This window comes from Ixodes scapularis, unplaced genomic scaffold (genome assembly GCF_016920785.2).
Source record: "Ixodes scapularis isolate PalLabHiFi unplaced genomic scaffold, ASM1692078v2 PGA_scaffold39__5_contigs__length_11793443, whole genome shotgun sequence".
Lineage (NCBI taxonomy): Eukaryota > Metazoa > Arthropoda > Arachnida > Ixodida > Ixodidae > Ixodes > Ixodes scapularis.
The window spans coordinates 338460-399407 of record NW_024609867.1 but is presented as its reverse complement, the minus strand read 5'-3'; the positions used below and the strand labels follow the sequence as shown (position 1 = coordinate 399407).

The window sequence follows — 60948 nt, the reverse complement described above, 5'->3', positions numbered from 1 at the left end:
TTGGTGCACGAGAGCTTGTGCCGCCGAGATGTGCCCTAGAGCTGGGAGCTCGCGCTTGTAGCCTTTCCTGCGGTACAAAACAAGTTGAAACAGAGTATAGGGATGCTGCGAACTTTTTCGAACCGAAGGTTCGATGATCGATTCAAGCGGTTCGAAAGGGTCGAAAATGTTCGAGTTTTAGAATTTTTTATATTGAGAAATTGTACGGAAGTCAAATTTTCGACCTTCTTAAGCTAAGAAGTTCGATGCTTTTCGAAATTTCGAGCTTTACACGTTCACAAACACAATGTTTTTCGAACCTTCGACCTTATTACGCTAAAAAGGTCGATCCCTTTCGAACTTGCTACGCTGCGAAATTCAATGCTTGTCGAACTTTCGAATTTGATAGACTAAAAAGTCGATGACTTTCGAACTTTCGAATTTCTTCCACTAAAATGTTCGAAGCTTTTCGAACTTTCGACCTTCCTACTCTACAAAATTCGATTATTTTCGAAATTTCGGAGTTATTTATCTAAAGAATTCGAAAATTTTCGAACTTTCAAATCTTGAAAGGTCAAAAGGTCGAAGAACTTCAAACTTCGAAAGACGGGCCGATCATTCGGATTCAAGCCGTGATGTACATTCGTGATTTTTGTTTTCGAATTTTTACATGCGGTGCCGCATTCCTTGCGAAAAACAATGTCGTTTATTTCAATGTTCTGGCATGCTTGGTTTAAAAAAATAAAAAAATTCCCAAAGTAGCAAGCAAGGACGACGGCTTTTTAACGATTGTCGTTTGTGCCACATTTGAAGCGCGCTATAGCCGAACCTATTTATGGTAGAGATGTTAAACTTTTTAAGACTTATCTATGTATAGCCTGTGCTAGTGTCGTCTCAAGGTAAGAATATTTCTGTTCAAGATGAGTTTCGAAGAAATGTCCAAACATGTATCTTCCGCAATTATACCCTAAAATTGGTAACTGTTTTCGTCTAAATTGTTTGGGGCATCGCAATTAAATTACCACCACAGACTGCATATTATTGCCATCTGCAGAATACCAAATAATGTATTTATTGTTTTTTTTCACATTGAGGAATAAAATAACTCATGCGAAAATATTTCAAATATTGTTCAAGTTCAACGCGCCAATAAAAAAAAAACATTTTTTTACTCGTTGTACGCTTTTGGGACGTGTTTCTTTTAGCCTGTAAACATTTTGGCAGGAAAAGCTTGTTTCTAAGTTCTGGGCCTCTGAATCTGCAAGAATACAACACTTCCGGCAGATTCTTGCTAGTTTCTTTTTTCTCGCCCGCTTTTATTTTCGCATTTATTGTTATGTTTCTTTTTTTTATTAATGGCAAAGCTATTTAGGTCGCAAAGCCATAGCTTTGAACTTTCGAACCACTAAGCATGTGACGAGTAGTGTCTTCTGACAACGAGTTTTTAACAATGACCATCTACGCGATCTTTTATGCAGTGAAGAGTGACAGTAGCTATCGATATGCATACATAATTTAAGATTAAAATAAGCTCGACCATGCCCTTTGTCCCCGTATTGTTTTCTTTAACAGTCCAAAATACCCCCCCCCCCCCCTATTTTTTTTTTGTCCCCGTTTTTTTTTTTTCCGAAGCCACTTGTATGTATAAAACGCTCCTGGACCTCGAGTTGTGTCGGCTTCTGTGCTTTTCGCTCTGCGTTCCTTCCGTCCGGGAAAATAAACCTCCAGAGCAATTACAAACAAAAAAAAAGTCAAGGTGCAGGCGAGCTGGTGTATGTTGATCATGATGCAAAATCCCGAGACTCGGAATGAAATTCAAAAAAAAAAACAGTGTAAGGAGAAAGAAAAAAAGGGGACAAGACAACGTCTCAAACTCAGCTGAGTTGAGTTGAAGACGTTGTCCTGAGCTGAGTTTTCAGCTGAGTTGAGTTTGAGACGTTGTTCTGAGCTGAGTTTGAGGCGTTGTACTGTCCTTTTTTCTGTCCTCTTACACTTCTTCTTTTGAATTTCATTCCCAGTCACAGGATTTAGCATCATGTAGAAACTAAACTTACTATATGCCAGCGTCACTCGGGCGGTGTTCGATCGGATTACTACCAGCATGCAAAGGGGTAGGGAAGCAGTTTGCCAGATCGCTTCAAAGTTTTTCTGAGCCTCAACCACCTGCCTGCCCCTGGCCATTTCGAACTGGATGAGAATCGTAAAACAGTGTATTCGTGTGATCACTGCTTCGTGAAGCACGTTAATGACCACCCCCCCCCCCCCCCCCCCCGCCCCCGGGCTGGTGGTCACAATTACTAATCTGTGGTCACACGTCACTCTGCGCTGACAAATATTCCAGCACATCTGGGACACCTGTCGTCTCATTTTATTGCCTGACCAACTTCGCACACTCTAAATATCTAAATATTCCCGCGCGCGCAGCTGGCCAAGTAGGCAGCGCGCGCGTGGCCTAACGGTTATCGCGCCTGCCTCCCACGCAGAAGGCCAGGGTTCGATTCTTGGCCGCGACTACACATTTTTGTTGACAGTGTAATTTGATGTTCTGGTGAATTCTAGAACCGTCTTGCTGATTCGAGGTTAGAATGTTCTACACACCGAACCTTCTAGGCCGAACGATCCAGAAACCCACGAGGGTACATAAGGGATTTTGCAAGGCGAGCGGAGTCAGTTTCGCCCCAGCGTTCGACTCTGCTGTTACGCCGACTTCGACGCCCGCGACGTTCTCTTGTTATCTCTTGTACCCTTTTATTTTTGGCACAAGTTCGCCACATTAAACGTTTATTTATTCTTGTTTATTTCTTGTTGATTGATCACCACCCGTGACATTCTGGTGGAGGTGCGGGGTACCCGCATGCCCGTGCAGCGCTCCCCTCCGAGTTCCCGCAGTGCAAGTCCGGACCCAGCATCCCGAGGACCGAGCGAAGACCAGATCGAGACCCGATCCAGTCGCCGCACCCAAGGTCTACCCCCGGAACACGGACTTCTGCCACCCCGGACCAGGCAGCCAACGAGGCCGATGATGGACAACCAGTCATCGCAGAACCCGTCCGCCGCCGCCGTCGTATACCTTCCCGTCGCACTCCGGACTCCGACGCCATTCCACGGGGAGGTCCACGAGGACGTTGAAGATTGGCTGCAACATTACGAACGAGTTGCTCGCCATAACGCATGGACTCCGGAGCAGTGCCTTCAGAACGTCTACTTCGCTCTGGAAGGCACGGCGCGCACCTGGTTCGAGAACCACGAAGCGTCAGTTTCGTCGTGGCAAGACCTCCAGACGGAACTTCGACGCACGTTTGCCAGCCAGCAGCGACGTCAGCGGGCCGAGGAACTTCTTCAAGCAAGAAGCCACGGGCCAAACGAGAGCGTCACAAGTTTCGTCGAGGACGTTCTCCGCCTCATGAACCGCGCCGACCCAATCGCTCCTGACGAGAAGAAGCTGCGGTTCCTGATGCGAGCGGTGAAAGAAACCATCTTCGGAGGCCTTGTCCGCAACCCCCCAGCCACCGTCGAAGATTTCGTCAAGGAAGCCACAAACATCGAACGGGCCCTTCAAGCACGGGCCTCCCATTACCAGCGACTTCCCGGCGTCGCTGCCTTCTCGACTTCCAGCTGCACCGGCCCAGACCTCCGCGGCATCATCCGGGACGTCGTGCGGGAGGAAATCAGGAAGCTTCTTCCTGCTGCCGCAAGCCCGGATTCGCCCTCAATCGCCGTGATTGTCCGGGAAGAAGTTCAGAAGGCGCTGCAGCCACAAGCTCTTGTCAACGCCGCTCCCGAACAACCGACACTGAGCTACGCCGCAGCTACCCGACGACCACCACCTCCTGCTCATCCGTACACCGCGCCACCCCGACGTGAACCTCGAGCGCCGCAGTTTCCCCGAAGCCAGGAAGATCGGGCGTACGCCTACCCAGAACAGGCAGCGCCACGAAAGACCGACGCGTGGAGGACAGCGGATCGACGACCCTGTGCTATCACTGCGGTGAAGCCGGCCACATTTACCGTCGATGCCCCTACAGACAACTGGGGCTGCGAGGCTTCCACCCGAGCGACCCGCGCCCAAGATACGACGAACGCCCTCGCGACATTGAGGAGTACCTCCGACGCTCGCCCTCCCTAGTGTCGTCTCTCCGCCGTGAAGCCCGCTCCCCATCGCCACGACGTTCAGCGTCCCCAGCGCAACGACCCCGCCGAGAGAGCCTATCTCCCCTGCGTCGCCGGGAAAACTAAGTGCGGCAACGCCTGGAGGTGACGTTGCCGAAAACGACGGAAGCAAACAGCCTCCAAGAACGCCGGAGCGCTCCCACTCTACCGACGCCCAGCATCGTACCGACGACCCTGCAACGGTGTCCAACAGCCTAAACGTTGTTATTGACGGCCTCGACGCATCGGCACTCGTGGACACCGGAGCGGACTACTCAGTCAGGAGTGGGAGGCTCTCTCGCCGCCTGCGAAAAGTGACGACGCCGTGGGATGGACCTCAAATACGAACCGCCGGAGGGCATCTCATCACACCAGTCGGAAGATGCAACGCTCGCGTCAAGATCCATGGGGAGACGTGCCCTGTGAAATTTGTCATTCTACAAGACTGTGCCAGGGACGTCATTCTCGGCATGGACTTTCTGTCTGAATACGGCGCCGTCATCGACCTTCGTGAAAACAGATTGACGTTGCGAATTCCTGTGCCACCTTCAGAGAAACCCCAAGCAGCGTCAGCCGCCATCCGAGTCGCTGCCGACCACGTGAACCTGCCACCGCGATCAAGTGTTGTCATACCCGTCGTGGCCGATACAGCTACCTGCGGCGAAGTTGCCCTGGAAGGCAACCTTTAATTGCTCCTGGGAAGAGGAATAGGCGTCGCAAGAGGAGTAGCTGAACTTCAGGATGGGCGGACTGTGGTCCTCGTGACGAACCTCCGAAATGAAACGCAACACCTCACAAAAGGTGCCGCTGTGGGCCACGTCGAGAAACTTCGGAACTCCGCCGAAATCACCGCGATTGCTGAAGAACCATCACCACCTCAGCAAGGCAGTAAGTCGCCAGCGCAGCTTGACATTGACCCTAAGCTTCCGGGCCCAAAACGACGGCAGCTGATTAACCTCCTCACCGAGTACCGCGACTGCTTCGCGACGTCGTCGAGGGTGCGCCAAACTGCCGTTGCGAAGCACCGAATCGTTACCGAGGACGACGCGCGCCCTGTGCATCGATCGCCGTACAGAGTCTCCGTCAAAGAAAGGGAGGTGATCCAGGAGCAAGTCGAAGAGATGCTGAACGACGACATAATCCAGCCATCAAGCAGTCCTTGGGCTTCTCCAGTCGTACTGGTTAAGAAGAAGGACGGAACGCTTAGGTTCTGCGTGGACTACCGGCAGCTGAACGCGGTGACGAAGAAAGACGTCTACCCACTTCCCCGCATCGATGACACGTTAGACCGGCTGCGCCACTCTCGATACTTCTCATCGATGGACCTGAAGAGCGGCTACTGGCAGATCGAAGTCGCCGAACGGGACCGGGAGAAGACAGCTTTCGTCACGCCGGATGGGCTGTACGAGTTTAAGGTGATGCCATTCGGACTATGCACGGCGCCAGCAACTTTCCAGCGTGTCATGGACACCGTACTGGCAGGACTGAAGTGGCAGAGCTGTCTCGTCTACCTCGATGACGTCGTAGTGTTTTCCAGCGACTTCGACGAGCACTTGCGACGACTCCGTGCTGTTCTTCAAGCCATACGGACCGCCGGACTCACCCTCAAGCCGTCAAAGTGTCGGTTCGCCTATGACGAACTGAAGTTTCTAGGTCACGTGGTTAGTAACGAAGGCGTTCGCCCCGACCCAGAGAAGACTCGCGCCGTCGCGCCATTTCCAGCGCCGACAGACAAAAAGGCCGTGCGAAGATTCCTTGGACTTTGTGCCTACTATCGTCGCTTTATTCGGGATTTCGCAAGGATTTCCGCACCACTCAAAAACCTCACGAAGGACGCCGAAAGATTCGAATGGGCCGAGAAACAGCAGCAAGCGTTCGACGAGCTGAAGCGACGACTCCAGACGCCTCCGGTTCTTGGACATTTCGATCAGGATGCGGACACCGAGATTCACACTGACGCAAGTAACGCAGGACTTGGCGCGGTACTAGTTCAAGTACAAGAAGGCACCAAGCGAGTCGTCGCCTACGCAAGTCGGACACTGTCCAAGGCAGAGAGAAACTACTCCACGACTGAGAAAGAATGCCTTGCGGTCGTCTGGGCAATTACGAAGTTTCGTCCGTACCTGTGCGGAAGCTCGTTCCGCGTAGTCACGGACCACCATTCGCTCTCCTGGCTTGCGAACCTCAAGGACCCGTCAGGACGCCTCGCTCGATGGAGCCTCCGGCTACAAGAGTTCAACATGACTGTAGTTTACAAGTCGGGACGCAAGCACAGCGACGCTGACTGCCTTTCCAGGGCCCCTGTCGAAACACCTCCCGGCAGCAGCGACGACGATGAGGACGAGTGCTTCCTAGGGGCAGTGAACACCGATGACATGGCGGCACGACGTCAACGAGACGATCCGGAGCTGCGCGCCTTAATGGAGCACCTGGAAGGGCGCGTGAGTACCGTGCCCCGTGTTTTCTCACGAGCCCTGCCAACCTTCGCCATTCGAGAAGGTGTACTCTGCAAAGAGAACTTCAGGGACAACAACTTGCCGTGGCTGCTGGTAATCCCGACCGACCTTCGAGAGGAGATCTTTCAAGCATGTCACGACGACCCGACGTCCGGACACCTTGGATACAGCAGGACATTGGCCCGTATTCGTGAAAAGTATTACTGGCCCAAGCTCCCCAAAACCGTCCACCACTACACCCGATCCTGCCACGAGTGTCAGCGACGCAAGAAACCGCCGACGAAGCCGGCAGGTCTCCTGCAGCCAATTCCTCCGCCAACTGCACCGTTCCAGCAGATCGGATTGGATCTACTTGGTCCTTTTCCGCCGTCGACCCTGGGAAACCGGTGGATAATCGTCGCCACAGATTATCTCACGCGGTACGCAGAAACGAAAGCCCTTCCTTCGGGGACTGCGGTTGAAGTCGCCAAGTTTTTCCTCGATTCCATTGTCCTCCGGCACGAATTTCTGATTAGAGATCGCGGATCGTCGTTCATGGCACAGCTGACCCAAGAAATTCTCCGGCCCAGTCACACCAGCCACCGTCGTACCACCGCATACCACCCGCAGACCAACGGGCTGACGGAGCGACTCAACAAGACAATCGCCGACATGATCTCTATGTACGTCGACGTTGAGCACAAGACGTGGGACGAGGTGTTGCCCTGGGCAAGGGAAGCGCAGCGTTATGCACGAAGCCTGAGAAGCCCGGGCAATTGGCGCCTCGCATCGCGCCCAGCCGGAGCGCCGGCAACCCGGCCGTGGCCGTGGGGCAGGCGCCGCGACGTTGCGGCGCCGCCGTCCTCTACTTCTCAGTGTAAGCAGGCACACGGCACACGGCGAATTCTACTAATCCTGGGGAGCCAGTAAATTCATTGGAGCAAGACACGTGGGTAGGCCAGGGCGACCAGGGTCGCGCGGGGACTGCAGGCGGGCGCATTTAGAAAACACGTGTGAACGTGGCATTTCGAATCGGCGTGAGCCTTCTGGAACTGTTTTTCGTAAAAGTAAGCGTCAACTTCACGTCCCTATGACCTCACCGGGTTCCTGCGACATATCGCCCTACTCCTGGAGTTTGTGCAAAAACTAAACTTCGCTACTGCTGCGTGAAAGAGTGCCACAGTCGCGAAGGTGACTCAAGCGTCAAACTTTACCGCTTCCCTTCAAGATCTTGGGGGGCGACACAGCGACAAAGTGGATTAGTGCAGTGCGATGCATCAAGTAAGTGCATTTTACATTAATTGTTGAAGTGAACGAAAATACATGTGCAGGTTTGGAAAGTGGTCTGACAAACTCGTTTTGCTCACTACTGGGTAAAATAACTTATTTACACGAGTTGTTTTACAAGTCTCTGAGACAGCCAAATAGAGAAATACGGTAAGAAGAATCGGGCCGATTGTTGCTTCGCTGTGCCATCGAGGATCAGGCGATCAGCTCTTCAAGCGAGATGCCCGTCGCCGTGTTCCGGCACTCGTAGCTGTAGGCGTGCATTTGGTTGCGACCGCGCGAGCCGTTCGGCACGCGCGGTCGCAACCAAAACCTTCCAAACCTGCGAGCTTTCAAATAGTGGACTTTCGTAGAAAAAATGTTTTTTGTTCGTTTCGGCTACCAAATTTAATCCTCAGTCTGGTAACAAATGTGACGACGTGCAAAAAAAATAGGATGCAAATGTTTTTCTTTAGAAAAAGCTCATGCGAAGCGTAAATATCCTTCTCACACGTGCACTTTGTTGCCTGTCGTCTTTTTACACCAGGCTTGTGTACTGTTCTTTTGCATGCAGAGTTCGGTTCTAAGTACCCACATTTCATTTTAGTGTCGTGGGGGCGTCCGGAGAAGAAGAGGACGGTCGAGCGAGGCGCGAGCGGGGGCCAGCCGGCGAGGAAAGAGGAGGAGCGTGCTGCACGAGGCTCGGGCCGGGCAGGAACAATAGAGCCGTTCTGGCTGGTCCGGCCCATGTCGCTTTCCGGAGCATTCCGTCAGCGAGGTCCGGATCAGGAACGGCGGAAATGGCGAGCCCTGGCCATACCGTCCTAAGCCATATGACGATCCAGGAGTGGTTCCGCAGCGAGGCTCTGACTGTGATAGCCCGGAACAGCTAGCCTACGCAGCGCTGGCGTGGGGAGGACGATTCACAGGCCTGGACACGGACTCCGATGGCGAGCTGTGAAGGACAGGCAACAAGTAGGATCGGTGGGTCCAGACTGCCGGCTTTCGAAGACGGGCGACCGGGAAGTGCAGTAAACCCATTCGCTGCCTTCTCGTTGTGTTGTGTCATTTTCTGGAAGACGAGCGAAGACAGGCCGATCGGGCGGCGATTATTATAGAGCGACCCCAGAAGTCGTGAAGACAAATTAAACTGGTGTTCAAATGAAAACTCTAGAATATGCTCTAAACACTTCGGCCTATCAAGGCTCCCGATGGTCTTAAAAAAAAACGCATAAAATAATTAAGAACATGGCGCGTACGTGCACACGGGGACTGCTGAAATTGGGGTCGTCGCCGCTCGCCACGGCCCTACGGGCAGACTGGCCGCCCCATTACTAGAGACGCCTCCACTTGTGGAGCTGAATGCAGCACTCTCGTGGCTCCGCCTGGCCTTTGTTGGCTGGCTATCATGCGCTTGCGCTATCTTGCCCCGAACGACACACAAAAGCATGATATCGCACAATGTAAACAATCTCACTCCAAGCTTCGATCTATCATGACACCGCCTTCGTTGCACTTTTTGAGTGATGACTCATATGCGAAAGGTATGGTGACGTGCGCGGAAAGATAAAATTGTTTGTTTAACTGGGTGCTGATGATGATCATGCGATTCGCATAATTTTGTCGCAGCCGTGCAAACGTTACAGTTGACCCAATCATAAAATTCTATGCCCACCGGCACCAACTTGGCAACAGGAGCCGAAATCCACACGAGCCTTTCTATGCCACAGAGAGGAGCGCTAACCGTTTGGAGCGCTTTCCCCAACTCCGACGTTAGCGCGCCGCCTTGATGCGCTATCAGTCCGTTGGCGCATCGCCGTATGCCGGAAAGCGACGAGCGAACGCCGAGGAGAAACGAAAGCGACCCCCACCCACCCCCATACTCGCTCTTTTCCTCCACAGCTGGTTGAGACATTGCAGAGGACGCTGGCAAGGAAGAACCCGCAAGCACGAACACCCCTCCCCCCCCCTCCGCTTTCCTCCTCCACCCTTTACAGGACCCAGCGCGCTTACATGGCGGAGGAGCAGGCGAGCGACACCCAAACCAACCCTGAGCCCCACGTAGTAGTTGCGAAGCGGGAGTCTTCTCGTCCACTACGATGGCCCGGGAGCTCAAGTGACAAACCCAGCTAATACCAGCGCTCACCGCGACCTATCATGGCCATGGTCCTCAGACTCACGTCATCAGGCAAACTAATGCAATCACCGGACTCATATCTACCCTAAGACTCACGTCTTGATTCAGGCTCATACTCATGAGCCTTGAAACTCACAATCACACTCAAGAGATGTCAAAACTCACGCTCATGAGTACTTCACTGAGAGCCCAAGCTCACACTCATGAGTCCTAAGAACTCGCACGCTCATCAGTTTTCAGAACTCACACTCAAACTCACAGTCAATGGTTTTCAGAACTCACACTCAAACTCACAGTCAATGGTTTTCAGAACTCACGATCCCACTCACGATCAAACTCACGCTCATGTGTTCGCAGGACTCACACTCATGAGTTCTCAGAACTCACGTTCACACTCACAATCAGACTCACGCTCATGAGTTCTCAGGACTCACACTCATGAGTTCACATAACTCACGACCACACTCACACTTATGAGTTCACATAACTCACGATCACACTCACGAGTTCACATAACTCACGACCACACTCACACTCACACTTATGAGTTCACATAACTCACGATCACACTCACACTCATGAGTTCACATAACTCACGACCACACTCACACTTATAAGTTCACATAACTCACGATCACACTCACACTCATGAGTTCACATAACTCACGATCACACTCACACTCACTCACAATTTTTCGAGACTCGCGGCCTCACTCACGATCACCTCAAATCTGGCGGTGAGCGTGAGTGATCGCACTCATGAGTGAGAATGGCGAGGTATGCTGGTGGGGCCTCCCTGTGGACTGGTGGGGCCTCCCAGTAGACCGGTGAGGTCTCCTTCGGGTCTTTCAATAATCGTGCAGCCTCACTAAAGACTGGTGGGGCCTCTTTGAAGGTTTCTAAGGATTTTGAAGCCCCTCTGAAGACCGGTGGGGCCTCCATGAAAATCGGTGGGGCCTCCTTGAAGACCAGTGGAGCCTCCATGAAAATCGGTGGGACCTCCCCTAAGAGCGGTGGGGCCTCTTCGAAGACCGGTGGGGCCTCCTTAAAGACCGGTGGGGCCTCTCTGGCGACCGGTTGGGCCTCCTTGAAGACCGGTGGGGCCTCCTTGAGGACCGGTGGGGCCTCCATGAGAACCGGTGGGGCTTCCCTTGAGACTTTTGAGGCTTGCAGGGCTGCATGGGAGGCAAAAATAATACCTTGATAACTATGTGAAGGCAAACAACAGTTAGCCACCCGCTAACCATGGTTCGGCTCAACTGAACTGACCAAATGTTGCACATAACTTTTGCTCTAAGTTAAAATTCTCTAGTATCACAATATTAAATTAAATTTGAAGGATATTCATGTTAACATGCTACTTATTAATATTTAGTGATCATTAAAAAGCCTATCAAAACGTATCAAATGCATGAAGTTGAGAAAAACCACTGACATTAGGTAATTGCATTGCCATCAACACAATCAATGGTAGCCCGTCAACACCGAGGATATCTGCGAACACGGACAGCTGCAACGACTTTGTAGAAAATCGCGTACCACCGCCGATTCGCCGTTTCCCACGTGGTCCGTCAACAACCCGAGTCCAGCCTGGTTCTTTCACGGGAGCGGGATTCCGCTCCCAGTTTATTGGTACAATAACACACAACGCTACAAAACACTCAATATAAAATACAAATACAAGCTACATTACACAAATATTTACAAACTCACGTTAAGCCCAACGCTAAACACAAAGAAGGCCCTTAGGCCTCGCGTTCCGCGATATCCTAGATCCGGTCGCCACCCACCTGCCTGCCTGCGTCTCGGTCTCGTCGGCAGTTCTCAGAAAGCCCCTCGCCCCCTGCTTCACCGCGTATATATGCATTGATGGGCGAGGAGGTTTCTCCTCACCCGCCACGGGGACGCCTGCAGCGCCCTCAGTGGCTAGGAGAGAAAGCGGCGCGTCGGGAGCCGAATTCGAGATCCCGATCGACCCCGCGGCGACACGACCATGTGATCGTGTCTGAGGCGAGGCAGCTACGCAGCTGCCTGGCGGCCAAGGATTGGGCGAATGGTTTGATGGGCGCCCTCGTGAATACACGGTGCGCCATACTCAGTGTTGCCAGATGGTCCTACCAAAAAAACGCCAAACGGCTGGGAGGTATAGCCCAAATATAGCCAAAGCCTTAAAATAAATAGAGCCCAAAGTAGCCAAGACTAAAAACAACAATGTTTAAGCCCTTTACTGACAATTTTTCATACGCGTAAAAAACAACACGTTACATTCTCTTTTTCAACCCTCAGATGCGCCACTTTTTGTGTACATTAAGTCCCCTGATAAAAAAGAAGAACAAAAAAGTTTCAGAAGGATGAAAATTTGTGAAACAATGACCCATGCTTCGTAGGTTTTAAGAAGTAGAAAACTTACACGGACAGCTATATTGTGAAGCCCGGGAGATATGATCATACAGTGAAAGAACAGAATGCAGAAGCAGAACAGTTAGAGCTGGGGAGTTTCAAACCAGAACACCCTATATCTAAGGTTCTTACCAATAACGCACCCGTCTATTTTTCTTTGTGCAGAATATGACCGTCCCCCGTTCCGGTTCACGCTATTTTTGATTGTGTTTCTTTTCTTAAAGTGGGCGATGCCTAAGAATTTTCACAATGGGCACCAAAGCTGCGTTTCGAGAGTTCAGTCTACGTCAGGGTAGAAGACACACTACCGGGCCTGTGGTAATAGTGCAATCTGTTTGTTAAATTTGTTCCACTGCGCTGTGGGGAGACCGCTTGAATTCTGCTAGCACTGCTTCTCTGCGCATTGTGAAAACCCCGAAGTTTGTAGAAGTTTGAAGCCATTCTCCTTCCTCTCTCTCCTCTCGACTAGCCAAAAAAGAAGCATTTTTTTTTTCTGAAACTGATTAGAAGTTCGAAAATTAACTAGTCGAACCTCAAAGTTCGACTTCGACCCTCAGGTTCGACAAGAGTTCGCCGCACCCATGGGAATAGCCCAAAAATAGCCACATAGCCAACCACGAAATTTTGACGCCAACTAGAAAACAATGTAGCCCAATTTGGCTATATATAGCCCAATCTGGCAACACTGGCCATACTCCCCTCTCCTAAAAATCGAAGTAGGCCGGAATTCAGACGTACGGCTAGGCTTCGTGGGAACACCGTCGTTTTATTCGGCCCGGAGTCTCCCATCCCTTACAAGTCCATCAGGTCGCCCGAGACCGGAGCTGCTGCCGCACCGATGGCCGCCGGCATGGCCGCCCCCAGCCTCGCCGCAAACACGAGCGAGCACGGCCTCCACCCCCGGGACCCTCTGCGCGCAGTGGTTGAGGGAAAGCACGTGCTGCTGCTGCACGACCACGAGGCCCCCGCACACGTCGCAGTAGACCGCGTTGACGCCGGGCTGGGCGTCGGCCTCCGGGGCAGCGGAGTTCGTCTCGCTGATGGTGCAACCCCGGAAGGGGTATGGCACCTTGTCCACTCGGGTGTCGGCGGCCACTTGCAACTGCTGCCCCCATGGACGGGCACTCGAGTAGGTGCGCGGCGGCTGGTTCCCGGTCTGCGTCGTCCACGTCGCCACGGTCCTTGTCGTCCGGCTGCGGGCCGGTGCCCCGACTGCCGGCTGCTGGGACTGCCGGCGGAACCGCTCCGGAGAACGACGCCCACGGCCTCGATAAGGCAGGCGTCCGATGCGGTGCTGGTCGCAGTTCCGACTCGATACGCCGTCGGCACGCACACAGTCGATGGGGTGTCGGGGACCCGCTCGTTGGTCTGTTTCGCCGCCGATAACTTTATCGGCGGCCTCCTCCGTTTCCCGGAATCTCCCTTGTGCAGTCGCGCCCATAGTGCCCGATTTCGTGGCACCGAAAGCAGCAGCCTCGCCAACCTGGGATAGGATTCTCCCCAGTGGGACGTCCGATGCGCTCACTCCTTTGTGGCAGCGGGTGGGCGGCAGACTGCTCCTGGGCTGCGGCGATCCGTGGTGCGCCGGTCGGCCGGAATTCCGCCGCGTGGACGGCCGCGCTCCCTCCTCGGCGTGATCCTGGCTCCAAGGCGTCATCCGTGAGCTCCCAGGGATCCCCGCTCGGCTCCCCGATGGCCGCCGCCATTGCGGCCTCCCCCCGTCGACACCCACGTGGCACCGGCCCGTGCCACGCGCATCGGGGTTCGAGCGTGTCGATTGGTGCTGGGGGAAGGTGGTACCTGCGCTCCGCCAGTATGTCGGCCTGAACCCTGCGCGCCTCCTGTGCGAGCTCACTCAGACTTCCGAATGGGCGCCCACGCAGATACCGCGAAAAGGTGGGATGCGCCTGCCTCACCACCCGCTCGACCTGCACCGGGTTCGTAGCGTTCGGATCGGCGATCTGCAGGAGTTTTTGCATTGCCCGCAGGTACTCAGCAAAGGGCTCAGCGGGAGCCTGCGCTCTTTCATCCAGTTCCCTGCGCATTCTTGGCAGGTAGTCTGCCGGCAAGAACTCTTGTCGGAAGAGGGCCATGAACTCGTCTAGTGTTCCGGCTGACTTGCTCACAAGGCGATGCCACCTGGCTGCTGGGCCTACAAGAGCCACCGGCAAAACCCTGCCTAGCGTTTCCTTCTCGGTCAGGCCAGTAGCCTTCCGATATCGCTGGATTTCCAGCAAGAAGTCGGTCGCGCTCAGAGCTTGATCGCTGTGTCCGCTGTACTCCGGCACCGGAATGCGGATGAGGGTCTTTGGCGGTGGCGTTTGCCTCTGCATGCTCTGTAAGGCCTGAGCGAACGCCGCAACCAACGCCGTGGATTCACGGGACATCTCCGTGCTTTGCGGCATAGACACTACTGGCGATACCGTCGGCATTTCCGGACTCCGCACTACGGTAATCTCCGCGGCTTTCCCCTCCGCCAACCCCGAGAGCCGTCGCTCTTTTTCCGCTTGTGTCGTCATCGCGACGTCAGCCAAAAACATTAAATCTGTTAGCGCGAAATTACTCGCGGCCATCCCGAACACTTGTTTGGACGTGCCTTTTTCAACTTCAAAGTGCCGTGGTATAGACCCGCCAACCAGGGGGACCACCCCGCGTGAACTTTCACGCAGTGTCGTCGACGGACGTTGCGACCGTAATTACGGCTCGCCTGCCCCAACGTTGATGCGCCATTTGTAGAAAATCGCGTACCACCGCCGATTCGCCGTTTCCCACGTGGTCCGTCCACAACCCGAGTCCAGCCTGGTTCTTTCACGGGAGCGGGATTCCGCTCCCAGTTTATTGGTACAATAACACACAACGCTACAAAACACTCAACCTAAAATACAAATACAAGCTACATTACACAAATATTTACAAACTCACGTTAAGCCCAACGCCAAACACAAAGAAGGCCCTTAGGCCTCGCGTCCCGCGATATCCTAGATCCGGTCGCCACTCACCTGCCTGCCTGCGTCTCGGTCTCGTCCGCAGTTCTCAGAGAGCCCCTCGCCCCCTGCTTCACCGAGTATATATGCATCGATGGGCGAGGAGGTACCTCCTCATCCGCCACTGGGGCGCCTGCAGCGCCCTCAGTGGCTAGGAGAGAAAGCGGCGCGTCGGGAGCCGAATTCGAGATCCCGATCGACCCCGCGGCGACACGACCATGTGATCGTGTCTGAGGCGAGGCAGCTAGGCAGCTGCCTGGCGGCCAAGGATTGGGCGAATGGTTTGACGGGCGCCCTCGTGAATACACGGTGCGCCATAACTTTAACTGCAGCTCTCACCCCTAAGCATGTTCCCTCCCACAATATTTTGCGTCGAACCTTGACTGTCAAACCTAGAGCCACTGAATGAGCCATGTTTAGAGTATCTGCAGTACATTTGGCGATTTTATTGTAGGCACCGCCATTTCGATAATTAGTGTAGAGTAGTTGCAATTGGGGATCGTTAGGATTTAAAAACATGATTTCCTGAGGTTCAGACACAGTATCAGGAAGAACAGACAATATCATGTTGCTATTTCATGAACAGTTTTAATGTAGATGTAAGAGCATTTCTTACGATGATGATCTTAAAGGGCAACTCCGGTCGAAAACGAAACCAAAATAAACGACTGGAATCGCTTTAGTGGAACGAAGTGTGATCACAGCCGAAATATTACGTCAAAGTGAAACCGCATACTATTCTAAACTCGATTTTAAAGATGCAACCCGCTCCTCTTTAGCGGGCAACAAGCGGGTTAACTGTTTGTCAAGAAACACTGGCGCAGGATTCCCCAGACGTCCCACCGTTGTGGGGCTCCCGTCATTTCCACACGTTGTACAGTGTACCGCAGCACCGCAGTAGCGTCACGTCGCGGCCGTATCTGATGATCAATGTTGCCATCTCTGTAGCAAATGTTTTGGTCTCGCCGTAGACACCCGAAACCAAACTTTGAGCCTTGATGTTTATAAAACTAAACGCAGTATGAAAAAGCTTTTCTACTTTTGTGAAGAAGGAAGACCAGCGAAGCTGTACTACGGTGGAAATTAACTATTTATAAATGTAAGGATTAAGGTATAATTTAGTAATTGGGCTTCCAGGCGAGCGATGTGCTCTTCTTTCGCAAGGGAATCTGAAGCTCTCGATGCAGTGGAAGTCGAGGCGACAGTGGTTTGGCGGACCCATTCGCGCTGCTGCGTACGTCGCCGCTCCTTCCGCACCCGATCTCCTTTCTCCGAAGAAAAAGCACGCGGCCAACCCATCGTGAGTCCAAACCGAAACTGATAAGGGCGTAGGAAACAGCACGCAAAACAGACGAGGACGAAGAAGAAACAGGTGACGAGCACTGCGCTCGTCATGTGTGTTACTTCTTCGTCCTCGTCTGTTTTGCGCGTTGTTTCCTACGATGAACTCCCACCAACTCGCCCAACTATCCATTCTTCTATGATAGCTGGAAAGGTTTCTGCAATCTATGATCGACGGCGGCAACCAGACTGGTTGTCTGTTGCTGCCGTCGCTTATGGATGGCGAAGCTGTCCAGAGGCAATTGTGTCGACATTTCTTTGGTACTGGACACGATTTTGGGGAACCTAGCCCTTAACAGCTCCGCTCTAAAAACCTTGTTCAGGGACACTGCCTGAGTTGAAAACAGTCGTAATCCAAAATTCGAAAGTACTGACCGGAGTTGCCTTTTAAACACCACGATGACTTAAGTGTTACTCTCAAGCATAGCTTGTTTAGTGACACGCCCAAACTAAGCTCGCCATGCTCAATTATTCTAACTAAGGCTAGGGGATGATCTGCAGTCCTATCTGCCGTGTAACTGTGCAACAGGCCTCTCACCAACCCCACGCCATCTAGCTGAGCCTATTCCAAACTATGCGCACCCTCTAAAAGTGCCCATGTGCGCTGCTACCACCCTATTGAAAATAATTATAAAGGGCCCATCAGCCTTGAAGGATTATGGGACCTCACAGGCCTTAGAACCTTTCAGTAATACCCCACAGAAAAACCCTTTCAAGGATACCCCACAGAAAAACCCTTCAGCCAAACCCCTTGGCCCACCAACCTTTTAAACGCGCAAATAACTGTGAATCATAGAAAAAAATGCAGGTCAAAACGTTATTGAGGTTTATTTCAGACATTTTGTTTTACATGCATATTGCAACTCAAAAAGACGATAAAACCAACGTTTGTTCCATCCCGGACGGAAGCAGCTGTAGATGAAAGCGATCACATCAAATAGGGACAACTGAGTTCTTTATCACACAAATCAAAATATATTAAAGTACTCACAGTGCCGCTAGTAAATTCCTGATATACGGTAGTTCAGCTAATAAAACCGAGCAGTTGCACGTCACGGACATATATACACGCTAAGTAGGCACGTTTGGCAAAAACCACGATCTCGCAAGCAGCACCCGCCACCGTTGAGAAATTCTGAGCACAGTCAAGGTGTCGTCCCTGGTGCCGTCGTGGCGGCGTCTTCGGCGTCATTTTCGCTAGCTGGATGCTTCTGAAGCTCGACGGACGAAGTGGCGCACGGAACAGGTCCGGACAGCGGCCGTCATCCGCCGTCTCAGGTCCCGCAGTGGCATGATCCCGGTGCGCAGGCGCTACGTGCGGTGGGACGCTGACCCCGACTGCCTGATTTGCGGCGAGTAGGCCGATACCGGCTGGCGCAGGAGATCGCTGGAGAGGCCGCCTTGCTGAGGGTCCTCGGGCATCGCCTTGCCTTCTAGTGGGTCCCTGGTCACTGCGGCATCCAGGGCAATGAGCAGGCTGACAGGCTGGCCGACAACGTGCACGACGAGCCCCGGTTCCGGACGTCCAGCGTTGGACCCTTCGCCGACGGCAAACTCCTTACCGCCCGAGCGGACGCGGTGGCGCACCCCGACGAGCGGTGCGCGGCCGGAAATCACGCGGCAAGCCCCCTCCCCCCCCCCCCCCCCCCCCCGCGGCACGATCCGTCGAGTCAACGCTGTCGTACACCGCATCCGAACGAACTGCGCCATGACCCCGCTGCGGCTCCACTATTTCCGTCGCGACGCCGAGACGCCAACCCACGCTGCCCGAACTGCTGAGAACGGACAGATAAGGCGCACCTCCTCCTCGGCTGCAGGGAGCACGACGGCGCTAGGGCGGCCATGACAGCATCCCCTGCCGCGCTGGGCCTTCCCTGCGGAACGAAAGACGAGATTTTGCTGCCACGAGGCGACAGACGCACCAAGGAAAGAGCTCTAAAGATCCTGCTTACCTTTCTCAAAGATACCAGCCTCATCGAATCGCTGTGAGACCGTGGACGAGCGGATGGCGCGGCTGGTTGAGTAGACCACCGGGTGCGCGCCTCAAACCGGAGAACTTGCCAGGCGACGAAAAAGGAGCAAATGGCATCCGCGCGGCTTTCCCGAGCTATCCTCCCCCAGCGCAACCGGTCCGGCGACTCCTCCTCGCCCAACGGGGATTTTTTTTCCCCTGTTGGATTCCTGTTGTTCCCTCCTCTACCTCCCGGCTTTCTTCTTTGGCCATTCCCCACCCCTCCCTCGCCTCTATTTTCAACTCTATCTCCCCCATACCTCCCTGCTTTTCTCCCTCCCCCCCCCTCCAGAGCCAGTGAGAAATGCGCCCTGCGCCCCCTCATTTTCATTTACAACGCTTACAAACACACACCGAGCGGACGGGATTGCGTTCGCTTGCAAAAGCCGCTAGGCCGGTGCCTCGTCGATTCTCCAAATGGGGCGGTCATCCCCAGTGGCCTCCTTGGAGACCGAACACCTGGGCAGTGAAAGACGGGTCCAGGAGCCGACTCGTGTTTGATAGAAGGGCAGTAATAAAAATTTGACCGGACACACATACGATCGGCATTCTCCAGACGTTTATTTTTTCTCATCGCCAACAATAAGTAGCTTATTAAACTTAAGGAAGAAAACCAGAAGGACGGGCAACCATGAAAGATTATTGTTGTCCATCCTTCTTGTTTTTTTCCTCAAGATTAATTATCCCTATCATCCCGCTCGTTCTGTCCTTAGAGAAGTAGCTATGTTCTAATTCTGCGCAATCTGTTTTCTCCACCTAAGCCGTGGCCCCACAGACATCTCAAGAAGCCTGAAAGTTTTTCCGACCCCATTAGAAAAGTTCTTCACAGGCTTTCAGACATTTCAAGGCATTGTAAAGGGGACTTCATACATTTCAAGAGTGCCTCTGACGGGGCCAACGAACCCACCAGGAAATATCGGTGTCCCTTCAAACATCTCAGAAATTCCTGAAGTCCCCTTCACACCCTTTAAAAAATCCTGAAGTCCCATCAGAGCGATTTTCAATAGGGCAGCGGGACCGCGCCTGCCACTACATGACATACGGTGGCAAAGGCCAGTACTCCGTAGTGCCCATACAGCACCTTTCCAGATGCGTTTTTATTGCTCTGCGGCACTGCGCAGGCAGAAAGGAGTGATGGATAACCTCCCAAATAGGACGAGATTCACTGTTGTGCTGCAGTAATACAGCTGTCAACAAAAAACATCTATATAATCCAGTCGTTTAAGTGCGCGCTCCCTACACTCAAAATGAATTAAGTCAGGACATGCTAGCGAGCATGAGGATTCATTTTGACAGCTCGTGCAATAAAAATAATTATCATAGCTACAGCTCTCCCTGTGGATACTTCATTTGGGCATGGCATACGAGCTATTCTGAAATTTAGGTACCCTCGTCTCCCAGGTGTCTTATTTCTTTTCTGTCCGAGCGATCCGTTGTTCATAGAAACCGAGACATTGTTATAAAACGTCAGGGGGGAAACATAATAACACAAAATATGCAAAGCTATAGGTTGAAGCAGTTCGGTAAGGTGGCTACCTCAAAAACGTTGCTGGTAGCCGCCGCCTTTTGATGCAACAAGTTGTTCCTAGTGCATTGTAAACGACTTAATTTTTGCAAGGACTTTTTTTCCACGAATTTCGAGTTTCAAGAAATATTGCGAAAAACAGATCACACAAATTAATTAGACTATGGTAAGGAATACAAACTACCACTCCACATTGCGAAGCATTGTGCCCGCCAAATATTCCCAAAACCCCTAATTCGTAAAATTTGCAAAATATTAAGGCTTCAAAAATAAAGTTCACAATATTTGCCTTCAATATTGCCGAAAGGCCTAAAGGGAGAGAATGTGTCGAAGACCGCCAGAGCTGCCGAAGCAAACATTCTCTGCTGCCGCTGCCAAAGACGCGATTAGGGACGCTATCGTAGACAAATTCGGCAGTGATGGCGTGAGAAGTAAAGGCTGACTCACATAGGGCATATTCTCAATGAAGTTACGCATATTTCAGCAGGCGTAATCATGGCATTTAGCGAGCGCTTTTTTCACAGAAGAGAAAAGGGGAAGGTCGGCCAAACCACACACAGCGCTTTTCGTCGGCATCTCCTCGCCGTTTGGTGCAGAAAAGTGTGAGTCGGCCCGACTAGCGCGTCTCATGAAACAAGGCAAAATGTAAATCGGCTGCTATAGACCCTTTCAGGCAACATTTAATTTGCGCCGCCATCTTGACGTCACGTGACCTTGCCGCCATAGCCGAACTTCAGTTTCTCGCCATTGCTCCGCGTTGTGTGCAGCACCGGCCACCACCGGAGCTTTGATTTCGTGTTCTTTTACGTTCCGCGTTGAAATCGTGTGTTTTCTTTAACTCTTCTTGATATTTCAGGCTTTTATTCAATCATTTGATATCGATATTTCAACATAGCTCCTGTATTTTTTTTATTTATGAGATAGAATCGGACAGCGAATGGATCGACGATCCAAGATTATGGCGTAGGCTTCAGAGACCATGGATGTAAGTTTATAACATTATTTCGTTTTGGTTGCTAATAAAGGGCAGTCAACACCACTGCGACATCTGGAAATTTCAACTGACGCAGTAAGGCTATCGCAGTCGTGCTTCTGGCTGCATGTGCGCGCTTTATACGTCGTTTCCGTATGTAAGAGCCGAACCGCATATAAGCGCTTTAGCGAGCGACGGCGACAACGACAAGAGTCAGCGACGAAGATTTCTCACTGTCGCCCGTCGCGTCGATCGGTTTTTGGATTTCTAGAAAACGTCACTCACCGTCTTGGTCGCTTTCTCCCGTCGCTTTCATGCGGTTTCCCTCGTCGCGCGACTGACCAAGCGACAGAGTAGTGGGTCGCTGTCGCTTGTCTCGTTGCTCACGAAACCGCTTGCATGTGGTTTATAATTAATATCGAGTCGCCAATGGTTCATTGCTGTGTGCATAGAAATTGATTAAGTATAAACATAAGCGATTTGGCGAGCGACAAGACAAGTGGCGGCGACCAGCTTCGCTGTCGCTCGGTTAGTCGCGCGACGAGGCGAACCGCATGAAAGTGACGGAAGCAAGCGACCAAGACGGTGAGTGACGTTTTCTAGAAGTCCAAAAACCGAGCGACGCGACGGGCGACGGTGAGAAATCTTCGTCCCTTACTCTCGTCGTTGTTGCCGTCACTCGTATCGTCGATCGCTAAAGCGTTCACATGCGGTTCGCCTTTTACTTACGGGAACAATGTCTAAAGCGCGCACATGCAGCCAGAAACTCGACTGTGACAGCCTTACTGAGTCAGTTAAAATTTCTATATGCCGCAATCGTGCTGACTTTCCTTTATTAGCAAAAAAAAACACGAAATAATGTGATGAACTTACATGCATGGTCTCTGAAGCATAATCTTGTATCGTCGATCCATTCGACGTCCGATTCCATTTCATAAATAAGAAAATACAAAAGCTATGTTGAAATATAGATATAAAATGATTAAATGAAAGCCAGAAATAATGAAAAGACCTAGAGAAAACACACGATTTCAACGAGGTACGTAAAAGAACACTAAAACAAAGGTCCGGTGGTGGCCGGTGCAGCGCACAACATGGAACAACGGCGAGAAACTGAAGGTCGGCTATGGCGGCCGGGAAAGCGCACTGAGGGCACGCCGACTCGTGGCAGCTCGAGTAACTGACTCTCTGAAAGCGTCTATATTATCGCCTTCCGCAAGGGGACAGAAATAACTGAATGTTAATCTGCAACGAAAGTCTAATTTGCTAGCGCTTGTCTCAAAAATGTACCTTGCCAGGTTGCTAACAAGTGCCGGCAAGAGGACGACCGCAATCTTTGCTCAAAATTTTCCTTCTATAACTTCTACACATGACCCGCCACATAGACGGTCTTTTTTCTCTTTTAATCGTTCATTGCTCGTACAGTTCACCGATAAACCGGCGAACGCAACAAGCGGCTGATTCAAGACAGCCAGCAGGCCTCAAAGCTAGGCAAGTCAATCCTTGAGCAACTTTCGGCTGTTAACTCGTGAGCTGATAGGCCGGCACTGCGTTGTACGCTTCCGGATATGCCACACCGAAATACGCTGGGGCGCCGAAATCTGTCTCGGTCGGATCACCGAATATGCGTGTATTTACTCCGACCTTGAGGCATCGGGGAAATCTTGTCCCAACACCTGCTTTACGTCAAGATTATGTCCGCCAAAACGCCCATTAATATGTCGAAAATGTACCGTATGTGGCTTGGCCTCCGTGTCCGTGTAAATTGCATCGCCAATAAAGACACGACAAGCGATTCCATAGCCTGCGTGGACAGCGTCGCCAACAAAAAATGAAACAACCTATTCAACCGCCAATGTAAGAACGAAGCCAAAAAAACAAAGTTGCAGTTTCGTGCGAAGACGCCTCCACGTACGTTTCAATCACTAACTTGAACTGCGCCTTCGGTTTATGAAGTAGGGGCTTCACCGCCATGATGCTGACCATTGCAGACGGACTACCGTGCGCAAGGAGAAGTAGACGGTCTGTGAACAAACTAAATTTGAAATAAGGACTAGCGGAGATGGCCGATTTTCTCTTTAGCGTCGAATATTCAGACAATCCTCCCACTAAAAACAAGTTTTTCTGGTCATCTGGTAGCCGTTTTTTTCCTTTTGAACATGGGCTAAAGTACCAAACTGCCGTTAAGCTTAACCGCAGTCAGCTTACCTACCGCGTGAGTCAGAGGTATTGTTGCGTTTTGAAGGGGCAGCATTTATCTCCTAACAAAAGGCTTCTGATTAATGTCACAGCTCACAGATTGCAGTATGCCGTCTGTAATGCTTCCCTTCATCTGGACACTAGCAGATGATGTTACTGAGACAGACGTGATGCCCTCGTTTGTGTGTCAAGTGTCAGTACATGATACTTTTATTCTTACCAATAAAACATAAAAAGTTAACACCAACCTAGAAAAAAGGTATGTTGTTTCGTGCTTCTCATTATTTTTGGCTCCAAGTTGCAGTCTTTAATGGACTCCCTCGTTGTTATTGAGTCTCTTGTCTGCAACATTTATCGGTGCTCTCTTAGGCTGTAAGGCAGCTTCATTGTGCACTTAGCTCCAACAAGTGAGGAACAAGTGACCGAAAACTGTTCTCTTGTAACGTGCCTAGATTACAGTGTTTCCAACTGCTTGATCGGGATCCCATGATTCGTAGGCCGTGTTCGTATTACGAGCTGCAAGAAGGAGCCGAAAGTGTCTGTCGGTCCTCAAGCCTCTCTGCCTTTCCCCCTACCCACGCAATGATGCAACACTTGCGCACTCGCAACCAATCTGCACAGGAGGCGTCTGCCTTTACATTGCAAATACTCTCCAAGCTTTCAGCCGCTTCGCCTTACAGATCTAGGCTCTGTATTCTCTGATACAGGAAGTGCTGCCATCTCTTGTCTGTGGCACCGATCAGACGCATTTTCTTAACAGACGTATGCCGTGAGTAGATACTTCCAGCTTATTGATGTCTAACTTTTTCCTCGGTTAAGTTTGCTCAGACGTCACACGCACAGTGTGACGTCACACGCACAGTCTGGAGCGCACTGCTTCTGCTGTCTGTACGTCCTTCTACACGATAGTGGAATCTTATAATGCACACCTGTAAAGATTTCAACAAATTACCTGGCATGCTTTTAGTTGCACATTCAGTACAGTTTATTCATCTGTACATATAGACTATTTTCTCTTTAGACAATATGTAAGGTAAGATGAAGCAAATGCTCGAGAGCTTGATTTATATCTCCGATTACCAATATAAGCATTAATTGTCAACATTTTTTTTAACTGGTTAGAGGCTTGGGTTCTCAGTTGGGAAGGGTGGTCTTGAGCTGCTTACCATTTCTGCTATTGTCCCTTTTTGTTTGGCAAGTTTGTTGTTAGGTTTACTATACATAATAATGCATTTTATTTTGAATCTTTAATTAAAGCTGCCACTGCAAACCTGTCGACAATGGCAAGCCTCAGCAATGGCAGCCTCCAGTGCAACAACCAGCCCAGCAGTTCTAGACGATGCACCAGATACTGTCCTCGCCTCAATGCTGGATGGTGCCCAAGCTCAATCGTCAAGTCCTGCTTCATGCTGTCAGAGTGAGACGGAGGAACCGATTCACTGTTCCGACTCCAAAACTGACGATGATAAACTAAAGATGAACTCTAAATCTGACGATGATGTTCTAGAGATGAACTCTGAATCTGACAATGGTGCTGCAGAAAGTGATAGTTCAGCTGCTCCTGACAGTCCTAACATTGATGATTCTGCACTTTTTGAAGGCAGCCCTTTCACTAACATTAAGGCTTGCCTCTTTTTGATGACAGTGTTTTTTAAGTGTGGACTAACAAGAGAATGCTTAGGTCAAATCTTGTTGGCTTTTACAACACTTCTGCCATCATCTAACACCCTCCCGAGCACCACATTTATGTTCTTCAAGGCTCTGTAACGCTTTCAAAGAGGCAGAGGAATGTGCAGCCACTTTTTCTGTAGTAAATGCAATGACTACCTAGAGAAAAATGCGACACATTGTCCATGTTGTAATGAGCCGTGCCATAGCAAGGGCAGTTTCCTGCAGATGAAGTCGGCAGACACTTTGCGATCATTTCTAAAGGATGATAAAATATATAAATATTTCATTAAACCAACAAGTTCAGCCAGTGACAAGATATTGAAGATATTATAGATGGTGCGATGTACCGGGCACAACCTGCTTGTTCTTCAAGATTTAATTTCTCTCTTTTCTGGAACACGGACGGTGTTCAGCTCTTCAAGAGTTCGGGAAAGTCTCCTTGGCCCTTACACTCCACTATTCCTGAGCTTCCACCTCTCATGCGTAAGAAGTTCCAGATTTTGACTTGTTTGTGGTTTGGTGTAAAGCCGGTAATGAATACATTCATGAAGCTTTTTTGCGTGGAGCTTATGGAACTTGCCACTAGTGGACTTGCTTGGCGTCACCCAGAGACAGGCAAAACCATAATTTCTTACATTACAGCTCCTGTATCTTCGGTAGATGCAGTTGCGAGAGCAATGCTTCAGGGTATAAGACAGTTCAATAGTCTCTACGGTTGCTCCTTCTGTGAACATCCTGGAAAATCCCTCTCGTTGCCAGGCAAAGGGCATGTCCATATCTATCTGCCTGGTAGCACACACTCCCTCAGGAATGGCCATCGGATGCAGCGGCAAGCTGCAGAAGCACTTGAGAATGGTCACCCGATGAAGGGCGTCAAAGGTCCCAATGTTTTGAGCCTCATACCCGAATTTCACTGCGGTAGCGGATTTGTTGTCGACTACATGCATTGCGTTCTACTCGCGGCGGTGAGAACATTCTCGCATTTATGGTTTGACTCAAAGTACCATGGAGAGTCATGGTACCTGGGCCGTCAGGTACACGTGGTGGATAAGAAATTACTGGCCATTAAGCCACCGGACTATATCACCAGGACCCCACGTTCCTTGAAACACAGATGCTATTGGAAAGCAAGCGAACTGCGTGCCTGGCTTTTGTTATACTCATTTCCTGCTTTGCACCAAAGCCTTCCGGATGTTTACCTTGATCAATTTGCCCTTCGGGTTGGCGCAGTTTACCTCTTGCTGTCTGAATCTGTCTCCGTAGAGGACCTTGGTATTTTGGAGAGGCTGTTGCTCGGATTTGTTGATGGTGTTAAAAATTTGTATGGAGAGCTGTTTTGCTCACTTAATGTTCACCAGTTCACACACATTGCTGACTCAGTAAGGAACTGGGGACAACTTTGGCCCACTTGAGCATTTTTATTTGAGAATAGAAATGGGGAACTGATGCACCTTGCGAAAGGGACAAAAGCTGTGGAAAAACAGCTTGCGAGCTTGGTTGCTATAAGCAATGCCCTCAGTGTCATCCAAAATCGCGTTAGAGACCGCTTGCATGTTGACTTTGTGCTTAGCAAGCTAGAAAATTTACATTTCACGAGAGTATCATCTAATGGTATTGTTTTTCATGGCAGACCATGTCAGACAATTGGAGCTGCGAGGACAGCTCTTGGTTTTTTCTTCTCCAACAGAGAGCATGTGTATGTTTACAAGAAAGTCACAATGGGCACAAAGACATTTTCTTCTGTGTTGTGCATTAATCGGAAGAGAAGAAACAATTTCACAATCATGCATGTTGTTGAGAGAGAGAGAGAACTTTTGCATTAATTCGGTGCTTCGCAAAGTATGCTGGGCAAGTGTACATGGGTTATTAACAAACTTCTGGAGTGTGGTGTGCAATACAGGCCTGAGAGGAAGGGATTTTCGATTCCACACATCATTGCTGTGAAGCAGAAATACCATTTGGACGTAATTCCTGTTCCCCCTAAGATGACGAAATGTGTCAAGGTGTTGGATTTTGTGTGCATTTCTCCTAAAACTTATGAACTGAATTTGTAGTTAAAAGCTAGTCTCCTCAGTTCGAGCCCTTTCTTGTCCCATCATTCATATCTCAACAGAAGCTGTTAATGATGTTTGTCAGAAACTTTGTTTAAAAAGCCAACGATACGTACAACTGGCACCACCTTAGTTAAGCATGACAGGCCCAGACGGACCTCATATAGCCCCTGCGTAAACGCAATCACGCAGAAAGCTGTAAAAGGTCTGGACGTGTTCTGATCGTATATCAAACATTGAGAAAATTCATCGTCCTCCTCGTAGTGTGTGATTGACTGAGACAACCTACAAAACTCCAAAGCCATAGCGGATTCTTTAGTGACCTATTCTTTTTAGACTGGACTGACCCGACATCATCCACACATCCCCCATCTTTCCACCGTCAAGTGCATTACCACGCGGTCATGTTGTCATACAAGTTGACGACACAAAAGAACACTGAAAGACCCGAAACCACTCAAAAGTGGCGGCCCGGGTGATCTTCATCCTATTGTGGCCTTGCTCCGGATGTTTCAGCGAGGTTTTCAATAATATGTTCGCCAACGTTTTGTGGGGTGGTTGAGCCCCTACAATTTGAAACTGACTCGCGTTAGGCCGATGTATAAAAATAATAGTTTCACAACATCATCAGATGCCGCATACCGGCCCATTTCGACAACATCCGTCATCTTGAAAACGACAGTACTAATCGTCAACAAAAAAGAAAATACCTCGCCCACTTCCAAGCAGCACTAACTTCTCTCAGCTTGCCAGTACGGCTGTCGTAAAATTTGGATATCAGGCTTTCCAGAACACCGTCTCCAAAGAGTTGCCTTCAGAGAAGCAGTGTCAAGCGCTAAACCTGTCCTTTAGGAAATCCCTCAGGAAACTGTCTTGGACCAACTCTGTTCAACACCATCATTTATGAATTAACGTCCTCCTAGCATTGCAGGGCCCGTCTCTACACCGATGACCTCATAATTACTCAGCCAGTCGAGCACTCCTTCCAGCAGCAACAACTTCCGAATGACCTGTACGTTGTCAACTCTTGGATCGTTACAAACAAGGTCCTCCTAATTTAAAAGAATACCCTTCAACCCTTATTACCACATTCACAAGCCGTGTTACCGATCAGCAGTCTCGAGCTCAACAAAACAGCACTTCCTACGCTCAGTCGCGCAAGGCTCCATTGAATTACATTGGGCCCTAAATTAAATTTCTCGGCTCACATTGGTGAGGCGGCTTCCAGTGGCAGGCGGATGCTTGTTTTTCTGTTGCCGGTAACCGCTGAAGATGGCGCTACTGGTCTGCGGCACCTATACACCACAGTGGTCCCACCACGCCTTGAGTTGGGTAATCCCGTTTGGGACCCCAACCAATTTTTGTTATCAGCATCCCTTGAAAGTGAGCAGCGACGCGCTTCTAATGTGATTCAGAGGCGGCAGGCCTCCCCTCGCTTTACACGCTAACGTTACCTTTTTACAAAAGAGCTCATGAGAGTGTTTGAATGGACCTCTCTGACACATCGTCAACAAGTGGCATCCCTCTAGCTCGAACAAAATCGCCTTCATTATGGGGACTCCGAGCTCCCGCTGCTGCAGCATCTTCTCCAAACCAGGTCCTGTGGCGTGCAGCGACTTTTCTGGCGTACCGGGGGGCATAAGAGCTCGTTTCCAAAGGGAACTGCGGCGCTCTGGCGCTCTCTACCGGAGGACATGACGGAGTGCACTCTCTACAGCCGGAACACCTCAAAAGCTTGGTGCGAACAGGAATCACAGTTTCTGTAGGGACAATGAACCGCACCTCTTGTTTTCTTTATTTCCTTTCTTTTGTATATATTCATTTATGTGTGAGTGTCTTTTGTTAGTTTAGAGGAGGTGTGTTTTTTTGTATTAATGCGGCACCACAGGCCTCAGATACGAGCCTGTGCCTTTTCTGTGGTACTGTCCACCTCCAGGGTTGAATAACGGTATGAGTTTTAATAATATTACGGGAGAATAAACTGTTTATACGCATATAGTGTTTTAAAGCAATACCCACCAAGGTCGTATTATTCTTTTAATTATATTTTTGTTCACACACTGAAACCCGTTTAATGAGTGGAATAAGAAGTGAGCTCGGTCGGAAACAAAAAGCGTTCAGGCGCACCAATGCTCAGGAATGAGTTCAATTTACTGCTTGATTTCAAGCGCTATTCGGGCATAAAACAAAAGCCTATAAATGAATAAACCAAGTGTGCTAAAAGTTTGGACAAACGTGTGCTTATGTGGTGTGTTCATGATTCTCAGATCTTATTAATGTAGGTTCCAAGAAAATATTTCTAAAAAACCTGTTTTGACTTCTGCACCCCGAATGAAAGAGAAAAATATATAATTCAAACAGGTTCATACTGTCGTTTGGCAGTAGAGCGTAACTACAAACCGGTATGATCAAACTGATCATCGCCCTAGTTAAACTGTAAACAGGTCATAGGGTAGCGGTATGCGGACCAGTTCAAACCGCACTGCGGCTTGGCGGCCCGGTTTGAAACTGCTTACAGGTTTGATCAAACTACTGAGCTGCCAGTCAAACCGTTGCAATGTTTGACCGTGGAGGTATGCAAACCTTTTCACACTGTACATCGGTGTGGCAGGCTGGTTTGAAGGAGGAAGAGAGAGAGCGAAAGCGGGAACATCCTTTGAGGAAACTTTTAAGGTCGGTCGAATCTTTTCTTGGGAGCCCCGAGGAAATCTCCGGCAAGGGAATTCAAAGACAGTCAATGTGGCGAGGAAGCAGACAGACGACGTGTGTGGTCTAGAGGGGGCAATCCCTGCCGCACAAGGAGCACCAAGGAGACGAAGGAAGAAAACGAATGTGGACGCAGCGCAAGCTACAAAATAGCAGCGGAAATGTGAGTGTTCGTCGGTTGTGTACGGGAGATAACCAACCTGGACACAGCTGAAGCTTCAAAACGCTAGCGAGATTGTAGGTTTTTTTTTTTGGCGGCGTCTACGAATTCTAATCTCATTTATACCTGCAAGACTCGGCCACACTCCAAATGACCAATTTTGCACTTTGAACTTTAACTACAATTGCTCGCGTTGCTTTAGTTGTGTGCATTGTTTATTTCAACGGGACTTTCCGTGTAACTTTTCTGCTGTGTCCTCATTAGTAATTTAGCGGTATCTGCTTGTGCTTTGTGGTGTTGAGGACTTGCCTTTGTTTGAACCTAAATTTTATGATCGACGGAATTTTAAGGGCTGTCTCTCTTCGATAACCAATTCAGTCGATTTTGCTGCAACTTTCATACTCGCCAGAGGTACGCCACAAGCTCTTATAAATTTTTATACCAAAGAAAGCGTCAAGTGTGCATTTTGGCGCGCGCTACGTCGACCCCTTTCAAACGGTACCCATTGGAGGCTAACTAAACATTTCCCTCAAAAGGGTGTTGTATTAAACGCGTACCAGAATCGAACGAGTGCCGATATTTATGGGCACACTTATCAAGGGCGTGCCGGTCTAAAACGGGTAACCGCATTCTGAAATTTCATGACGTGAACGGGTCGACCCTCTGGCAACCTCTTCGAATTCCAAACGAGCCTACCATTTCGGAACCCGTCCAAATTTAAAAATGTTTCTTTTCCGGTAGGGACATGAAGGGAAACAGCCAAAAGCTCCTTTTTTTACGCTCCTGCCCAAAGACAACACAAAATAAAGCAAAAACGTGATTTTTGTCTTACAGATGAACACTGTACTAAATACCGATGAGCACCCTCAAGCAGATCCAGAAGATGTGGGAGCATAGGGTGCCATTTGAGAGTCGCCGCATCAACCAGAATATATTGGTCGTCTTCTTCCCTGACAATATATAAAAAAAGCAAAGAAAAAAAAAAGACGTTTCTGGGTTGAATTGTTTTTCCTGAAACCTGCATTACTATATGTGTGACAACTACTCCACCTAAAGACACCCCTGTGAAAAGTTTCATTGCCCCCTGTTCATTGGCTTGTATATAAGAATTGCTTTGCGTCCAAATAATGCTTGCTCACCCTGTATGTTGTCATTTTTTTAACCTGCGTCTAAACCATGTCTTGTAGTGAGTTCTGAAAATGGTTCCACTTCTCTATTTAGTGATAAAATAAGTGTGTTCATTTTACATACAAGTGTCAATTGAATTTCTTGTCATAACTTCTATTGTCATTTTCAGTGGTGAAAGTGTTTTGCACGCAATCCCACAAAATGCACATTCGCAGGTATCAGCTTTCTACAACTCCCTTTTTTGCCTATAATTTATCTGACGTGACACCCATTTTTGCCATTTCCATTGTAGAATAATACTCCTATGTGATTAAAACGTTTCTTTATTTTATATTTATTTTGGTGCTCTCTTGTGTAAAACGGCTGAGGGCTTCTGGCCCTCGCGCGGGTAAACGTCGCGAGTGAGGGAGTGCAAAATGGGACGATAAACTGAGATTCAACATTGTATTTTGTCAACTGTGCACACGCTCACAAATATACATATAAGTTAAGAAAAACTAGCACAACCACTGCAATCGGGCATATTCGCCCTATAAATGTTTCCTCAAGTATTTCAGAGGACAGAAAGGAGGAATGTGTGCGTTTAGCTTTAAAGTTATGAGTAGGTAGTCCCTCTTACTTTATCGTCAAGCTGTTCATGCTTCTGTTGTAGCTCTCCTACTAGCTTCTGATTACGGTGTAGATTGCATATAACGTATGTCGCGGGAGTCGCGAAAATACGCACTCTGAGCGGTGCTGCACTATAACCAAAACATCAATTTTTCAGGCCAAAATGCATGCCATCAGACAACTTACCTTTGTAAAAGAATTTATTTTATGTCAGATGAAAAATAAAGCTTTAGATTGAGGAAAGTCTTTATTTCACCAGACTAGTACACTTCTCTCTGAAGTGTGTCACACATTTTGAAAGAAATGAGCGTCTTTTGCCTGGCGCAGCCTTTGGACGGCGTCGCGGGTGGCGGACGGACGTTGCGAGCGTTCAGGATTGCTAACCCTAATCACTTTTCTCCGGCGATGAAAACGCGCGAAAATTCACATCCTTTAAACGGTTCGCGCCAGTAATACCTTCAACTTGAGCACAGGCATGAAATGCTCCAAATAAGAAATCCGGGCGATGTTCGAAAACACAAATGCTTAGAAAGCACCACTGTAGTCGAAGTAAACAAACACGACGACACGAGCGTTTCTGCCGTTTTGAGAGTGGCGCCACAACATCGCCGCACGAGTAGGTGGATCTTCCCTTCTAGTACGTGCTGGGTTATCACAGCGACACACAACGAAAATTCACAGTAAAGGATAGCGCTTTTACGCGGAACGATGAGCTTCTACGCCGTCTACGTCGACGATCAAATCCGACGCCCTGTACGCGGATAGAAGCAGCCGGCCCCCGACCGGCATGCAACGCGCGCGAACACTTCTCGACCTGCGATTGGTCTGTCGTTGCGGTTTTTTCCAACGCAGCGGAGCGACGCACGCACGTGAACGACACGTGCGTGCGTCCCTCCGTCCCTACGGAAACTGAAGCCTCTCTCTTCGCTTCTCCCCGCTTCTTCGAGCAACTTCCTTGCGCCGCGAGTGCCGCTTGCGGCTCGCGCCATTATCTAGTGTCGCACAGGGAAGCGTGCTCTCTGCGTCGGTCAGTCGGCGCGGTCTCCGGGCTGTTCCGAAAACCGCACTATAACCGGCATTTCCCTTCGCGCGCCTACATTTTAAGCGGTATGTAAATACATGGAGTTCTATGGGAGGCGAATCGGTGGTTTTAAAACGCCGCGTTATACCCGGTCCTGCACTATAAGCGGTTACGTTGTAAGTGGTCTATATAAGAAATTTCAGAAGTAAATTGAGTTTTTATGTTGAAATAGAAGCTCCTCCGGCAAAAGGTCTTTGGTACTTGTCGGCTTGCGAATGTAATGTTTCAGTACGTAAGATTTCCAAAACTTTCAGATATATGCTGTCATTCTCGAGCAGAAGGTTTATCCGCAATAAAGAGAAAAAAAAGTATCTTACCCCCGACCATGGCCAGAGCGAAAGACAGGACGCAGGCACCGGATTCCATTTTTAAATGAAAAAGATCTAAAAAAAAAAGATTATTCTAGCTCACAATTCGCTTCATATCAAATAGCATATTCATTTTCTTAATTTTAGCGTGCTATATAAAAAAACACGCTCATTTTTTAAAAGTTTTTATAGTCTTCAAGAACTGATCCTGCATCATTCCTCTCCCGAAACTATAAAAATTGGTAAAACAATTTTTGACATGTTCTGTTTTGTTGATAAAGACGCATAAAGTAGTTTACACTTATGTTTTTCTTATAACTTGTGTCCAATCTGGAATGTTTCTAGACACCTGGTTGAGAACACTGCTTTTTAAAAATCTGCTCTAAACCGAAATAGCCGGATAATGTGGTGTCTTAAGAAATGGCATTAAAGAAAACAAAACTAAATCTGTCATTTACCTGTTCTTTGTTTTCTCTTGCACAACTTTTTGCAACATTGTGCTCTGCATCCTCTTAGACAACGTGTTTCAATGACAATATAAATGCCTACTAATATAAAAAGGAAAGTTACAACAAGTTAAGGCAAACCGGCTATTCTGATAAATTATAATATTGTTGCATTTTTTTATTTAACAAAACGTAAAAGGAAATTTTAAAAAAGCAGGCTTTTAATACGGGTCAGAAATATATATGCGGAACTTGTATGCATGCTTCCGCAATATCAATCAATTTGAGCAGGGAGTACCGTTAATTGATCTTCAACATTGGACCATAATTTCACAGTTGATGACAAAAAATAATATTACTTACAGACCGACGACCAGTTGCTGCCTTCCACATTACCCTCACTCCCCCTCTCCCCCCCTTCTACCCTGTCCACCAGTGCCTGTTTCCCCCTACCCCATGTTGAGGAGGATCTTCTGCTTGTAGAATCTCTAGTCCGGTCGTCGGCCTCTAAGGAACTTCTGATTTCTCACGAAACAAGAAAGTATATATAAAAAGAAAAGTTACCTGAGTCAACTCTGTGCTGACAAAAGACGTGTGAGTTAACAGAGTCATCACGTCTGAAGCATTCGTCTTACCTCAAAATGTTGCTGGCAGAAGCTTGCTTGCAGGTTCTTTCCTGGTCGAGGTATAGCGATAGCATTTCGTCCACGCTTTTTATACTCTTCACAAGCCTAGAGGTTATTCAACTTAACTCGACTTCCAACTGCAAAATTGTAATAAAGTACATGTTTTGACGCGACCTAGTTACGCGCACAGTTTGTAACTTATGACAACGGCACCAACTGCTAATTTATTTGGTCGTTAGGGACAACGTTACATCCAGTCTCGGGCCCCGTCACCTACCACGACTGAGATGGTTTGTTGAACTCGCATCGCGGTTGACTCTTCTGAACGGTGACGATTAATTTCAAAAGAAAAGTTTCATTTATCTTTCAAGCTGGTTGAGTGATTGCATCGCTAGCGGAAGTTATCTCTTACCAAAGGGACAGCATTTGAGTGCAGTGACTTCACGCGGTGCGTGTCCCAGATAAGGGGAAACATCATTCACAATAAGGGGTCATTGGCTACGCATGACGAAACTAGATGCTTGAAATTACATCTGAGGTAGTTCCTTAAACAAATGTGGTCTACCGCACCTGTTTGACGTAACCCGTTTCTATAAACTGATGAGGACACTAAAACACATAAGTGGGTCTGGTATTTACACCAAGGACACACCAGACCCTGTCTCGTCAATTTTTCGATAAGGACTTAAACGCTTCTAGGCTGGCAATAAAGGCCACCGTCCCAAACAGAAGGTGTAGCCGGTATCATCAATTTATACTCTCTATGATGTAGGATATGCGCTTGCTGGAAGTACTTTGGTCGTTGTCATAAGGCCTTGCAAGAAAAAAGAAAGCGCACTGAAAGGAAAACGTCAACAACCCACTGAAACTCAGCGCCTTCCCCGTTCCTATGAGACGCAAAAAATACAGAACAGCGTTTGGCTAGGGACAGAGAGGCAAGGGGGGCTTATTTTTCTACCACCAAGGGCTGAGTAGGAGCAAGAGGCTCGTCTCAATGCAACCAGCGGAATATGTCCCTCATAGCAGGAAGGTCAAACAGCTGTCGGGTTTCGACGTCGTTTGTAGCAAAGCACTGAAAAAACGCTCTACCGTTCTTTTTCTGCCCCACGCAAGTTTATGCATTTTTGGTGAGGTGAAGTGTCTTGAACGCTCATATTAAGGAGTGAATAAAACATGCGTAAGTTTATTTCTCAAAATGTACAACACCGACTGGAGAATAGCAGCCGTGCTCGCAACCGCGACATCCAGATGTAAACTGATTCTTGTTTGACCTTTGTTGTCGTTCAGTCAGCTTTATGTAGTGCGTTGGATCCTCGTGTATCTATTTTCACAGTCAATTTCGACAAAAAAAAAACGCGTTTTGTTTAATTAATTTTACATCGCTAGGGGTAATTTCAACCAACTGCGGGACCCTCGTAATAAACTCGCGTATATGCGGTAGTTTTGTTGATCAAAAATGATGAATAATGAGGTCATCTAGTGCAGCAGTACTATATGCAATCGATGACCTTCTACTTAATAATAAATTTTGTGCAACTATCCACTTAAGCAGCAGCTCTGCAGTCAATCTAGCTTATAATAGCTATATCACAACACCAGACTGCACCGCAGCGTGGCGTGTATGTAGCGCGATACTCTTAGCGAGGTCGAGATGTCGTCGGTATTTTGTGTTTTTGTCTCAGATTGAGATAATGTCGTCAAACATTCTGTTGTGTTGGAAAGTACTTATTAGACGCACTAACTCAAGGTGTAACGTTTGGTGCCTTTCCGTATATCCATTCGAAATAAAATGAGATGCGCCTCAGTCACCTTAGCATAGCAGTGTCGCGCAGCGTACTTTTGTCAACATGTGTTTCGTATGTGATGCATAGCTTTAATTCCAAACGCTATTTCGCTCTTGAAGAAGGGTTGTCATCGCATGCGCTATGTGGCAGGGGTTTGCAATGGGAAGGCATGTTGCTTGTAGTTGTGGAACTTTACATGAGTAAGGCCTTTGCAAGGGTAGAACGCTGTATTTTTTTTTTTTTGCTGTTTCGAAGCAAAGTAAAGATCAACACCGACTCTTCAACAATATGCGCAAATGAAGTCCACTTTAAATGTTGTATAATCATTTTCAGTCTTTCAACCCTACCACCGAAAAAATTCTGGTTGCCATGTCAGAACGCTTACGCATGCGCAGCCGAGTGAGGAACACGTGCCGTTCTTTTGACTCTGCCACGCGTATGTGCGGGATGAGGTGACTACTGGATGTCGCCGTAGTCTTCACAATGCCTTGGAAGAGAAAGCGGCGAACTGAAGACGAGATAGCCGAAGAGACGCGGTGCTGTGTTGAGCGTGACCATGCTTTACGTTTAAATGATAAACCGGAGAAGAAAGAGCGACGATTGGCTCGATATGGGAAGGAATGGTGGGCTTGGTCTGGTACGGCGGTGCAGAATCTAGGAACCAACGAGCTATAAGAAACAGGGCACACATTTTCAGGGGTTTGGGCCGGCTGACAAGTACTTCCAAGTACCTAGTGTGATGATAGTGTTAGCGGCGCCATGCTTGGTAGCGCCAATATATAAGAAGTGTCTGGCATCTGAGTTGCACGAACTACACGCTTGGAACGATGCTGGTCTTTCTTTTCCTACGCTCAATTTACTCGCGATAATTCATAACAAATTGGCGAAGGGGTAAAACCTGAATCAGCTTCTTCCAGCACAAGTCCTCGCCATATTGGCACGCGTGTCGCTGAGCGAGCGCGTACGTGGCCGAATGGTAACCGTGCTTGGTTGTCGCGCGGAAGATCTGGGTTCAATTCCAGGGAGCGGAATGTCGTTCAATTTATTGCTTCTACTTGACGTTCTCGCAAATTCGAGAACGTTTTCGTCTGATGGAGTTACGAATGTTCTACGCGCCGAACGTTCCGGGCCGAATGTTCCAGAAACCCACGCCGCAACAGAAGGTGCTCCGCGTGGAAAGCCGGAGCCCCAGTCTTCGATCTTGCTGTTACGCCGACTTCGACGCGCGCGACACTCTGTTGCTATCTTCTGTCCCCTTTTTGTTTTGGGCACAAGTTCGCCCCATTAAACGTTTCAGTTCCCTCAGTTATTCTTTGTTTCATCGCCTCATCATTCGTGCCAATATTCAGCTTCGCTATGCAAAAATACGGGACCTTCAATGTCTTCGAAGGGAATCCAGAAGACTGGTCAGAGTAGATGTAATGCACCGCTCTGTTCTTTGAAGCCAGCAGCATTCCTACTGCAAAGGAAAGATCAGTCTTTCGTAGGACCTGTGGTGCTGAAGCGTACTGAATCCTTTAAGGCATTATAAACCACAAAAATCCTAGCAAACTGACCATAGTGGAGATGTTCTGTACTCTCAGCAGCCATTTGACTCCGAAACCCTCCGTGGTAGTTAGCTGTGACTAGTTCAACAGCCGATGTTGACACACCGGAGAATATGTCAGCGACATTGTTGCCGCACTCAAGGAACTCACTGAAACTCAAGAAACTCACTCACTCAAGAGACTCACTCACCAGCTAAAGAATCTCGAGCAAGTACTGGTGCGTCTAGAGGATGCCGGTCTAAAAATGAAGCTACAGAAATGAACCTTCATGATTTCTGAAGTGGAATACCTCGGTCATGTGAGTGAAGCAGGAGGACTGAAATCAACACCACAAATGCTAGAAGCCTTTGTAAATGCTCTCCGACCAGTTGGTTTCAAGAAGATTCAAAGTTAACTCAGGTTAATCAACTACTTGCGGCGTTTTCTTCCCAGCTTGTCCTCAATTCTTCAGCTGTTGTACGACCTCCTCGCTGCTAATACGACAATCGGTGGCAGCAAGAAGAGGAGAATGCTTTTCAGAAGAGGAAAGAGCTGTTGACTTCTGCATAAGTGCTTCAGCACTTCGATCCTAGCAAAGAGATCGTCCTTAGCTGCGACGTGTCACCATATGAAGTCGGAGCCATACTCGCTTATCGAGATTCAAAGGGAGAGGAAGGTCGCATAGCCTTCTCCTACCGAAACCTCCTAGTAGCTAAAGAAAACTACAACCAGCTCGACAAGGAAGCGTTGGCACTAGTTTTAAGAGTGACTAAGTTCCACCAATACCTTTGGGGCAGCCAGTTCGAAGCTGTAACTGATCATAGACCTCTCTTTGGCCTTCTGAGCTCTAACGAAGGTATTCCAGAACAGGATCACCCCAAGTAAAACGTTGGGCAGTTACTCTAGCAACGTACAACTACAAGCTGGTCTACCGACCCGGATCAAGCATAGGTAACGCAGATGCCTTGAGTCGATTACCATTGCCAGTGGACAAATTCCTAGTTCAGAGACCGGCCGACGTTTTATGTTGGAACGGGCGTACCCTCCGTTCTCTCGGCTGTGGTCTTTGTTCAGCACCCTGTGACTGCCCCAGTATTGTGACAAGTAAGGCAGGCGCTCTGGTCTGGAAGCAATTTTCCTGGACGACCGCAGTGGTCGCCGTTTCGAACGAAACTGAAAGAGCTTAGCGTTTCAGAAGATTGTTTACTCTGGGGATCAAGACTAATCATTCCACTAAAATTACAGGAGCAAGTGATCCACTTGCTACGCGAGAGCCATCCTGGAGTTGGGAAGATGAAGGCCATAGCACGCAGCCCCGTCCGGTGGGATGGTCAAGACGACAGCATCGCGGCAAAGGTCCAAGATTGTCGCGAATGCCAAGAACACCACCGTTCCGGTCGAAAGGTACAGTCAACTCCATTGCCATTTTCTGAACGACCATGGTCGCTTCTACATGTATACTTTGCTGGTCCATACCAAGGGAACTATTTTCTGGTCTTGGCCGATGTCTACTAGATTGTCTATTGCTTTATTTTTATACTCACTCCTATCAGATTCCCCGCTGGGGGACTGAGAGCAATAAGAAATAAATAAAATCCATGCCTATTCAAAGTGGGTTGAGGTGACGTTCGTATCGTCACCCTCTGCTGATGCTACAATCAGGTTCCTTCGAATCATCTTTTCAACGCACGGACTACAAGACGTTGTCGTTTAGGACAACGGTCCTGCCTTTGTAAGTGTCAAATACAGCAAGTTTCTTAACCGCAATAGGATCCGACGCATGCTGATTCCACCTTTCCACCTAGCATCGAACGGAGCTTAGGAACGCGTCGTACAAACGGTGAAAGGAATGCTAAGAAAGCCTCTCCAGAAGGTTTTCAGACTAAGGATGATCGGATGCTTCTGACATATAGAACTAGAAAACATTCACTAACTGGTCACAGCCCAGTTGAGCTGGACGTGGGCAGAAAGTTCAAAACAGCGGTATAACTTTTGCACCCGGACATGCGGAGTGGAGTACCCTTGAAGCGGCTGAAGCAAAAGGCACGAGGTCATCAAAGAGCACGCCAAGGGTTTCTTCGTCTACATGAACCAACAGTTTTCGCCCAGAATTTCAGGATGGTCCTTCGTGAGTTCCTGGGGCTGTTTTACAACCAACAAGTTCATCACCTACGCAGGTGGAACTCAGAGATGGTACTTGCTGGAACCGCCGGGGGGATCACCCACGAAATCGCCTTCCGGATGTGTCAACAGAGAACATGCAGCACGGAGCAACTGACTCCTCTGCTGCACAGAAAAGGTCAAATAGAGTTTCCGTCAGCGAAGTCTTTTTAACGCCGAAACAAGCGCATACTGCACAAGATCTTCGCAAAATCAATAAGCTTCATGACAAATTTTACCATATTTCCCAAAAGGACCGCAGAAGCGAGAATCTATGCGAACTAGAAAGCCAGTGAATGATTAAGAGCCTTAAATTGCAGTGATTCTAATTAACGTTCCTAGAATTAAGGACGGTATTATTGTTTTCCGTTAAAAGAGAAGAAGTGTAATGATGGCGCTATCGGAGCAATGCTTTGGTATTGGGAGAATAAAAGAAGACGCGCCTGGCATCTCGGCCGCACGTACTACACGCTTGGAACAATATTGATCTTTCTTTTCCTACGCCCGATTTACTCGGGATAATTCAAAACACTTACTTGCATGCAAATTGGCCGCTTGATTACTTTCTATGAAGCTCGTCGCAATGTGATCACGAAAATATAACATATGTAGATTAGAAACAGTGATGTCGAATTCTGACGTAGTATCTGCGAAGCACCGCGGAAAAGTCAAATTTTGGCAGCTTCTCTAAGCATGTTCAGTTTTAGCTTCTTTATTTATTGTAATGCTCCCAGAATAGTCAAGCTTATTCCAATTTAGGCCTTTTTTTGTCGTGCTGCATGGGTAATGTATCGATCTGAAATTTTGCACGGGGGCTAAATGTACACGGGGGCTAAAAGGGATATATTTCGTGCATCAAGATTTAAGGAATCACGATACCTAAATAAACGATGAAAAATTAAAAGCCTGTATGGGATTCATACTGCGGCTGTCTGCACATCAAATACATGTCGGTAGCTGTTCTCAAATAAACAAAATAGCCCGCCAAAAGATCTGTCTTGTTGATGTTTTGTCGTTTCAGTCTGCTTTATAATTTATAACTGCAAAATAATTCGCTATACAAAGAAAGCGTGTACCGCATCTGACACGAAAACATAGTGTCTGGTATCGGAGATCAATGTCTGCGGCACCCTCGACATTTCCTGCCTTTGTCTGTCCACTTTGGCACTAATCAAACGTATTTTGTTACAATTAGCGAAAGTATGCAGGCGAGCTTGTTAAGAAACATCATGCTCAAAACCACGAACTCTCGGTCTTATTATTTCATGCTTTACCATGCATCCATTCTTAAAAATTTTGTTACAAAACAAGCACAATGTTTGACCTCATTTGTACAGAACGTTGGCTAAATACGTTAAAAGTCAATTCACGAGATTATTCAAACGCCCCAAATTCCCTTGACTCACGCGGCAGAGTTTCTGTCTTTTTGTTAGGAGAATAATGGCTGTAGCTAAATAAAGGTAGCCAGTTCAGGCACTGAGTATATTCAGGCCACTCTAAGATACGTTTCTTTGAAGCAGGCCTGACTCACAATAAGAGCAAATATAAATATAAAAATGTAGCTTTGACCACTTGTTTTTCGTTTTCTTAAAACTATATCTCAGCAAGCGACATAATTCTAGTTCTGATGCATATTTCATATTTTATTTGTATAAACATTACGTCAAACAGGTGCGATCGACCACACTAGTTTAAGGGACTATCTCAGATGTAACTTCAAGCATCTAAGTTCCGTCATGCGGGGCCAATGACCCCTTATTCTGAATGATGTTTCCTCTTATGTGGCACAGCACAGCTTTAAAGTCAATGCACTCGAATGCTGTCTGTTTGGTACGGGATAACTTCCGCTAGCGATGCTATCACTCAACCACCTTGGCAGGCAAATGCAACTTTGCTTCTTTCAAATTAATCGTCACCGTTCAAAAGACTCAGGCGCGGTGCGAGTCCAACAAACCCTCTCACTTGTGGTAGGCGACGGGACCTGAGGCTGGATTTACCGTTTTGTTACATGAGGACCAATAAATTAGCAGTTGGTGCAGTTCAGAAACGTGAAAAGTTACAAATTGTGCGCGTAACTAGGCCGCGTCAAAACAGGTATTTTTTTCCTTGTTTTACAGTTAGGAGTCGAATTGAAGGTGGATAACCTCTAGGGCTTGAGAAGTGTATAAAATGAGTGGGCGAAATGTTATCGCCATAGCTCGACCAGGAAAGAACCTGCAAACAAGCTTCTGCCATCAACATCCTGAGGTAAGTCGAATGCTTCAGACGTGATGACCTCGTTAACTGACACGTCATGTGCAGCACGGAGTAGACTCTAGGACCATGCTTTTTGCCATACTTTCTTGTTTCGTGAGAGATTAGAAGTTTCTTAAGCAATATCATTTTTCATTATGAACTGTGAAATGATGGCTCAATGTCGAAGATAAGTTCAACGATACTCTCTGCTCAAAGTCCTTGATATTGCGGAAGCATGCATTACAGTTTCGCGTATTTACTTTGAGCCCGTATTAAGAGTCTTTTTTTTTTCAAAAATATTTCCTTCTACATTTTGTGAAAAAAATTCAACATGATATTTTATCTAAATATTTCGTATGAATTATTTTTTGTGACTTTTTTAGATCATCGTGCATTTATATTGTCACTTAAACACGTTGAGTAAGAAGGTGCACAGCAGCACAATTTTGCAAAACGTTGTGCAAAAGAAAAAAAGAACATTTAAATGTCAGATTGAGCTTTATTTTCTTTAATTCTATTTTGTAAGACACCACACTACCCAGCTATTTCGATAAGAACCAATTAAAAAAAACTGTACTCTTTACCAGGTGACCAGAAACGCTCCAGATTGAACGCAAGTTAAAAGAGAGACATTAGCGTAAACTACGTAATGAGCCTTTATCAGCAAAAACAAAACACATCGAAAATTTTTTGACAGATTTTCATAGCGTTGGGAGAGGAAAAATGGGAGATCAACGTTCTCGAAGACTATGGGAGAATTAGAAATTAAAAATGAGAATTTCGTTTTTTTTAACACGTTAAAATAGACAAAATGAACAATCTATTTGATATGACGTGAATTGTGAGCTACAATTACCTTCTTGTTTTCGTTTTAGAGATAATCCCTTTTTTTGAAAATGAAGTTCGGTGCCTGCGTCCTCCCTTTCGCTCTGGCTATGCTCGTGGGTAAGATCCTTTTTTTCTCTTTATTGCGAATAAACCTTCTGCTCGAGAATGACAACATATACCTGAAAGTTTTGGAAATCGTACGTACTGAAGCACCACATTTGGAAGCCGACAAATACCAGAGAACTGTGTCCGGATAAACTTCTATATCAACATAAAAAAATGAAAGCCGTTTACAAATCCCTGTAACGCCGAATTGGAGCGCAGCTCTTGAGGAGGAGTAGGGGAGGGTACTGAGCGGGGCACGTCACCTGTGGGTAGTCACGTGACCCCGGGGGGGTCACGTGATCTCGGGGGGGGGGGGGGGGGTCACGTGACCTCGGGGGGGGGGGGTCACTGACCTCGGGGGTCACGTGACCCCCCCCCCCCCCGGTTACGCCGACGCCGACGGCGACGGCGACGCCGCTCAAGCTGGAAACGGGCCCCTAAGAGCTGCGCTCTAAAACACACATTCCTTCTAGAATTTTTTATAATCAGAAGCTAGTAGGAGTGCTACAACTGAAGCATGAACAGCCTGACGATAAAGTAAGGTGAAATAACTACACATAACTCTAAGACTGAACGCATACATTTCTCCTTTCTGTCGTCTGAAATATGTGAGAAACATTAATGGGAGGAATGTCCTCGTCCATAAAACTAGTGTAAGGTTTCCTAAAAAAAGAAGCATTAGTATATTTGTCAGCGTGTACACAGTTAACAAAATACAAGGTTGAATCTCACTTTATTGTCCCATCCTTCACTCCGTCACCCTCGCCTTTTATGAGCGCGAGGCCCAGAAGCCCTCAGCCGTTTCACACAATAGAGCACAAAAAAATTTCAAATATTTAGGAGTACTTTTTCATCAGGGAAATGTAAAAAGGAGTGTCACGTCAGATAAATTCTATTTACGAAGAGGAGTTATTTTATTACTAAACACAGAAGTGAAACAATTTCCAAAACTCACTAGAACAAGACATGGCGTAGACGCAGTTAAAAATAGACAATATACAGGGTGTGCAAGCAATATTTGGGCGTAAATGAATTCTTATATACAAGCAAATAAAAAGAGAGGGCTTTAAAACTTTCTGTAAAGGTGTCCTTAATAGAGGTACATTAATAACACTAATAGTAATAGAGGTTTTAGAAAAAGCAATATAGCCCAGAAACGTTTCTTTCTTATATTATCAAAGAATAAAACGACCAAACATTCTGGTTGATGCTGCCACTATCAAATGGCACCACATACTCTTGCATCTGCTGGATCTGCTTGAGTGTGTTCATCGGCATTTAGTATCATGTTCATCTATAAGACACATTCATGTTTTTGTTTTATGTTGTGCTGGTTTTGAGCAGCAACGTCCACAAGAAGGTTTTTGCTGTTTCCCTCCATGACCCTATTGGGAAAGAAACATTTCTAAATTTGAACCGGTTTCGAAATAGCCGACCCTTTTGGAATCCCAACAGGTTGCAAAACGGTCGACCCGTTCACGTCGTGAGATTTCGGGATACGGTTATCCGTTCTCTACCGGAAAGCGTTTAATAAGAGTTCAAATGGATATTAGTACTCGTTCGATTACGGCACACGTTGAATACGACACGCTTTTGAGGGAAATTTTTAGTTAGCCCCCACTGGGTACAGTTTGAAAGGGGTCGACCTGGCACACGTAATTAAGGCATCCTTGACGCGTTCTTCGGTAGAGAAATTTATTAGAGCTCGTGACGAACCTCTTGCGGGTAGGAAAGTTACTGCAAATTCGATATAATTCGTCGTCAAAGAGAGACAGGCCTTAGCATTCCGTCGATCATGAAATTTAGGTTCAAACAAAGACATGTCCTGAACACCACGAAGTACACGGGGACACCGCTAAATTATTTATAAGGGCACAGCAAAAAACTTAGACGCAGAGACCCGTTAAAATGAACAATGCACTCAATTAAAGGAACGCGAGGTGTTGAAGTTTAAAGTTCAAAGTGCCAAATTGAACCTTTGGAGTGTAGCCGAGGCTGGCAGGTGTAAATGAGATTAGAATTCCTAGACGCGGCCAATGAAAACCTACAATCTCGCTGCTCTATTGAAGCTTGCGTTGCGTCCACATTCGTTTTCTTCCTTTGTCTCCCGGGTGCCCCTCTTCTGGTAGCGATTTCCTCTCGTCGACCGCACATGTCGTCTGTCTGCTTTCTCGCCAAAATAATTGTCGTTGTCTTCCCTTTCCGAAGATTTCCTTGGCGCTCCTAAGAAGAGATTCGGCCGACCTTGAAAGTTCCCTCGAAAGCTGTCCCCGCTTTCGCTCTCTCTCTCTTCCTTCTTCAAACCGGCCCGCCACGCCGCTTTGCAGTGTGAACAGGTGTGCATACCTCTAAGGTCAAACATTTAAACAGCTTGACTGGCAGCTTAGTAGTTTGAGCAAACCTGTGAGCAGTTTCAAACCGGGCCGCCACGCCGCAATGCGGTTTCATCAAGTCTGCTACCGCTACCCTTAAACCTGTGAACAGTTCGACTAGGGCGATGATCAGTTTGATCGAGCCGGTTTCGTAGTGAGGGTATACTGTTAAACGACGTTATGAACCTGTTTGAATTTCATATCTGTTTTTTTTTTCAGTCGGGGTGCAGAAGTCAAAACAGGGTTTTTAGAAATAATTTCCTGAAACCTACATGAATAAAATTTGAGAATGGGAAGCACACCGCATAAGGACATTTTTGTGTGAAGTTTAAATGTACTCTGTTCATTCATTTATCTATAAGATTTTTATGCCCGAATAGCGCTTGAAATTAAGCAGTAAAGTGAACTCATTCCTGAACACTGATTCGGCTGAAGTCTTTTTGTTTTTGATTTAGCTCACTTCCCATTTCACTCATGAAACGCGTTTTAGTGTGCGAACAAAGATTTGATCAAAAGTATGATATGACCTTGATGGGTCTTTCTTTAAAACATTTATAAGCGTATGGACCGTTTATGTTTCCATAATAATATTAAAACTAATATCTTTATTTAACCATGAAGGTTGACAGCACCACAGAAACGCCGTTGGCTCGCATGTAAGGCATGTGGTGCCCGATTAGTACAAAATCTCTTCCAACCTAAAAAAAAGACACCCAAACAAAATATCAATATATGCAAAAGAAAAGAAGTGAAGGAAACGAGAGGTGGGGCTCATCATCCCTCAAGGAAGCCTGATTCTTCCTTGCACCAAGCTTTTGAGGTGCTCCTGCTCTGTGGGGAGTGCACTCCGCCATGTCCTTTGGCAGAAAGCGCCAGAGCGCCGCAGTTCCAATTACAAACAAGTTCCTATACCCTTTGATACGCCACAAAGATTGCTGCAGGCCACAGGACCAGGTTTGGCGAAGATACGGCAGTAGCGGGAGCTCGGAGTCCCTCTAAAGGAGGCAATTTGCTGGAGCTGGAGGGTTTCCCCTTGTCGAAAAAGTGTCAGATAGGTCAATCTCGACACTTTCAAAAGCTCTTGTGTAGAAAGAATGCCACGGCAGCGTGTAAGGCAAAGGGAGGCATACCGCCTTCGATCTGCATAAGCAGCGCGTCGCTGCACAATTGTGAGGGATGCTGACAACGCGAGTTAATAGGGGTCCCAAACCTTGGCACACAACTCCAGGTGTGGTAAGACGACTGTAGTGTATAGGGGTCGTAGAGGTGTATCGCCAGCTCCCCCGGTTACCCGCAGCAGGAAACCAAACATCCGCCTGGCACTGGAACCCGCCTCACCAATGTGAACTGAGAAATTTATTTAGGGCCTATTAGCTTTGCGCGATCGATAGGAGGGAATGCTGTTTCTTTGAGCTCCAGACTGCTGATCGGAAACACGACTTCTGGACGTGGTATTCAGGGGTGATGTGTACTTGTTAAAATTAGGGAAACATTGGTTTTTACTAACCAAGCGCGGAAAACGTACAGGACATACTGAAGTTGATGATGCTCGAAGGAGTGCTGGACTGTCTAGATAATGATGAGGTCATCGGCGTACAGACGGGGAATGCAATGAATTAATGAAGGTTTTGAGCAGAGTTGGTCCAAGAAAATTCCCTTGAGGGATTCCCGAATGGCGAAGTTTAGCGTTTGATACTGCGTCTCTGAAGGCAGCTCTGTGGAGACGATGTTGTGGAAAGACTTGTACAATTCTCACGACAGCCGTACTGTCAAGGTGAGAGATGTTTGTGCTGCTGGATGTGGGGCAGGAATTCGTGTTTTGTTGGGGATCGTTCTCTCGTCCTGCACATGACGGAGGCTGTCAAAATGGGCCCGTATGTAACAGCCGATGATGTTGGGGAACTATTTCCTTTATACCCCGGCGTGACCCGAGTCAGTTTACACCGGTAGGGGGCTGCCAGCCTGTAGAACGTTGATGAACAAACTCGGGAAAACCATGCTTAAACGTACGGAGCAGGGACACGATAGGATGAAGACCACCGGAGCCGCCACTTTGGAATGGTTTCGGGTTTTTCAGTGCGTTTTAAACTCGTCGCCTTCTATGTCAACATGGCAGGGTTGTACTTCACTTTAGGTTGGAAGGATGCGAGATGTGTGAAGGATGTCGGGTGCAGTCCTGGCTAAAAAACTTTCGTCACTAAAAGAGTGTCTATGGCTTAGTAGCTTTGCAGGATGTCTCATTCAACCTCAGACTACAAGGAGAGCGATGAAATTCCTCAATGTGTGACATAGGATCAGAAGAGTTTCAGACATTTGACTGCTTTCTGCGTGATTCTGTTTACGCAGGAGCTATGTGAGGTCCGTCTGGGCCTGTCATGCTTAACTGTCATGCTCTTTTAAAAAAAATATTTTCTTCTGTCGGGAGAGCAGCAGGATACTCTTGATCATTTCAGGAAACTCTGTTGTACACTGGTAGTTTTGGAGGGTAAACAATTAATTTAAATGTCAACTTTTTGTATTGCTATTTGTTATACTCATATACAAAGTTAGAGTTAATGTTCGGTTTACATTCGGTAAACTATACTCAACTTAACAGCTAGGTATAGGTAACGTTGGCTATAGATTTGCACCAAAACAAATATTGCATGAAACATTGTCACTGTCACTCACATTTTGCAGGTGTGGCCCAAGGCCAGTACGATGTCGAAGGTTTTGTGAAAGGTAAGTTCAACCGGTTCGGGAAAAGACGCCGTGCAAATAAAGAAATTTGGAACAAAAATGGGCTCGTTCCAAAGGGGTGCTCTATCCGCCTGGAACTTTTTTTTTTCAACTGGCGTGTTATTTATATATCCGCTGAACTCGTAACCGTTCACTAGCAACGGAAACTTCTCGAACATACCTAAATTTTAAACCTTTGGGATATCTCACGTATTACTCTACTGCGGGAACCATCATGTTTAAACTTCACGTCCTCGCCGATTCCGTTTTGTTTTATATTCGACGAGTGCAACTTGATCGGCGTCACAGACAGGTAAACTTCACCACACTAGGTAAAATACATCAGAAACTGTAAGTGCTAAAACATTTTCATGCATATTTAATATATGAGTGAACATTCAGGTTTTGAGTTTTGCAGTTTAGCAGCGCTTTTAGTGTCATCGTTTATAGAATATATTGCAAACTGAATTTATTAGAAAATCAAGAGTGATAAACTATTAGGCCAAAAATGTGGCACTCTACTATGATAAAACTAGGACTGTGCAGAAATAAAAAAATAACGACCAATGTAACAGTTCTACTAGGGAGCACTTACAAATTGGTTTAGCTAAGTGGTACAACCACGACTTGTATTTTCCAAAGCACCTGGATATTTTCATGAGCAAACTTGCAGCATCTAAAGTGTCTCGCCGGAAATAGTTCGTGCCACGAAAAAAACATATCTTTTTTTTCTTTTAATTTGCAAACCCTTTGGTTGTTTAAGCCAGAACCCTGAATAACCCTTAGTAGTGTAAAATTTAATTATCGCTAATTTTTTTATATTGCGGTTAAAGTTCGCTCCTGCCCTTAGAAAATATTTGAATGAATTTGAAAGAGTTAGAATAGGATGATATTTGTAGAAGGGAAATAAATATTGCATTTTGCTCCCATTCAAGGTTTAAACGTTCTATATGCAGTATTGTTGCTTGCTATGACTGCTTTAGTTGATATAATTTTTAAGGAAGTTTATTGGCCAGGTCTCCGTAATTTGTGCAATTCTTAAAACTAAAGCGTTTTAACATTTTTTTTTAATTTGCCTTCCCAGATGCTGCCCCGGCCAAGAATGTTAGCGCGAAAGGTCAGCTTGCTGGTGAACACAATAGCTTAGTATCACTTATTGAGTCCGATGCGAATTTGACTGAAATATTTAATTAACCTAAACCAGTCTTAGTTACAAATGTAGTTATCGAGTTAAAATTGCCACAAAAAATAGCGAAGAGCGAGCAAACAAAAACAAAATTGATCGTCTTTTCATTATGACACCTGAGAAGCAGAATGCAATGTGTCACTTACATATAGCGACAATAGTGATTTAAATTTTCGATTCTAAGTTTTTTGTGCAAAGCACTGCTATACACAAAAATATTTTGTGCTCGTGTTCAGATAGTGTAGAGGCACGAACGAAATACATTTTTCTGTATTAGATTAAAATTAGATCTACGAACACGGTCATTGTTTGATCACAAATCTTTCTTGACTTTACAAATTTTGCTTTAAACAATTTCTAGTAGTCTGAAATATTTATTTCTTTTTAGGTCAAGACCTACTCTTTCGTGTGGAATACATCAAAGGTTAGTAAACCACAATACTCAACAGAAAACCCGTTCATAATTGTTCGCGACTGAATGCTACAAAAAAGTTATCAGAGATGCATCACACTTGTGAGCCTTTTTTTTGCTCTGGCCTTTCTTTTGAATCGTGTAGAAACAAAAAAAAATACTCCCGGAGATGTTACAAATACAAATACGCAGATACTGCAACAATAAACATTGCTATTCTTAGTTAGGGAAGTTTGCTTTCTACAAGGAAATAACACGTGTTTCACAAGCAATAGGTTTAACTTGTTTTTAAAAAAAAGGCATTGTTTCCTTCCTATTCCAGGAAAACTGTATGTCGGCATTAATGACCTTGGTGAGTGACGGATTAATTAAAACTTTTATTATAACACAAAATTTGCTACTTTTTTGTTTTGTTGCTGTGTATAAATTAGTTCATCATACTCTTAATACATTAGAATCGGCCACATCTGACCTGCTATGTTCTTCGTTGTACAGCAAAGCACACATAATGCTGCTGATATTAAGCTGCTAAACGACTAAAAAGTATTGTCATTATTTTTATGTTATTCTAAATTGTACATTTTTTTCTAAAATATTTTCAATCTCAAAAGGAAGATTTATATTCGAGGGCATTATATGACATTGACCAGGGTCTTTATGCAGTTGCTAATAAATGAATTATCGAAAAGATTTTTCAGGCTGCATGGACACCGATTCTTGAAAGTATAAACAACATAAATATATTTCATAATGTATATTATCATGAATCTTTTGTATTAAAACAAATTCCATCGAATATTATACGAAACATCTTGAAGTATGGCTTACATATTCTTTCAGTACTTCTAGGTGCATAAAATTAGTAAAATACGGTACTGCAGCATGAAACATTTTTGCTTTACGCAGGACAACATGTTGCATAAAGAGGGCAAAATAATATAATGATTGAAAATCAAAAAGATAAGTTTTTTTGGGTTTGATTTATGTGTTTCAAAAGATTTATATTATTATTATTATTATATAAGATTTATTTACTTTAAATTAAATTTACTTGCATTACAATTGATACTTTAAATTAAAAACCAGTAGCTAGAGAAAAAGTGATACGTTAAAACTAGATATAATTCTCAACATGGCAGATTGATTGATTAATTTGTGCGATCACTGATAATGATGGGAACGAAAGAATTATTAAAAATAAAATGTACAATTTATTTTAAAACGTTTTATTGGTGTAATCTATGCAATCTAGAACAAAATTGCTTGATGTTGCTAATTGGATGAAATCATTCAATATGTTTTTTTTTTGCGTTCTCAAATGAATGCAAAAGAACATTACTTTTCCGGTTTTCGTTTATTTTTCGTTCTGGTTTAGTTGAAGTAGGTTGGCACGTAGCTGACGAAGGGATGGAAGGTGGAAATCAAATTGAACACTCCGATGTGCTCAAAAGAGCACTTACTTTTGCTTGTGTTTTGTCTGATATCAACCTCTTTTGCTGCATGATTCTTTAATAGTAAATACAAAGAAATGCCCATAGAAGGCATCAACTGATAGGCAAGCGTTAAATTAAAAATATTGGTGGAATTATTTTGGCGCCATAAGCTTGATTTTCACCATCATAATAAGACTTGTTTGACTTAAGCCGCACTTTGAATCACGAATTAAATTATAATTTAATTCTGAAAGGCGGAAAAAAGTCATAATTAAAAAAGAGCACCAACTTGACACAACAGAAAGAACAATTTAATTAGAAGTTCCGCCTCCTGTGTGAGAGGCATCGTCAGTAATTACAAAGCAAATGCAAGAATGAACGCTATTTATCAGGAACGTCCGTATAAGCTTCGTAGAAATGGCGCGGTTTTTGTTGCGCAGGGATTTGACTCTGCGGACGAACCACGATTCTGACTGTTTTAGGGGACCCCACCTACCCTCCCTCGCCAAGCTCGTGGCGGCAGCAAATTCATCAGAATACCCATTGTCGGCGCATTGTCCACCAATTAAGTTTTCAGTCGCGTCGCGTGGGATGCGAACGTGACGTCACAAATATTTTGTTTGAGCCTGGTCTCTCTCGTGCGTCCGGTTTTACGAAAGTAGGACGCCGGGCAGTCACTTCAGGGGATCTTGTAGATAACGCAAAGAGAGGCGTTATTTACAAGATCAGCTGCAGTGACTGCCCGGCGTCCTACATGGGTGAAGCCGGACGCAGGAGATAGACCAGGCTCAAACAACACAATTGTGACGTCACGTACACGTCCCACGCTACGCGACTGAAAACTGAATTACTGGGTCATGCGTAGATAATGGGTCATGTCTTTCATGCATCACTAAGCAGTATGATTCATCAAGTTTTTGAGACTCTTCCAAACGTAAGAACCGAGGTGTTGAATTGGTTTTGGAGATAATGTGGACAGAAGTGGGTCGGTGCTGACACTGAGCGGGAAAGAAGAACACGCATGAGAGCGTAATATTTACCAAAATTGAAAAAAAAACTCGGATTAGAGTGTTTATATGCAATTATTGAAGACCGCTGTGACTTGAAGTTTGTTCCCAAAAATATGTTGTTGGTTTTTTGTTTTTTTTTCACCACCGCCGAATTTGGAGGGATTTTCGAAAGCATTTGCAGATATATGTTCAATGTAATATTTTCACTCGGAAAAAAATATGACCACAATGAATATATTAAATTGCACCCGAAATTGAGGTGCCACAAAACCGCATTGCAACTTTAAAGTGTGTATATAATTGAGTTTCCTCCTTTTTATCGAGATCTTTCAAACTGCAATTGCTACGCCGATCAGACCAACATAGCAAAGCATCTGACAGCACCGTAGTAAACTCGGTTGGGGCAAACTGACAACGGAACAGGGCATCTCTTAAACACTGACATCGGTGGTTCGGACAGAAAGAAAGAGAGCAAAGCAATAACGAAACCAAGAGTTCATGAAGCAAATACGCAACCAACATGTGGCAAACACCGCCCGGTGGCGCCTGCTCTGCGTGCGGCGCGATACCACTGCTGGTTGCCCGCTCACAAAATAAGCGTGCCTCTGTTCTACGTTGGTCGGCCTTTAACTGCGTATTCACTCCAAACAATTAGGCCTTTCTTCGTTTCTTTTTTTATGCGACGCGGTGAAGTTATATAATTAATAATGTAGGTGTTCCGCGGTGTTCGGCCTTCGCCAGATGATTCTGTAGGAAAATATTGCAAATCACAATACTTTTAATTTCGCCTACTCTCTTCTGCTATCTTTTATACCTCTAAACACTATAATAAACCATAATGCATTGACATCTCTGTGTTTCAGGTGACGTGTACGATGAGATTAAAGCTCTTTTCACCAAGGGTAAGTCACTCTTTAACGACGGTCAAGTTGTTCACTTGTATCTTCGTCGGTTTAGCTTCAACGGCACAGCAGGCCTACATTGGTTTGGGCTTCAACCTTTCTGCTGCATCGTGGCTTTCCTGAGCCGAAAGAAATAATGATAATATTATCATTGTTATGATCCCCCTTTCTCAATACCGAACAGCATTTTTTTTTAAATTTTGTATACCTCAAAAATATATAGAAGCAAACAAGTTTAAACTTTTAGACTATTGTTTCTGGTTTTTGGGCTCTATTTTTTTTTTTAAGAAACAAGGTTATAATAATCCTACCACGAATAGATTGAATAATCTAAATAAACAAGATCATCTTGACAAACAGACTTCTATACGAAGGTGTAAGAACTCATAACCTAAACAATGAACCTCCTTGACTTTACAGACGGTGTTGATTTCAAGAACAGCGTCCAGAACACTGGTAAGGAATATTGTGTCCTTAGAACCGAGAGCTGATGTTATATTATCTCAGCTTGGTCTGAGCGAAGACAGAGTGCTAGCACTGACAGACGAGCATAAAGGGAACTTGAACAGAGATTCGGTGTTCACAAAACAACGCTGAAACGATAGGCATGACGCTGTCAATACTGAAAGTGCACCGTAACTACGAAAACAAATAAGCAAAAAATCTACATTAAATGTTTTTATTTAATTGTTTTCGTTACCGTAACGGTAGTCCAAACACCCAATATCCGCTGAGCGTATTAAATTTTAAATGAAGACGGCACCCATGTAACCCTCGCCCAATAGTTTCTTAAAATTTAGTTTAAAAAAAAACATGAGAGAATGTTAAATTATTTAAGAAAAAGTTTCGTTACATGTAAGGCAAAACTGAAGTGTAAACTAGCCCTGCCGTATCGGGCGCATAGCGTAGTAATAGTATCCAAGATTGAGAAATATAATTGAAAAATAAATAGCTTTTTATAACTTTTTTACGTGAATTAGAGCAATATTGATCAGCGAGATGGTGAATATAATATAACAGGTACAGGGCATAAATCTCCCATATTTATAAGCGCGCTATCGCAGGAGAGATGGTATAAATTCTATTGAAAGGAAACGTGACAGAAAGAACAATATCATACATTGAATGCAATCCTGTTGCTGTTTATTGTTTTCTTGATTCTGAAATACTGGTCACGATCATGAGTCCCTATATTTAACATTTATGCTCAAAAACGTTAGGTGACAATGTTATTCGAATTGTTGTGAAGCTGACAATCAATAATATTTTTATTTAAACATGTTTGAGCCAATGTATCACAATATGCTGAAAAACATATCTGTAGAAGTGTCTTATCCACCAGATGAATCTAAGATAATCTTCCCCACAAATATATTTGAGTGTTTTAATGGAGGTTAATAAATTACCTATACTTCAGCTTCTAACATAACTTATGCACAGTATTCCGCTTTGCTAAATTGCCTTCATTTGCTTTCCCCCGTACAGGAATGAAGTTGATGGAAAGAGTGAAAGGCACGATTGGTATGACTCATCGTTTTCTGCGTCACGTATTTATGTCAGCCCACCGTTTACCTTTCTTACACGTGTTATACTAATACTACAATCGTGAGGGGAGGACATCTATGGCTGTAATTTATACAAACAAGCCGTTACATATAAGCAGGGGGTTCCAGTATTGATATATTCATCTTCTAAATAAAAAGACTCCGCCTAAATTTTCCTCATAACCTGGTGCGCGAATGCCAGTCTGAACAAATCATCCCGGAACCTACTGTTTAAGAAACAAGTAATGAAATGGGCAATCTATCCATGAAACGTGAAAATTCGGAAAGTAGTTTTTTTATCAACTTATAAATGGCAGTGCTATTAATGATACACATATAATACATTAAAGTTTTCTTTCACCCACATGTTTAAAACCGGGGCTGTACTTCTCAGATGCCTCGATATAAAACACATCAAAATTCGAGTGTTTCGCTTGTCTTTTATAATGCCTATAATGTGCGGATTCAATTTCGATGAAAGAAAAACAACAAATGCCGCACAATTTATGCCCGGCTTTGTAAGGGCCACCGGCATCTTTTTTGGTACGTCAAGCATGATGATGCTTAGTCGGGCACGTCGTTGGGTTAGTTGGTTCATCTTAGTTAAACATATAAAATAGCGCAAAAAAGACAAGGACAAGAAGTATACAGGACAAGCGCTAATCCCACAACCCACGGGTTGAAGTGATATGAATAGGAAAAGTTTCCTGTGCCCAAATCGCCATTGCATGCTCATTCGTTTTGAAGGGACGACTGGCGATTTTCAGGGGGTGACTTAAAGTGCGTCCGAATTTAATATAGGAGTATGGACTTACTGTTGAGCGAAACTAAACATGCTTTTTTTAATGTTACTGTGTTCAGTATAATATGTTTTGCCCTAAATGCTATTACGTAATTACCTTAATAGCATATCAAACCGCTCGTTACTATCAGTTCTAATGGACGCTTTTTTTTTTTTGCTTTTCAGCAAAAGTCAACGTGGGAATAGGCGATCTTGGTCAGTGATGCTCATCAGAGTTTCAGCGCCTTGGAAATAGTTCCCACCTTAACTTCACCAAAGCCCTATCATCGACCGACTCCCGTTCTCTTCATAACCTTGCAAAAATAGATACTGTTCAGAATATAATTCTAAATCACGATGAACGACAATACTGTTGTGGCATCGCCACAGTAAACTCCTTATATTTAATTTATTTTGAAGCCCATAAACCGTAAAATTATAAAGATCAAAGGTCCACGGCACTATAGAATCTCATCAATTGGCATGCATGAAGTCGCACCATAAAGATAAATACTGAAGTTAGGTTCAGCAAAAACCCAGAAAAAACTAAGTGAACCTTGGGCTGAGCCCCGTACTATCTGCTACATGTTATTAGACTATGTCTGTTTATGGGCTTGAGCTACATGAGAACAAATTTTTGATTTATCTGGCAAACCTAATGAGCTAACATAAGAAAAGTTTCGTAGATGACCGAATATATACGATGGAAATATCGCCGCTGCAGGTTTATATCTCTGCTCATACACCAACAAAATGTTTTATTATCCTGCAAAAAAGCATACATTACACGAAAAACATAAAGAATGGCATTTGAATAATAGAGATGAATAAATACGCTTGTAAATTGCCGCAAGTTAGTAAGCCATTAGGTGGTGTTACTGTCTCCTGTAAACGGCTAATTTACCTGACATAACCAGAGGCAAAGGTCTTTAATTTGAAAATTTAGATTTTGTTGGTATTCCGGCGTTTTCTCTACAGTCCCAGATTTGCGGGAAATTTTGATGAATACAGCAAGAAACGTTGCTGAAATAGTAGCCTAAATATTCAGCCGAAAATAATTTTTTACGAAGTTATTGAATTAACAATTTTGGTCGTCAGCATGTTTTTCAAAGTGAAAATCACTACTTGCTACAATAAGAAAGTCAGGTCAGCGGAAGTCAGGTGTTTAACTCTTTTGGCTTGTAGACTTTGTTCCTACTAATTACAAGCAGCTTCATGGTGTAAATTGAATGATTTGTAAGCTCGCTCCAAAGTCGGCGCAGCATCACGAAACAGATGCTCGGCATCCTCCATTTTTAGAGAGCCCAGTCGACCTGAAAGTGTGCCTTCAACTGATATCACGGCAATCAAAAAGTGCGGGTATATTTTAATGTTAATTTTGGCATAATTTACACTTGTTGATTTCACTGTAACTATTTCTCGATACTGAACAGCATGTGGGAAAGGTAAAGGCCGGTGATTCCGAAGATTTCGCTAGTTTAGGTAGCTCAAAAAATTGTCGGAGAACCTCTTTAGCGATATGTGTCATGGTTTATAAAGAAGAGATATAAAGGCCAATTAGAAATTTCTATGCATTATATTTGCGCACTTTGAATTTTTTTAATCACTCATAATGTGTTATTATTAAAACATCTTTTACAGTCCCCAAATCTTGTTAAATTCAACATTTAATAAAAAAATGCGGCATAAAGCCTTCCCATCAAGTATTTCCTGACGTGCTTGCCCAGCGCGTTAAAACCATTTATATTTATTTCACACCAAGCGAAACTTTCAGGAATATGTTCTCTAAACAATTTGAACACCTTCGGCTGGTTAACATAAATCATTTAAAATAAAATGGACATAAAAACCGGGAACGTGTATATTACATATGTGTAATTACAAATCACAATGTTTATCGTTTTTTTATCACAGTGGTCCTTTACAATCAGCTGGGCGAAATTGTTGCCAAAGGTATGCGACATGTTATCAAACCTCATGCGATAACTTATGCGGTAAGCTCGGTCATTCTGGCTAAAACTAAGTCACAACGAAATACTATATGTAAAAGACCGCTGATAACAGCACAACTGAAGCGGTTCTGTAATAAAAAAAAAAAAAAAAACTTAAATCGCCTTTACATGGCCCGTAGTATTACGAATATCAAGATTATATTTCAGATTGATGCGCCAAGGAGCCACAAATGCGCTTTCAAAATAGCGCTGAATCCCCTCCTTCCCATCGCGTTCGGTGCAAGAAGGGAATCATGACGCATTACACAGAAGTCTTAGAATGTCCGCGCATTCTGCAAGCTTTACACTAGCAGGCAAAATCGCTGCCGGCGTTACTCCCGAAGCGGCATGCGCCAAGCAGCGAAATCTTCTGCAAACGACGTAACACAAAGCGTATTTCCCCACGTCTATAGATTCGTTTGGGTCAAATGCTTGCGATATTCAAAATCATGGATGCCAGAATACACCAGAATTTCGTTCTTATTCTAAAACATACTCAGCGGCCCTTTAACACTGCATGCGCTTCATCATTATCTCAATTTAAAATTACTGAACTTTTGTATCTTAAGCATAAAACATTACGCTGAATTTTCTCGGATAGCTTAATGCCCTTAAGCTTTTGAACTGTCAACACTTGAGGAAAAAAAGGTGTATTCATTGACAGTAATCTGCAATAGAGAGGTTTTCTTTTAGCTTTATTTTGTCATTCTGACGTAGACCACAGAGCAGACAATGCTTGAACATGGTTAAAGCTGCGCGACAATAGGAAGGAACAGAGGAGAGAGAAGAGACAATTGCCTCCCTTGTTCCTTGCTATTTGCGCGCAATTTTAAACATGTTCAATCATTATCAACTGGCCCAACTAACCACCGTACTACACACAACCCTTTCTTAAGGGAAAGTTAGTTTTTTTTAATAACATGTTTAGCAATCTTTGAAACCCGGAAAGTAGAGAAAGGATCATTGCTTTCAACTTAAATTTAGTTCTTTAAGCAGTTTTTTCGCACCGCAGGTTCACCTTCCAGCGGAGATAAAGGGAATTCTCCCGGAAAGCTCGCAAACCCCAATCCATAAATGCGATTGAAAGGGCCGCTCCCGAAGGTCGCTCTAAGACCTTTCAAAGATTCAGTGGTCTGTTACAGCACAGCGTGTCCACGTCCCGGGGTACTCTAATGGAAAATAAACTTTGATCTAAAACATCAACATCCAGTATTTTTGCACACCTTTATTTGTAACAGTTAACATAGTGTACTATCGGGGAAAAATGAAATGCGAACAGAGGAGCGCGTGGCTCGCGGTACAGGCTGCGCCGCCTGGAAGTGAACCTAGGGGCGAGGGTGCGTGGCCTACTTCGATGTGTTCACGCCCCTCGATTGGCGCTCCACCAGCTTCGGCAGTGCGCCTCTCAGTGCGCTGAAAGCTGTCACCGCTATCTTTGCCTGCTCGGCGAGTGCGGCGAGCTTCTTTGCACCGCACGCGCTGAGCCAGCAAAGATAGCGGTGATAGCTTTCAGCGCACTAAGAGGCGCACTGCTGAAGCTTGGGGAGTTCAGATTGAGGGGCGTGAACACGTCGGAGTGGGCCACGCACCCTCGCTCCTAGGCTCACTTCCAGGCGGCGCAGCCTGTACCACGAGCCACGCGCTCCTCTGTTCGCATTTCATTTTCCCCCGATAGTACATATTGTTTGTTTGCAGATAAGTCATACACCATTTCCTACAGTTTAAAGATTGAGACAAAGGCACTAGAAGGAACTTATAGCATCTTCGATCAACTCGCACCGGAATCGCCCTGAAACCAGCACAGTGCACAGCGCTCCTCGGTCGTGCAGCGCGATGTCGGTGCAACATCGAGGACAAACTGCGCCGCGCCGGTACACCGCGGCGAGCTCCGCCTTGCGTCACTTCGCGTTTTGTTAGTTTTTTCTTGCGTAGGTCAGCGCACGGTGCCCGTCTGCTGTCAATTTCTTCTATTGTTTTACTCGCGGATTTAACGGTCCCACAGAAGTAAACATCGTGGACGTGACTGTCGATGGGGTCACGAAGTGGGTGACAATTCCACATGTAAATGTTGGCCATCATTATTGGTTCAAGAAAACGAAACACCAGATAATAGCCGTACCTCGCTGTCATCGAAACGCCTCGCGCCGCTTTCCACGAAGTTCGTGCTTTTCGGGCGCTCCTTGCCACCGCAGCAATCGCCAGTAATCGCGGCGATGGTGAGAAGCTCGTCGTCTGGCCGTCAGAAAACCCGAGGAAATCATCTATTGCAGCTGCGAGGCGTGTTCGTTTTTGCAAGATCGCCATCTCGATAGTCTGCGCGTCTGCTACTCCCGCCATCTTCTAGTTTCCCGCTCCTGGCCGCAATGCCTGATGGGACTGCCCCCCGGCGCACCGCCGATTTTCTTGGTGCGCGTTGGGGCAACGAAAAGCCGCACCGGGAGGGTGCGCTTCGTTGATCGAGGACGTCCGGTGCGCACCGGTGCACTTGATCGAAGATGAAGGGGCGCACCTCAGTGCCCCGGTGCGCACCGGTGCGGATGATCGAGGATGCTATTACTTTTCGTGCGTATTCCTACGGTCAACAGTGGTCGTCGTAGTCTTCTTATTATAAATGACGGCACGTTGAAGACACAGAAATGACAGCAAGAATGGCAACAAAAAGTATGTAAACTCTTGTAGTTTGTTTTTATATATGAAGATACTATTATAAATTGATGCAAAAATGTACACTTCGACGTCATCTCCATATCGCACGAAGTGGCTGATCATATGATCAAAGTTATGATCTGTGTATCTAGAGTGGCGCGTGTGGCCGATTGAGGTTTTACCTACGGGAATTATTTTGTGTGCTGCTGTACACTAGCCCAAAATACAAAATATAAACCTTCAAGTGATCGACGTCTTTGTCCGCGCCTACTTATCACATTCCCCAAGTAAACAAGTTAAATGTGTTTTATAAAATGGTATCTTCGTATTTAAATTACCGCATACATGGAGGAGTTGGCAACGCGCGTGGCTACCATGCGGCGGAACGGGGTTAGAATAATGCTCGGCCTGGATTTTTTTTCTTTTTCTTTTTTATAAATACAAGTCTTTTTTATGTTTCTCAAAGTTGCAACCTATTATCTTATTGTTCGTTCTGATTCAGAACATTTCTGAATGTACCGCGTGTATAAGAGCAACGGCAACACGCTGATCCGGTCAGTCACTCTTTACTATGCAGAAGGTATATAACTGGTTCAGGTAGCCCGTTTGTTTAAGAAAATCTAATATATGATGAAAAAGAACTAAAGGTTTATCTCCCAGCAGGAAGGTTGGATGAAATGGAAGATATTCGGAAAGTGAAGGGAAACTTGTTTGACGTTCTTGATCAAAGAGTTTGCAGTGCCATAGAATGTGCAATATAGTTAGCGATTCACCACGATGCTCGCCGAATGGTGTGTCCTCCCTACAGAGAGACGTCGATGAGTCAGACGTGAATGCCCATTTCTCAAACGACACATTAAAACTTCAAGGTGACGGTCCCTATGGTGCGAACTCTTCCATACCCCCAAACGTGGTTTGACAACATGCAGCTTATTATCTATTTCTTTGTAACAATCTAGCTGCCAGGCATTATAAATTGCTTTTTTGAGAACTGGTGTAAAATCTTCTTGAGGCAGCCCAACGGGTGTATCCAGAGCATCCCCGACAGAGGTTGCTAACCTATCCGCCTTTTCATTACCTGAAATTGCCACATGGCTTGGTACCCAGCGCAGCTTGATAATTTATCCCAT

The 60948-nt window shown here is 46.1% G+C and overlaps 1 pseudogene; it reads left to right on the top strand.

Moving 5' to 3' along the window:
• The first annotated feature begins 24875 nt into the window (after nt 1–24875).
• Nucleotides 24876–27124, top strand: LOC115318664 (annotated as a pseudogene).
• Nucleotides 27125–60948: the final 33824 nt, after the last annotated feature.